Raw genomic sequence first — 72,089 nt, 5'->3', positions numbered from 1 at the left:
TCACCTAATCCCACTACCACTTCCCCAGGCTGCTCTCTAGCAGGCCTGGCTTTATCCCCCTCCCCCTTCCTATCTAGTTTAAAGCCCTCTCTACAAGTCCCGCCAGCTCCTGGGCAAGTATCCGTCTCCCTTTAGATTATTAGATTATTAGATTATTAGATTATTAGATTATTTAGAATAATAGCAGTAAATACAGAGGTACATGATGTAAGTTCTGCTTCCTCCCCTCACTAGCTTAATTCAGCCTCACAGAAACAAGTGCTGGATGAAAATGAATCCAATCTTTGTTACATGCAAGTCAGGAAAATCTGATAGGCTGTGGAATTCCATTTTTTTCTGAGATTATTAGAATTGTATTATGAATGATATTGCACTATGTTGAATCATATATTATTTGTAATGTGCTTTTGATTGCCTTCGTATGACTAGATATGTGGTTGAACAAGTTTCATATATTTTTGTGTTGCAGAGCAGAGCAATAAAAAGTGAAAGTAGCAATCATTCTCCATGGTATCTTTAATAAAATTGGATTTTTCCTTTGAGATCCTCAAGGAAAAATCACTATTCTCAGTATATCTGTCTCACTTCAGAATAAAAAGAAAAAAAAAGCCACCAGAAAAAAAACAAACAACAATCAAATGCAAAACACCTTCAGGTCATTATGGTCCACTGTTACAAAACTGGGATTAAATTTTGGCCTGAATAGCAATTGTTCAGTCCATTTTAGAAAACAAGAAAAAAGAGAGTGGTTTCACAGCTGTAGGTAGGGGGAACATTTAAATTTTGGCCTGAGGAGTTTGCACAGGTGAGCATCCCACCACAGTGATCAGAGGCTCTGTAAGCAGCATTCTGCAAATGGGGATGATGCCAAATATGTGCTGCACATTCACACACACTTACCCTGATGAGCACAGTGGGGCTATTTCAGCAGAACTGAGAAGCAGCCATTGAGTAGGGGGGCAAACATGACAAAGGACTGAGGGTTAAGATGTGTGGGGTTCACCTGGGCTTGGACACCAGCTCTGCAAATATGTACCTGGGTTTCATGTCTAGGAGGAAAAATGACAGTGGGTGGGTGGGACAGGAGGAGAGGGAATGCAGATGGAAAGGCCAGGACTAAAATTAGCAGCATAGAGCATCCTCAGGCTGTGTGGGTAAATTTATAGGGCTTGGACACCGGTACATGGTTGTTTCCACAAAACTAGTGGCATGCAGCCATTGAGGCACCAAGTCCGTGGAGAGACTGTTTTAGTTTCGGCTGGGATGGAATTGTTTTCTTCAGTGCCTGGCATGATGCTATGTTTTGATTCTAGGAGAAAAACAATGTTGATAACACACCGATGTTTATAGTTGCTGCTAAGCAGTGTTGCAGAGAGCCAAGGCTGTCCTCAGTGAAGGGCCCAAAGAGCTGGGAGGGGTCAGAATTAGGACAGCTGACTTAAACCGGCCGAAGGCATATTCCTTAACACATGACATCAAACAGAAGGATTTTTGAAGGGGGTGGGAGTTCATCTCGCTCTCTTCCACTGCTCAGAGTCTAGCTGGGATCAGGTAGGGGGTAGTGAGCAATTGCTTGTGCATCACTTTTTATATACATTCATATGTACATGTATTTGTCATAATCATCATCACATTTACATAGGTCTCTTTCTCAAGCTCTGATGATTCATCCCTCCTGTGGGCAAAGTTTGAGGCATGGAGGGAGTTTGATCTGTGAGCTGGAGTGGGCACGATCGTGCATGCCATGATGCTGTCAAGCAGGGGGTCAACACACTCCTATCTATCTGTCAGAGACCTAAGAGACTAATTATTACCTGAACCACCTTTGTTAATGTTGTCACCTCCTCCAGTTCAACATCCAAGGAAAGCTACCACCTTTATACCCATGGGTGGCATGCAATCAGTACCCACTTGCATGGAGCCTTAGAGATGTGGCTGGGCCACCAGCAACAACACCACTAGGAAAGCTGAGCATGACCCAGAGTGGCACGGCATGGTCTCTGGGCTTTTTCTGCTGAATTTGTTTCAAAGGGATATGGGAGAGAAAAGGAAATGCAGCAGCTACTGATAGAATAAAAGGCCTCCCAGGAAATGTCTGACTTCTTGAGTTTGATGTAGAGCCATGTTCACTTCTACTGCAACTAGGAAATGCACATTATCAGGCAAAAAGTGCAATACCATGATCAGAAACAGTACAGAAAAGATGACCTTCCTCTACTTCACATCTTTACATCTTTAATCATGCTAGGGCAGTTCCAGGTATTGTGGCTCAGAGAGCAGCTGAGGCATCATCTTCAATCTAGCTGAATGATTAGGTGGATTATGTTGTGTTCTAGTTGAATGATTACCTGGACTACGAAGTCCCTCAAGAGCAACCCAGGTATTCTCAAGTACAGGTGGACAGTAATTGCTTGACAAGGGAGGGTGTAATTTACATCCTCATCAGTCATAGATTAGACAGTATTTCCACAAAAAATAAAAATGTTTTGGTCTGTTGAGAAACAGAATCTGCAAGAGTGCATTTCTTTAATGGAGATTCGCTCAGTCCAGTAGCGGAGTGGGAACCAATTGCCAAAGATACTGGAGGACAGAAATGAATACAGATAGGAACTTTTGTTAATCATCACTGTATTTTCCCAAAGTAATTCTGGGTTCCTTTTTCTCCTCAATAGCACTCCTTTTGCTTACAGAGTTTGTAAGAGAGGAAGTATTGCTTGTTAAGGTGACTATGGAAAAATTTTAATTTTCCCAGGTTTCTGGGAGGAGCCATAAGCTAGTGTGCTTGTTAGCTGTAGCAGAAATCCCTTGGTATTTGCACCTGTTCACAGTTATGGACTGAACACATAAAGGTCATGAAAAATGTTTAGTCCCTTCAGCCTCTTGGGCAGACAGAGAAAATGTGGAGATGGGAAACTTGCTACACTGCTGCGTAAACATGGATAACGCATGAGAATAACTTCCCTACCTGAGGTATTTTACTCCATCAGTTACATTTAGAGTTACCGTACAACACGTATATGTGCGTTTGCATACACCACAGTTAATGGCTAAGTCAAGTAACATGGTGCTTCAGTAGCAGTCTCGTGTTAGGTTCAGAAGATTACAAGCATTCCATATCATTTTCCACCATTGTGCAGGTGTATTGCACCGTAGGCAAAGGATATTACATGAAGAAGAGACGATGTTAACGCAGTGGTTTTCTTTTACAAAGAGTATTCTGAAAAAAAGGATGAGACGGGTCACATCTATTATTAATGCAGCACCTTCTCTTCCTTTAGGTTGTTACCCCACTGATTTCAATAACACTGATGGTGACTGATAATAAGAGCATAAAAAATCCCATTGTATTTTGTTAGTTATACTTTTGGTATGAAGATTCAAGGAAAATGATTCAGTCTACTTGCAAGAGGATACTTGCAGGTGAGTATGACATGCCACAAAAAGAACCAGCATTGTTCTCCATGATATTTCCGAAATACATTTTGGATTGGTGTTCAGACCAGTGTCTCATCTCTGATAGAGACACAGAAAGGGAGAAACTGTCCTCCAGTACTTGGAGCATCTCTTGATTCCAGTGTGGTTGAAGTATTAGAAGGACGTAAGTGTACAGAAGGATGCACCTTTGTATCTTTTCAAAGAGAAGTTTTGACATGCTCTGAAATGGAGGGAGAGAATCAGATTGAAGAAAAAAAAAAGTCCTTTCTTATGAAACTAATACATATTTGTTTTGCATGATGGCTCAAAACATGATTTTGCGATCAGAATTTCATGGAGTATTAGTTGGTGTAGACTACGTAGACTGTGAACATGCTTTGACTGTCAACAGGACAAAAAAAGAGTGTGTGGAGAACTTAATTTTTCCAGATCCAGGGAAGTAACAGAATGTCAGCAGCTCAGAAAACAGTTGTATTGGTCTTTTTGCTGCAACACTTCGGTTCTTTCAAAAATTCAGGCAGAATTGGATGACATAAACAGAGCAGAAAAGGAAGGATGAAACAGATGAGTGAAAGAAGGAAACTGCAAAAGGCTCTAAGTCATTGTTTGGTATCTTATGAGGAAACAAAGCTTGAGGTCTACTTTCATCTGAACAGCTGGTTACAGGGCCCGCTTGCTTCTCTGAGCAGTCAGGTGAGGATGTTGTAAGGAATTAATGCAGAAGAAAATATGGTGGAGCTGACAGACAATCTTGGCTCTTTCAGAGAAAGCAAGATTTTGTCATGGTGAATAGATGGATTGTCATTTGCACCAGAAGAAAAAGTAAGAAAATTCTGTTTTGCAAAATGCTGCTGTAACAATCTATTTGTGTTGCTGCACAGGCATGTGGAATCTGACAATTGCAATCAGTACTTCACCTGGAGGTGAGTACAATTGTACAAGTGCAAAACATAGTATCATGACCTCTGTGTGGTTTGGTTGTCAGAAAAACTGACTGGATTACCTTTTGGCTGAGAAATATGCAGACATAACCAACTCAGTCTAAGATAAGAACAAAATCTTAAGTTGCACTACATTTCTTGAGGGCATCTCAATAGAATAGAAATGAACATCACTACTAATTGGCAGCTATGCCATTAAGTTCAATTGAAATTAATTCAGTTCTTTGTGAAACACACTGTGTAAGGACTTCCTAGCTAAAAAGACTACATTAGTAACATCAAGGCAGATATAAAAGCTTTGTCATCAAAAATATGTCTAGCTCTTGGCTCTCAGTGTATGCAATTTCTGAAGTCTCGCATTCTTAGGTAAGAATAATTTAAGCTGTAGTCTCACATTTGTTGCTGATTTGAGTTCTGTTCTTGTATAGAAAAGATGTTTAATCCCTGAGTGGCAGTGTGTGGTCGGCACCATGAACAACTGCTGGGGAAGCTTCTATGAGTAGAATAGGGATGTGTTAACAGCATCATTTTGCACAGCTCAAACTTTATTTGAATGCTAGTCATTCACAAGGAGGTAATTAATTCATAATTATGGAGGGTACTGAAGTTTTTTAATGTTCTTTGCTGAAATGGAATACCATAATTCAACACCTTGGAGCTCAGGGAGCTCATGTGAGACATGGCAGCTTTGGTGACATCTGTATTTTACATTCAGACTATGGTCTCAAAGCTTATTCTTCCCCACTGTAAGTGCCTTCATGATGCATTCTTGGCTTTCCTAAATTAGGGTTCTTGTTCTCTCCTTTTGGAGCTATTTTTCTTCATATCACATGGGATATGCTTTCTGGAGCCAAGAACTTTACTGTGGCTCTCTCATACCTGAGATATGTGCCTTGACAAACAGGCTGTTGTGGAGACTGAGCCGGCTGTTTTCACTGGAATGTACAGGTAGGTTCAGCAAAATTCTTCCTGAGGAAACTGGCACACAGGCTCCCACTAAAATAGGATGGTTTTGACAAATACACACTTTCTAACAAAATGGAAAATTCCATGCCAGTCCTCTACTTGCAGATTTGCCACTTAAGTACAGTTTGCTTGAGAAGACAGGGCAGTACTGTCTGACACCTTAAGAAAATCTTAAAAAATAGTATGAGAACAAGAAAGCAAAATGCAGATGCACTCATAACACACAAAGTCAATAGCATTGTAGCATCAGCAAGACAAGGTTAAATGTTACACTTCTGACTGAACTTCATTCTCATTTCAACTGAACAAAATCACAGTACTCATCTGTTCCCACCCTTTTTTGTCAGGAATCTTTTTGCAACCATTTGGTGATCAGATCCTCTGATTGTTCTGCATCAGGTAGGTCCGATTTCCAATACAATTTTCTTTGTTTTTCTTCTCCCCTTGCATCAAAGGCTACCTACATTCTGAACATCCATGCAGTCACCTCTGAGGATAAATTTTATGTTGAAGGGAAATATGAGGAAAGAGAGTTTCAAGAAAAGGCCGCACTCCTCCTTCACATTACAAATCTTTCCAGTATATTTTCCTTTTCTCTTGCCTGACTCCACTCTTATAATCTGCAAATGATCTTCAAGGGCTATGCAAAGCACTACAGCAAAAGAGCAAACAATTGGAGGACTGTTTAATTTGGAAACAAATAAGAACGGACAGCCAGGTAAAGGACACCTTATTTGCCTTCTTGCAAGAACAAGGAGATATTCAATCATATTTAAAGCAATGTAGTGTAAATCCTACCAAAGGGAAATGATTTTATATTATGCAGAAGCAGTAATGCACAGCCACAGGATTTAAGTAAAGCCAAGGTCAATAGGAATAATGAGGGAATTCAGCATTTGTATGAGTAATAAGACTATAAAATTATGTCTGATGGGAATTTGTGTTTTGTTAAAGAAACATTAAAACAGCATGTTTTTAAAAACCATCCAGGGGTGTTATTAAATATAGCTCATAAATGAAGCTGATGAGAAATGTAGGAAAGACTAAAATACAGAAAGGGTGAGGAAAGTGATCTAGTTCTTTTCCAATATGTGAGCCTGGAGACAGGACAGAACACAGCTCCAACCTCCTCACATCCACCTGAACTATGTGTGCTGACCAAAGATCAGGCAAGAGCTGCCCAGTCAGACTGTGCTGACCCATGGCCACTGTGCAGGGATTCAGTCCAGACAAGGTTGTACCTACTGTGGCCAAGGGAAGAGGAGCACAGAATCATAGAATCATAGAATGGCCTTGGCTGGAAGGGACCCCAAGGATCACCAAGCTCCAAACCCCCTGCCACATACAGGGCCACCAACCTCCACACTTGACACCAGACCAGGCTGCCCAGGGCCCCAAACAACCTAGCCCCAAACACCCCCAGGGATGGACGGGGCATCCACAGCCTCCCTGGGCAGCTCTTCCAGCATCTCACCACTCCCTCCATAAAGAATTTCCTCCTGATATCCAACTTAAATCTTCCCTCCTTCAACTTCAAACCATTTTCCCTTGTTCTGCTATTATCTACTGCAGAATCACAGAATCACAGAACGGCCAGGGTTGGAAAGGACTTCAAGGATTGTGAATCTCCAACCCCCTGCCACATGCAGGGCCACCAACCTTCTAGACCAGGCTGCCCAGGGCCCCATCCAACCTGGCCTTGAACACCTCCAGGGATGGGCATCCACAACCTCTCTGGGCAGCCTGTTCCAGCACCTCACCACTCTCTCTGTAAAGAACTTCCCCCTGACGTCCAACTTAAATCTCCCCTCCCTCAACTTAAAACCATTTCCCCTTGTCCTGCAGTTATCTACTCTTTCAAAGAGTTGATTCTCCTCCTGTCTGTAGGCTCCCTTTAGGTACTGAAAGGCTGCAGTGAGGTCACCCTGCAGCCTTCTTTTCTCCAAGCTGAACAAGCCCAGCTCCCTCAGCCTGTCTTCGGAGGGGAGGTGCTCCAGTCCCTTGATCATGGCTCTCCTCTGGACCCTCTCCAGCAGCTCCCTGTCTTTCTTGTACTGGGAGCTCCAGACCTGGACACAGTACTCCAGATGGGGCCCTCACAAGAGCAGAGTAGATGGGGACAATCACCTCCCTGGCCCTGCTGGCCACCCCTCTTCAGATGGAACCCAAGATACCATTTGCCTTCTGAGCAAATATATCAAGACTCCCAGGTCCTTCTCTGCAGGGCTGCTCTCAAGGACCTCTCCTTCCAGTCTGTATGGATGCCTGGGATTCTTCTAGCCCAAGTGCAAAACTTTGCACTTTGCTGTGTTGAACCTCATCAGGTTCACTCAGGCCCACCTTTCTAGCCTGTTGAAGTCCCTCTGAATGGCATCCCTTCCTTCTGCCGTGTCAACTGCACCACTCAGCTTGGTGTTGTCAGCAAACTTGCTGATGGTGCACTCGATTCCATCATCGATGTCATCGATAAAGATGTTAGAGAGCACTGGTCCCAAGACAGACCCCTGGGGACTCCGCTCATTACTGGCCTTCACCTGGACATGGAGCCATTGATGACCACCCTCTGTCTACAACCTTTCAACCAGTTTCTTTTCCTTCGAGTAGTTCACCCATCAAATCCACATCCCTCCAATTTGGAGATAAGGATGTGGTGAGGGACCATGTCAAAGACCTTGCTCAAGTCCAGGTAAATGATATCAGTTGCCTTTCCTTTGTTCACCAATGCCATCACTCCATCATAGAAGGCCACCAGATTGGTCAAGCATGACCTTCCCCTGGTGAAGCCGTGCTGGCTGTCTCGGATCACACGCTCATGTGATCAAGCATGTGGTCCAGGATGATCTGTTCCATGATCTTCCCAGGCACAGAGATGAGACTCACCAGCCTGTAGTTCCCAGGGTTCTCCTTTTTCCCTTTCTTGTAAAGAGGAGTGACGCGACCCTTCCTCCAGACATCCGAGACCTCACCTGACAGCCACAACTTTTCAAATATGATGAACGGCAGCTTGCAACCACCTCAGCCAGCTCCTTTAGAACCCTGGGATGCACGCCATCCGGCCCCATGGACTTGTACACATTCAGTCTCATGAGGCAGTCTTGGACTTGCTCTGTTCTCACAGTGGGGGGGGATTTACCACCCCGGTCCACACGTAGAGGTTTAGGGATGCAGGGCTCAGGGACGTGAGAAGTACTGGAATCCTGGCCACCAGTGTAGACCGAGGCAAAGAACTCATTCAGTACCTCAGCCTTCTCTTCGTCCGTTGAAGCCAGTTCTCCTTTCACATTTACCAAAGGAGGTACACTCGCTTTGGCCTGTCTCTTCTGGCCAATGTACCTGTAGAAAGTCTTCCTATTGTTTTTCATGTACCACACCAAGTTCAGTTCCGCCTGCGCCTTGGCTTTCCTGATCCCATGTCTGCGAGTCCAGACGGCATCCCTGTATTCTTCCCAGGTGACATGCCCTTGTTTCCGGAGCTTGTATGCACCTTTCTTCACCCTCAGTATGCCCAGCAGGTATATATATAATCATAGAATCAACAAGACTGGTAAGACCACTAGGATTATGTAGTCCAGTCAGCAACTCATCATCACCATACTACTATACCATGTCAGTGTGTCATCTATCCTTTTCTTCAAAACCTCCAGGGACACTGACTCCACACCTCCCTCGGCAGCTAAATCCAATACCTCGTCACTTTTTCTGAGAATAAATTTTTCCTATTATCCAAAATGAACCTCCTCTGGCACAACTTAAAGCTGTTATCTCTTGATCTATCACTAGTTACCTGGGAAAAGAGGCGACCTCCTACCTCACTATAATCTCCTTTCAGGTGGGAACATCTTTCATCACATTGGAGCACTGTGCTTTGTATCTCTTTGCCAGAAGACAGGATTTTACACATCTTAATAAAGAGAAATGCTAACAAAAGCTCCACAGTGTTGCTTTCTGTAACATCTTAAAGAGATGTTTCACTTGCTTTCTCATTCCATTCTAAATTTCATTTGTTATCCATGTAAACGGATTGACATGACTTAGCTTGCTAATGAGGTCAAATCCCTTTATCTTAAATCTCTAGAAGCTTTTACTTTACGGAAAAAAAAGGCCTTTGTGAGAAATAATTTCTTTCTTAATTTATTTTTATCATTACTTTATCTTAATAACATAGAGGAAACATTAAAGCAATTTGAAGATATTTATTTAAATATGTTTTATTTAAGCAAATGAGGGATTTTCTTGTAAAATATGCTTACTGAAAATGAAAATATTAGGATTATTTAATAGCTGAATCAATTACAACAATGACATTATTCTGCATATATCTATAGCTTCAAGTGTGCACTCTGAATGTTGAGCTGAATGTAGACTGCATTAGATCTGCGTTAGAACTGCAGTATTTGAACTGAAGAATTTTGGACAGCAAAGTCCAACTAAGCCAAAATTTCACATTAGTGAAAAAAGTGACATGCTTAAAAAAAAGCCAGGCTTTATTCACCTGTCTGCTTTAAGGCTGCTTTCGCACGTGTGTTAATGAAGTAGACAGTGCAGTCAGAATAACAAATGTTGTGAGTACTGGGTGTGTAACAGGAAGGAATCTTTATTTTTATTTTTTGTTCAATGGAGAAAATAGAAAGATTTGCCCACCCTGATGCTAAAAATATAGAATAATTATCATCTGAGGCAAGTGCACTTCTGACCTAAGAATACATACATGCTTGTCTATTTTCAACTCCACTTTGTTATAATAAACAGATGAATTTTTCTTCAAACACAGACTTGAAAAGCAAATACAAGTGACTGTTGAGGTAAAAAAAAAAAAAAAAAAGTCCCAGATGTAGAGCAGAAGAGAGACCAGCTGCCTCCAACTGTTTACTACTGCTTCCACTGGTAGATGAGGGCTCCAAGACATGCCACAATCTCTCTGCAGATAGTGGTATCAGTGACAATGGCCTCAGTGACATAGCTCTGCCTCATTTGTGGCATCTATGTTCCTGGACAAGGTTCAACATGTTTCATAGCATGGACGTACTTGGTTGCTTTCAAAGAATCACAGAATCACATACAGCTACGAGATATGGTTTAGTGGCTTGTGGTAGCAATGGTGGTGGAAGGATGGTTGGACTAGATGATCTTGTAGATCCTTTCCAACTTCGTGATTCTATGATTCTATGATAATGGCTGAGGTTGGCAGGGACCTCTTGTGTCCATCTGGCCCAACCCCCGCTCCAGAACTCAGAGCAGGGGGCCCAGGGCCGTATTCATGTGACTTTTGGAGATCTCCAAGGACGAGACTCCACGGTCTCTGGGCAACCTGTGGAGGAGATGGGAAAGCAAACAGAGAAGTTCTGGTGTACTCATAGGCACTGAGGTAGATCTGAAAGCCTGGACCCAAGAAGTGTGCCAGAATCAAAAGGTGGATCAGATCCTGGATATGGGTCCAACCTCAGCTCTTTTTAAATGTCACCTCTTCTGAAGTCTTTCGTCCTTACATCATTCCTCACCCTCTAATCCAGTGCCAGAGGAAGAAGGACAAATTGCACTCCCCAGGTATAAAGGTCCCTTTTTACTTAAGGCCATATGAATGCACATAGGCTGCGAAGCAGAAACATCAGCAGTTATTAAGGAATGAAGCCCTGTCTTCCAGAAGGGGCTAAATAACCGATTTCCTCCAGGAATGCTCTTTTCAGAATTTCCATAGAAGTTACAGTTATTCATTTGCGCCGCAGAAAGGAGCTACGCTTCTAAGAAACAATCTTAAACAATGTCAAATAAAAGCTGCTTTCACTGCCAGCTGAATACAAATCAAGTAGTTTTTGTCTGAAAAAAAAAGATGGACAACCCAGTCCAGGTGAAAAAAAATGAAGTGAACGTAATCACTCCAAAACCCGACTGTTGTTTTGCTTGGTAAGAAAATCTCCTTTCAATACCTTCTGCCAACTCTCTTCAAAGTTTGGCTTCTCTTCTGAAGAGACGCAGAATTGCAGGCAAAATCCCTCTTACTTTGCAACTTTGGGCCCTGTTTGTTTTGGATGTTGTGATCTATGTATTTGACTCACTAAGCTGACTCTGTGAAGGGGCTGTGCACAGCTGTCCCACACAGACCCACCTGAATGCACAGAAAGACATGGACAGAACAGGGCAGAAAGCAGGATGAGGACCTGTAGAAGTCAAATGTGTCATAATGCAGCTAACTGGGCATCTTTAAAAAGAGGATCTAAGCCAAGGGGGTAGCGAGGAAAACCATAAATGCTGGCTTCACTCAAATAAACCACTTGCTCCCCATTTTGGTCCCCACCATCGTCTCTGGCAGGAGATGGGGGCAATTAACAGAAGAGAGCTGCTGCAGCCAGGAACACAGGGATGCTTTCAGCCCCCATTTTCTCTTGTCTTTCTTCATAGCAGGCAGTTTTAGGCCAGTACATTGTGTCCTTCATACACAGAGGAATTAAGCAGTTCTGTCCCTGCCCTGCAAATTGCCTGTGACAGTGCCTGCTAAAGGAAATGTTTTCTCTTTCACTTTAATCTCAGAAAATATATCCACAATATGTATACAAAATGAAAGATAACATTTATTTTCTGTCCTCCAGTCTTCTAAGCAATCCAATCCAACCATTTGATGTATAATCAGAAACGCATGACTTAATTATTTCTGAAGGTTTAAGTACACTTTATTTCATTTTTTTTCTGATGTTGCAGACATACACAGTTTTGTGGAACCATTCCACCCACTGTATTCAAGTGGAATTGCCTTCCATTAAATCAGTCCAGCTCTTTTATGTTTAGAAAATAAAAATAATGGATTTCTCTCTGTCTCTCTCTTTTTAAATTTTAAGTCCTTTAAGTTGAGCGTATTACATTTTCTCTCTTTATTTTTTTTTTTTTTTATTTCTTGGCTGGGATGAGGGGAACGGAATTACCTGCTTAACTTAAAATAAATGAGTCTCTTCAGAAGCAAAATTTCAGCTTAACCCCTGGCTTTGCATCTAAGAGTTCTTTCAGATTTTCCCATGTGAACGATATAAATCCATTGACTTTCTCTGAGGGGGGGCCCCTCAGCTCTTCCAGACAGAATAAGGGGAAGTCACGCATGGCCAGAACACCAGAGGTTTTGCCTCCCAGCAGCAATGGCCCTTCCAGGGCTGTGGGAGTGGAGCAGAGCATCGGCCAGATGTGTGCAGACAGTGTGCAGCTGAGACAGAGCTCACTCCCCAGCCTTGTTTAAGCAAACCCAATGCCTAATCCTTCTGAGCACAAAGGTGTTGGGCTGAGCAGCAAGACATGAAGTGTTAGCTGTAGTTGACATAGAGAATATGAAGCACTTCACTTCTCTTCAAGTACACTGATATTGGTTTAATCCTCTTTTAAGAGGAAACAAAACTAATGTCTCAAGAAAACACTGGAGAAGTGACTGTCAGTACTGAGGAAGCCTTGGTAATATGAATTCGCAGACTGCTTCTCCTAGTGACAACCATACCCTGTGGTACCACAAGCCCAGCACTGCCAGCCAGTCGAGGGAAGGGGTTGTTCTGCTCTGGTCTGTGCTGGTGCAGCCTCAGCTCGAGCACTGGCTGCAGTTTTGAGTGCCACAATATAAGAAGGACAAAAAACTATCAGAGAGCATCCAAAGGAGAGCCACAAAGATGGTGAAGGGTCTATAGGGAAAGACACATGAGGAGAGACTGAAATCCCTGTGTTTGTTCAGCCCAGAGCAGAAGATTTGAAGAAAGGCCTCATGGCAGCTACAGCTCTTCACAGGGAGCAGAGGGGCAGCATTGAGTGACTGATGGTGTCATTACTGGTGACAAGATGTGGTGTCACCACTATGGGCTGGAGTCAAATTGCAGTCCATGAAGTGGTGACACGACTTCACCATTGAAGTTCGACACACCCCTCAACAACTAAAGTGATGTGCACTGTCCTCTGGGATAGGAAAGGGGTGATTCTTCTGGATTTCCTGGGAACTGGACAAAACATCAGCTTGATCCAGAGTTAAGCCAGAGAAGAAGTCTGTCCTTCTCTTGCAACACAGTAACACGAAATCCAATACCAGTTTGAAGACGGTAGAGTACAGCGCAAGCCTGGGCGGCACTGTCCTAGCACATCCACAGTACAGTCTGCATTTAGCACTTCCTGACTTTCGCCTCTTGGACCCAATGGAAGATGGACTGCATGGGCAACATTTTCCTATATAGGATGCTGTCATAGCAGTTTTGAAACATTGGTCACCTCTGACAGTGCAGATTTTTATAAGCACAGCATGCAGGCTCTTGTTCACCACTGGTAAAATGCATAGCTTCTGGTGGTGGCTGTGTTGAGAAATAGTGTTTTGTAGCTTTAGAATTTGCTCTGTCAAATAGTGTTTTTGTGCTCTTTGCATCTCCTGTATTTTCCACAGAAATAAAAGGAGGTACTACTTTCAGAACGACCCACATATGAAGCCTCCTGAGATCTTCTGGTCTAGCCAACCAGTGTAGCTCTAGCCACCCGATAGCTAATTTGCTACTATTTTCTTATTATTCATGGCCTCCTACCATTGGTGGAGCTGCAGCAGCATGAGGAATATGCCCAGGTAAGGGTGCTGAGCCCAGCTGCTCTTACAATTTCAATAAATGAAATAAAACTCCAAGTCAATACAGGCAGCCATGCAACACCAATTTGGAGCAAGACCACAATCAGGTCTCCACTGAAAGATTAAATTTCTCTTCACAGTGAAATTCACAAAAAAAGTGCTTGCAGAAAAACTTGTAGACCGGACTTAAACCAGACACATGAGCATAGACCAGAGATTCTTTGGGCAATCAGGTGCCCGTCTCTGTGGGCTCAAAATTCCCCTTCATCACAACCATTGAACAGTCTCCTGGAGGGAGAAATGAGCAGCCAGTGGAGCTGAAATCTGAGCTTCCACAAGAATTTCTCTGGTCGTTGCTGTTTTCAGGATTGAAATGGCTGTGAGACATGGAGTGGGGCGTCTGGGAGGACTCCCAGCTCTGCGGTTATTGCTTGGGTCATCCCAAATGGTATGGTTGCGTTAGAAAGAAATTGCAGTCGTTACTCCTCAACCCATCTTTCCAGAAGCAAGAAGATTTTCCTACTCTGAATAAACACTGAAATAGCATTTTTCAGTATAATTCTTCATCTGAAGACTGCAGCTGTCATACTGCAAGCATTTCCTCTAGCAGCAGTGGGTATCTGCGCTGGCAGTGGTGCAGATTGGCTCTATTTTACTTGCCTGTGGCAATCTTTTTTTTTTTGGTTGCTCATTTTTTTAGAGCTTTTACAAACCCAATAGAAGCAAGATGAGAAGAACTACTAGCATAAACCTTAAAGCATAATTGACAAGAAATGTGATACACAAAACTACATTTCATGGGGTTGAAATCGCCTTATCCTTCTGCCTATGAGCTATAAGAACAGACACAACAACGGACACCACACCATACATCAGATGCCCTCCACAGAAGGCAATTTTCTAACACATTTCATTACAAATCAGTACTTTCTCCTCCATTTCAGTTTTTTTGTTTGTTTGTTTTGTTTTTTGTTTTTTTTTCCACACAGAAAGGAGGATGACATGATTTTCGAAGTCTGACTATAGAAAAAGGAGAGGAAGAGAGCTAGAGCACCTCCCTTATTGGGATAGGATGAGAGACCTGGGGATCTTTAGAAGAGAAGAGAAGGCTGTGAGAAGATCTTATAGAGGCCTTTCAGTACCTGAAGGGGGCCAACAGGAAAGCTGGGCAGGGACTTTTTATAAGGGCATGTAGCTACAGGATGAGGGGAAATGGCTTTAAACTCAAGGAGGGTACATTCAGAGTAGGCAGGCTGGATGGGGCTGTGAGCAACCTGGTCTTAGAGGTAGGTGTCCCTGCCTATAGCAGAAGGTTGGAACTAGATGATCTTAAAGGTCCCTTCCAACCCAAACCATTCTGTGGTTCTATGATAAGACTCTGTTCAAGGCTTTAGACCCACCGTTTAAAATTTAATACTTAAATTATATTCCTCAGGCACACCACAGAAAACTGAATGAAACATATGCAGATCAGCTAAATACTTATACTGAGTCTAAACTCACCCTCCTTACAGCCTTTAATCACAAGAAAACACAAAGTCCTCCTTTCCTCCCTCTTGCTTTCCTACTCCTACAGCTTTCTTCCTCCTTCCTGAGGTGAGCTCCCGACAGTGATAGCAGGGCTGTGCTCCGAGCCACCAGGACCTGTGAGTCAGCATCCTTTCCCACAAGGCTCAGTAATTGGGATTTTTCAGGAAAACAATGCCAGCTTGTTATGTCTCAATGATTTGGGGTTTCTTTTGGAAAACACCTTACATTCAGAAGATGAAAAAAACACACCACCTAGAACTTTGTAGGTGAGCCAAGGACCCAGTGTCTCCCCAAGGGACACCTTACCAAGACAGTTCTAAAGTGCTCAGGATGTGGGGAAATGACTCCATCTCCCTCCAGGCATTTCTGAATACTACCTGCTGAACAGAGACATCTCTGGAGCGAGGTTAAAAATCTCCAGCGCTGAATTTTAAGTCTAGTGTTCTGTTGCAAAGGAGGAACACAGTTGACTACGGAGGAATGGTAGGAATTGTCTTATTATAATCCTTCTAATTTGCTGCTTAATTAGCCAACCCTGGAAGTGCACATTGATTTCTATCATTAAACATTCTATGGGAATGGAATCCCTGAGGCATGATAGGAAACTCAGGAAGCTGCTGATTAAGTATTTGCTCATAGGCGCTTTAACCTTAAGCAGGGCCGAGCAGCTAACAGGATGGATGCTTCGTGTGTGTGTTGGATTTATTGTTGCTCCAATTTCACTGGAGCATATTATAGACCTTATAATACCTGCACTGTGGGAGTGATGATGATTCTTCTCAGGACTGTATTTTCCCACTTGAAGGGTTTTCCTAGTCATTACCCTTCATATAACCCAGGCATCTTTGTTGCCAGATTCTTTCTATTCAGCATTCTGTGAGTGTCTGAGTTTGTCCTACACCCTTCAGGATTGTAACCACCCTCCCACTGTGGTATCAGGGGGAGGGGGAAGATGTTTGTGGAAAGAAGTGCAGTTTCCAAAGCACCTTGTAAATACAGAGCATAGCAGGGCACTGCCCTCTGTCACAAGCCGCTGTGCAGCCTTGCATGGGTAAAATGTGTCCAGCGGGTCCAGTTGCTCAACCAGAACAGAACCCCAAACAAATGGCAGCTGATTTTGAATTCACATTTGCAGTGCTGAACAAGGGGCTGATAGAGTCTCAGGCAGAACTGCAGATGAAGCCCAGCCCCATTGTAGGCATTGCAGGCATACCGTGCTGCAGGCACCGGGCATATTGTGCCAGCATTCAATATCACACAGGGAGAGGTTTGCTGCTTTGAAGGAACTTCTGGAATTAATATGAGGTTATCACAGTTAAAATAAGAAGAAATATTCTTTTTTTTTTTTTTTTTGTCTTTGAAAGAAAAGGGCAAACGTGTGGGCTTTATAATCCTTATGGATTCTTGCAGCTGGGTAAAATATAGTGTTCAGTCTCATGCTCCAGGCTCTGAAATTAGCGATATAAGAGCTCCTCTGTGTGTTGATTAAAACTTCCCAGGTTCCCCTGGTCAGGATATGCTGCACGTTAGGGTATCATTAATAAAAATGGAATATGTGAGCTAGTTTCAGGCTTACTGTCATAGTTGGGTTACAAAATTAGCTACAGAAGTGACTGTTCCTTCTGGCTGATAAATGAATCCAGAGCTCCTTGGGTCACAGACATCTTTCCAGTCCCTAAACAACTGCTGGCTGCCCAGGCTCACTTTCTGCTTTACATACTTATCTTTTCTCATTGCCCTCATGCCCATAGAATTCTGTGGAGTCACTCCAGATCTATGTGGACTCAAACTGGGAATGAGGGAACAAGACCCACTACTTTTGGGAGCACATGGGGGACCAGTGATGTTGCTTTGGAGGCACACGGCATTTTAGAGACTACATTGCACCTTATGTCCTTGTGCATCCAAAGAAAGGTATCGAAGCTGTGAAGAGCACAATTTTATGGGGAGCAGCTGAGGGAACTGGGATTGTTCAGCCTGGAAAAGAGGAGGCTCAGGGGAGATCTTCTCTCTACAACTGAGTGAAGGCTGGGGTGAGGTGGGGGTCACCTCTTCTTCCAGGTAACAGGCACAGGATGAGAGCTGATGGCCGCAGGTTGCACCAGGGGAGGTTCAGGTTGAATATGAGGAACAACTTCTCAGAAGGAGTAGCCAGCTATTGGAACAGGCTGCGTAGAGCTTTTCAAGAAAAGGGTAAGAGTTAAACACAGTTATATGGTCTAGAGTGGTCACAGGCATTGACTGATGGTCAGACTACGTGATCCTCATGTTTTTTTCCAACCTTAATGATTCTATGCCCTGCATGGTACCCACCAGCTCTCCTCTGTCCTCAAGACTTAAAGCCACATCCTCACTGCCAGAATCATCCACCATGACCCTCCCATCCTTTTTTTGGAAGCTGAGCCACCACGCTGATGGCAGAATGGCGGGTTTAGTCAGGAGAGAAAGCTTGGACCCTGTCCCAGGTGCAGGCAGGATATGGGGGCATCCTCTGCCCCAGGCTGAGTCAGGCCTCTTCCCAGCAGCCTCTCAAGACTGAGAAGTAGGGAATTAAGCCTGGCAGCCTCCTCCTGTCTGGATCTGCTCATGGGCAGGAGGGAATCAGCAGCACCAGGTGTGGCAAGGAAGTGGAGCAACCACCTGCACCCAAAAGGCTCGGTTTTTTGTGTGCATTGTATCAGGAGGTAGAGCTAGGCTATGAGTCCATGTTTCACAAAGGCAATTTCATCCTGCAGATCTGAAGCCTTTTCTGTGGGGTTGGGCATCCTTGTGTTGAGTGTAAATTATTAGAGCCCTTGCAGGGCACAGAGAATCTGGGAGCATCACTAGGTCCCCACTTTTACAGCTTGCCATTGATCTTCTTATTGCTACCATTTGCTTGTGAGCAGGCTCTGTCAGCAGAAAATCACCCTAATACTGCTACAACCTCTTGGTTCTTAGTTGTCAAAGCAATCTCAAGAAACAGGTATACCTGTTTCTTCAGCATGCTTTTTTTGTGGTTATTTCAAGAGAGGCACTCATTTGGAGGCACAGAGGAATTTTTCTGCATCATTTCTCTAACTTCTGGTGTTTTCATAGAATCACAGAATGGTCTAGGTTGAAAAGGACCACAATCATCATCTAGTTTCAACTCCCCTGCTGTGTGCAGGGTCGCCAAACACCAGACCAGGCTGCCCAGAGCCACATCCAGCCTGGCCTTGAATGTCTCCAGGGATGGGGCATCCACAACCTCCTTGGGCAACCTGTTCCAGTGCCTCACCACCCTCTGTGTGAAAAACTTCCTCCTAATATCTAACCTAAACCTCCCCTGTCTCAGTTTAAAACCATTCCCCCTTGTCCTATCACTACCCACTCTTGTGAACAGCCATTCCCCTTCCTTTTTATACGCTCCTTTCAAGTACTGGAAGGCCACAATGAGGTCTCCCTGGAGCCTTCTCTTCTCCAAGCTAAACAAGCCCAGTTCCCTCAACCTTTCCTCATAGGAGAGGTGCTCCAGCCCTCAGATCATCTCAGTGCCCTCCTCTGGACCCGCTCCAAGAGCTCCACGTCCTTCCTACACTGGGGGCCCCAGGTCTGGTCGCAGTACTGCAGATGGGGCCTCACAAGAGCCGAGTAGAGGGGGACGATCACCTCCATCTCCCTGCTGGCCACCCCTTTTTTAATGCAGCCCAGAACACAGTTGGCCTTCAGGGCTGCAAGCTCACACTGCTGCCTCATGTCCAGCTTCTCATCCACCAGGACCCCCTGGTCCTTCTCTGCAGGACTGCTCTCGAGCAGGTCTTCCCCCGGTTTGCATAAGTTTTCAGCAAGTCAGTCTCGTTAGACTTTCAAAACACCTCTGACCAGCAGTAACTACCCATTCCTTGAATCCTTATGATGTCTCCCAGCCCACGCGGTGTAAAACCAAGCTGCTCTTCTCTACCTCCCAGAGACCGGAATAGCCTGGTTTCCCGCTGGCTTCACCTGCTGCCAGCCACTCTCAGCTTATTTTGTTGCCATCCAAAAAACACACCCTTCTTGAAGCATTGACGCATCTCCTGAGTGTGGACGCCCTTCCCGAAAATGTGGATCTATGTTCGTCTTCCCTTGCTCTGGCCAAGCTCCTGCAAGCCCCGTGGTATTGAGGCACCTTAATCTTTGATCTCTATGACTCTCCTCAAGGCGAGGATCTGATCCATCTCTTACTGACAATGAGTTTCCATTGCAGTGGGACTACTCATCTGTTAGGATTCACCATTTCACTCATCCTAGGTGTCATAGACAAAGCTGAGACATGATACAAATACCAATCCATCAATACTATCAATAGAAAGAAATCTTGCTTTGTGTGCTGAGAAAGTTCTGCACTATCAGAATGACATATGTCTTAGTTGCCAGAACGTTTATGTAGTTATTTAGAGGTGGATGAAGGCTTTCCTTCTTAGATTAAGGGGGGAAAAAAGAGCAAAGTATTCTCCAGAACTTTCTGTGTTCATGGTTATTGAACCCCACCCAGCTCTCTTCATATATGAAATATTGCCAAAGCCACAATCTTTCATCATGTGGTTCCTTTTAAACAACTTCCTAGGTACTAAAGGTCATGGTGATTTTAAAAAAATAATGTGGTAGTATGAAAGAACTTTTTTTAAACGTGAAAAGACAAACAGAGGAATCCTACGCAAACTTGCCATAAATACAAGGGATTGTATTTGATGATGATGGGTGGAATAAACTATGTTCAAGTTGCATTCACCTGCTTTACTTTTTCTCAATTCTAATATAAAACTAGAATTATTCAGTTCACTGCAGTTCTGAGCCCACTCCAGTAGTCTTTGCCCCTAGATAGCGTAGACCTTTGACTGCTCAGGGAACAGTCACTTCCACAGGGACTACATCATTTGCTTTACAGACATTTCTATCCCTAAGTATAGCCAGTACTGGTTCTACCACGTAGGTAGAAGGAAGAAAAATGTAAAACTCTTTCTCTTTTTATTTTTTCTTTTCTTTTTTTCCTTTTCTTTTTTTCCTTCCCTTCTCTCATCACATTATATGAGTGAAGGGTGGGTATTTCCCATATTTGACCTATGCCCAAAATTGAATAATTTCTGATAGTCTGCAGAAATTTCTTTTTTTCTATAATTTGCTTACTTCTGAGACACCATTTGGAATTAATTCAAGGCTCAAAATTTAGGGACTTTGAAGACGATATACATGCAAATCAGATGCTTCAGCCTTGGATACTGCAACATTGACATTGTACCAGGATGTGCAGATGGCTGTCTGAGAGTGATGAAGGGTGCTGGTCGGGCTGAATTCATCACTGCAGCCTGTTAGAACCCTGGTACAAGTTGTATTCATGGTGTGAGTGAGTGCAAGTGCATGTGAGCATGTGTGTGAGTGTGTGTGCATGCAGCGTTTGGTTAGAGATGTATGCACATTCCTGACCAATCTTTGGAGCCTTAATTATCCATTTCAACTTTTTAAGAGTTATCAAATATCAAGCACCATTTAAAATGTTCAGGCTATAGCAGACAATATTATTGATTGGCAATTTTTCAATGAGAGCATTCACAAGTCACAGTCGGGGACCAGGAATTTATTGTGCTCAGTGATGTGCACAGTGTAAAATATCAGATGATTAAAGAGCTCAATATCTAGTTTCTTCTTTAATTTTTCATCTACCTCAAAACATCTTGTATTTTCTGAGACACAGGAATCTGCCTCATGGGAGGATAGTCTCACAAAAAAAAAAAAAAAAAAGAAAAGAAAGAAATAGATTTTAAAAAATGGGTTATAGAAGACTTTGGGATTGCAAGGTTCTGTTCTAAGCCTGTAGTATTGCTTTCTAACATCCCCACTTTCCGAAGCCTGACCAAGTATCTCCCTTCACCTGAGCCTGGCCCAAAGTAAGGCTGAGAAGGGAACAGGCACAGCTACCCTGGTCAGAGCACCTGGAGCACAGCATCCCTCCTCCAGACACCCCAAGTCTGAGTTCTGGCTGCTGCCACATGCCCCCATCCCTCAAGTCTCCCTCCTTTCCCACCTCACACCTCCTCTTTCCTCCTGCAACCTTCCTTGAAAACAAACCACCCCCCAAACCCACATTTTTTTCCAAGCAACCCTCCCACTTCTGTTTGCCTCATCTCTCCCTCATTATCTTGGGTCTTGCTTTTGTTTGTCTTGGCTATTTTGGGCTGGAGGCTCTTTGGGGAAAGGAATACAGTTAAAACATCGGCTGCTCATCATGAGAAGTGTTTGATTCCTTCCAGCTGAGCAAAGCTGAATTGATAAATGAGGCATAGCTGGCTAAGAAGTGCCTACCTTGGTGTGGACACCTGCTTAGCTGAATCAGCTTTAAAAAGCATAATTCATCAAGAATGTACCTTTATGTCTAGGCAAAAAAAATAAAAAATCTTATTTTAAAAAGCACAGGTAACAGCTTAACACTGAAGTTTCAAAGGAAAACTAATACAGGCTATGCTGTACTGATGCTAATATATAGCATGTGAAATATAAAGAGGAGTTTATTACTGAATACTTGCACTTGGATCCCAAAAGTGATGTGAAAATTCAGAGAAAAATGAAAGCCAAGTATTTTAAGGCAATATATCTCATTTGCACTCTCAGTAAGAGAGCAAGTATTGCACGAGGCAGCCACAGCATGACTTATACTCAGTGGCTCCGAGCATCTTCTGCAGTACTGTTATTCACAAAGGCCCATAAACATTCACTGTGTTATTTACAATGAGTTATACATAATGAGTTGCAATATGGTAGTGTACGTGCATTCATTAAAAAAGTAAAAACATATCAAGTGTTGAGCAAGAAGCAACTGCGTCGTCCACTGGCCTTTTAGTCTGATAAATTAATTCCAAAGATATTTTTACCACGTTGCTTCTTGAGACTGTAAGCACACTACCAATTGGTGAATTCTTGTATTAGATAGATCTAACATAGAAAGGATCAAGATGGAAATGTTTGTAAGAGGTGTGTAGCATCCCTCTCCATTGTGCTGCAGCACCCTAATGGTGCTGGCAGCAGGACGAGGGTTCTATTTTTAATACCTACATCCCAAACTTCCACACCTGGCAGAATCCTGGAAAAATCTAAGCTCTGTTTTCTAATTTGAGACTCCATCGTTATCATCTTTCAACCTATTTAGTTATATGCTTACATAATTATCTAACAGCTCCCATTGTAAAAGCGTGTAACTGATTTTGAATGAACCAAGGCAAATGTAGGATTTTTTCTGTGTGTTTAACATCATTTTTCAGCTACAGTGGTAAATGAGATGCTAATATATAGCATGTGAAATATAAAGAGGAGTTTATTACTGAATACTTGCACTTGGATCCCAAAAGCGATGTGAAAATTCAGAGAAAAATGAAAGCCAAGTATTTTAAGGCAATATATCTCATTTGCACTCTCAGTAAGAGAGCCCTTTTAATGAGAACCTATCACTGCTACCAGGATTCTCTTCCTCATTCTTTGCTTAAAATCCTATCATCTGCTGTACTGGAATATTTGTCACGCAAGGTTAATGGCTTTTCCTTCCTTTACACAAGGGAAAGGAATATGTTGAATATCTCAGCTCCGTTTGTGTAGATTGAAGAAAGAAACAGAGCAGTCTCTCCCTGCAACCACCAAAGCCTTTGGCTTGCACTGTGAATGAAATCCTTAAAACTATTTGAGATTTAATAACAGCATTCATATTCTCTCTGCTCCCATTTTTAGTTGCCCATCTCTCTGCAGGTGCCTCATTCTGCAGCTGAGGGCAAAAGTGAATTTTTTTTATATGTGACCTCTCTTTGCTCCCTTCCTTTAAACACAGTGGCAATATGTGAGGCTTTCCAAGCCCCGCAGGGTCAGTGCATCATCTTTCCTCCATGAAATTACAAGCTGTGGTCAGGGCAAAGGTTGTGAGCTCTCCAAGAACGACACCAGGCCAAGAGCGATGCTGGCCACGTATGTCTACAACTCTATAGACTTGTAACCGGCTGCATCGCATCCACCCAGGCTCTCTGAACTTGGACACTCTAATACTTTGTACATTCTTTTACATTTGTACAGTAACCGTGAAAATCCAGTGCTGGTCAATATTTACTTGGCTCACATGTGAACTACTAGACCAGGCAGAGAGCAGTGGAGAGCCAAGCCCAAGATAAGCATCGAAATCTGCAGGGAATGTCTTTGTTAGTAGTTCCTACTTCAGTCAGGAGTAAAACACGAGTCAAAAAGCAATCTGAAAAATTTAATTGTTTTATAAAATAAGATTATGAAACTCTATGTAAAAATCCAGCTTCTTAAATACGATACATTCACTTCCTCACAGAATATTTAAATATTCAGGTCACTTATATTTTCACCACATTTGAGATAAAATCATTGGATAAATTAAAACATCCCTACCCAAAGATAACACAAGTTATACAAATAAAACTAAGTAATAATACTTTTTTAAATACCAAATGTAAAGAAATAAACATTTTTTTAGAGCATGCTACAAAATTTTGCCAGAAAAATATATGGGATCATTTCTGTTTAACTAGAAAATATACAGTGTGCTTTTCATTTCTCTCCCCCAAATTCAGTCTCATACAATTTCCATTTAACTTAATAAATATGTACAACAAAAATGTTTATATCTCAAAGAATATAAATAGCAAATACTGCATTAGAGCCTGGTCCAGCATTCTTTTCTCCTTTAGGGACTATAGTGGGGCTTTTCAACTCTGAATGTGCAAAAATGCAGAATCAGGCTCTTAGTGTTACCAACAGGGCTAATAGCTTTTACAAAAATTGATTAAGAAAAAAAAACAAAACAAAACAAAAAAAATAAAACCAACTGAGCGAACAAACAACACAATAAAAAACCTCCAAGAACACTGCAAAAGACTTAGAGCTATTCCAGTCTGGCATTTTTATAAATAGAAAGAGATAATGTAGGGAAACAACGTTCCAGTTTAATTACTGCTGCCAGTAATTAGGCAAAAATTGTCAGTGGAGAATAAAAAATAACTTGAATTAGACACATCTTACTTTCACTGATTTAAGTTGATTTCCTACCATTTCTAAAAAGAGTTTCTGGTATAATCTATAGACTGGAAATCGGTGAAGAAACTTAATGACTTTCTTCAGACTTTGGATGATTCTTTTTGGAAAGTGGTATGTTTTCAAGTGCTTCAGTCCATACATTAAACCTTTAATGGTGTCCTGGTCTCCATTCTTTATTCTCCACAGATTGAGAAGTTTCAGAACTTGCTCTGCATGTTGACACAGTTTCATTGTGCGCTCGATATCTTCTTTTCCCACTTTCTTGCCTGGCAAACTGGCCATCAGTGTGTTGAGATGTTCAAAGGTGAGATTTGGTTGGCCGAGATGCTTTAAGACACTATTTTCACAAAGATCAATATCTGTAGAAAGCAAAAAGAAAAGAGACATAAGTACAATTTGGATGGGGCCCTGGGCAGCCTGGTCTAGTCTTCAATGTGGAGGTTGGCAGCCCTGCCTACTGCAGGGGGGTTGGAGATTCATGATCCTTGATGTCCCTTCCAACCCAAGACATTCTATGATTCTACAGTGCATGATAACTTTAAAATGACCTGCAAAAAAGCTTCCAAAATATCAAGGTAAATATTTCTTCTCAGTTTGTGTTTTTTTTTTTTTGTTTTTTTTTTTTTTTTATTTCAAGTAGTTCTCACAGCAATACTGGCTTTTTTAAGCTCCAATTTTGAAAAGAACTAAAGAATGTAATTAACTTTGCAGATGCAAACAGCCCCAAATTACATACAAGGTTACTAGCAAGTATTTATTTCAATAAGCCTGTTTCATTTATCTTGCACAATGTTCTGTGTACATGATAGGACTTCTAATATTTGGTTCCAGTGAATGAAAAATTTATTCTTCCTCAGAAATATTTAGGCAAGCTTTGTTAAAGTAGTCATTTTAAGTTCTGAAGTGTTCTAGACACCTCACAATCTGACATAGCCATAAATATTTAAAAGGAGAGGCAAAAAAAAAACCCAAAACATTTCTGTAACATTTTTCAGATCTATTCCCTGTAGACAAAAGGTCATTCAAATGTGGTGGTTGTTGATGGTGGCTTACACAAGAGTTAGACTGGCTTTCATACAGCCCCCATGTTAACATTGTGGCACTGCTTCAGCTTCGACACCTGTCTTGGCAGATTCAGCACAAACAAAGCAGTCAGTTGGTATGACAAATAGGTCCCGGAAGGGAAAAAGAAGAGAAAGCGTGTCTGTGTATTCTGTATTCCCATGTGCTCCCACTCTCTGTATAGATGTCCTGGTTCAAGCTGCCAATCTCCATTTCATAATAAAAACAAACTGCACTCTCAGCTGCACACATCCTGCTCCCTCTAACCACTGCTCGGATCTAACAGTGGGAAATGCTTTCCCCCTGTCTAATCAGAATTCTTCGTATGCTGTACAGCCTCAAAAGAGAATATGGACTGTGACACCACATGTACTCCCAAGGGCCTATGTGCCTGTGAAGAAGTCAGTTCTCTGAGCCGATCAGGAAAGTTTCCTTCCCTCAGCTTCACGGTGCTTACTGCATCAATAAATTTCTGCCAAGCCCTGAGGGGCCTCCTCAGAGCATAATACATCACCAGAAGGAATTCGATCCCAAGCAATTTTTAAAATGCCAATTAGGTTTCTCTCAATGTAAGTGCTAACAACATCAGGTACCTTGAATAATCTTTTTGACCGTATCCTGTTCCTTGTTTTGCTGCTTCCATAATTTCAAAACCTGGAAGGTCTGCTCTTGTGAACTGTGCCTTTGTTTAATCTGTTCAATGTTTTCTGTGCTGATCTTTGTCCCAGGCAAATTGTCCGCAAGGGTGTTCAGCCAGTTGGGTGTGAGATGAGTAGGAACAGCAAACCTAAACATAGCCTCTTCACACAGGGTTACATCTGAAACAAAAAGAAAAATAGAATAATAGAATCATTTGAGTTGGAAGGGACCCCTGAAGGTCATCTAGCCAAATTCTACTGCAATGAACAGGGACAACTACAGCTAGAGCAGGCTGCTCATAGCAAAATAATATGTCATCAATGTCATCTCTGTTGCCCTGCTTGTCTTTGGACTACACAGCATGCAGCAAGAGTAATAAGGAAAAACAGTTAAAATCACTAAAATTAGGAAGCTATCCTTAGTGTTGTTGCTCTCTGTGCTTGAGTTCCATTTAGTCTGGCCTGAAAGAATCAAGACTCTACTCCAGCCACTGCCATTATCAGGCAAATGGCTATTTTCATCATAAATGCTCATGTTTTCATGTTAGTGGCAGTCAAAGGTATGTTTTCAGACTTTGTTTAATAGGATACACACCTATTCCACATTTCTGAGGTGACGTATCTGTATTTTCCTGACAGATGTTGTCACGAACTGCATTTCCTTTTAATGCTGTTTTGAAACCCAGAGCACTACAGTTTGTGTGCTTTTGACAGACTGCTTTGGATGATGTTTCATTGGAGAAAAATCCATCTGGACATCTTTTACAAACAGTGTCACTCTCAGGAGTACCTGTGGAAACAAGAAAAAATTGCACTCAATTACATGTGAACTCAAGTGGTTAAAAAAAAAAAAAAAGAAAATATACATTCTTTATAAAATTGTGATCGCTTCGTTTTCTTATTTCTAATCTGTAAAGGACTCATTATGGGGAAAAAAAAACACTTTACGTTTTAAAAACAAGTAATTTTTTCAGAGAATGATGCTCCTGCTAGACTAATGGAATAAACAGAACTCTTAGATGCACTTATTATCAACTCCTGTAAGGATCTTTAAGAAAGTAATTACTTGAATCTATTCAGATGTTATCTGATGTCTGACCTTCATCTTTCATCCACACTAACACTGTGTAAAATAATTAAACGGCACAAGACTCTCTGCTAAACTGTACTCTGAAATATCTGCAGAGAACCTTACGCAAATGGATTACTTCAGCTCTAGCCAAAAATAACTCAACTACATATCAACTAAAGACCCTCTGATAAGTATTTCCACTTCTGAAGTATAAAATTACACAGGAAATCATAATTCCACCAACATTCTGAATTTTTTCCTGGCTTGAGTAAAATACTCCAAGTACCATCCAATATACGAAAAACATTTAACACACATACAGATATATTTACATGGTTTAGAAGACATTGTTATGCCCTCAGCAAATTTGCTGATGACACCATGCTGAGTGGTGCAGTTGATATGACTGAAGGAAAGGATGCCGTCTAAAGGGGCTTGAATAAGCTCAAAAAGCAGACCTGCTGAGGTTCAACAAGGCCAAGTGCAAGATGCTGCACTTTCGAGTCAGGGATATGAGTACAGACTGAGTGCAAAGCCCTGGTACACGAAAAACTGAACATGAGCCAGCAGTGTGAGCTTGTAGCCTGGAAGGCTGACAGTACCCTGGGTTACCTCCAAAGAGTGGTGGCAGAAGGGAGAAAGAGGTGATTGTATCTTTCTGCTCTGCCCTCATGCCGCCCCACCTGCAGTATTTTATCTAGACCTGGGGCCCTAGCATGGGAAGGATGTGGAGCTGTTGGAGTGGGTCCAGAGGAGAGCCAAGAAGATGATCACTTGGCTGGAACACCTTTCCTGCAAAGAAAGGCTGAGAGAGTTGGGCGTGTTTAGCTTGGAGAAGGCTTTGGAGAGATCTCATTGTGGTCTTCCAATACCTAAAGGAGCTTATAAACAGGAGGTAAATGAAGTTTTTATTTGGGTTGATAGTGATAGCACAACAGGGAAGAGTTTTAAAGTAAAAGAGGGGAAATTCAGATTAGATGACAGGAAAAAATTTGTTATTCAGAGTGCAGTGAGGCAGTGGCACAGGCCGCTTAGAGAAGCTGTGGGTGACCCATACCTGGAGGTGTTCAAGGTGAGGTCAGATGGGGCCCTGGGCAGCCTGAGTTGGTGGGTGGCAGTCCTGCTCAAGGGAGGGGACTGAAACTGGGTCAGCTTTGAAATATCTTTAATTGCTTTATATTCACTCTTAATTCACAGTTATGCAGACATCACTTAAGCAAGTGCCTACGCTCTACTATACAATATTGCATTACTGAACACAGACTTAAGCACATGCTTAATATTATTTGCAAATAATAATTAACAATCTTATTTGAATATGAAAGTGCCTCCATCTAGTGTATCTTGGTAGTATTTACATGTGGATGCTTATTACAGCTCTAGTTTTGAAGTAAATTTTATTTATTTGGGATATTTCCTCAGAGAAAAGAGTCAGGAGTTTTCAACTAGCCATGAAATATATAATCTGATCTGATACAGATCTGTTGGAACGCATTCAGAGGAGAGCCACAAAAATGGTCCAAGAGATGGAACACCTCTCCTACAAGGACAGCGGAGAGAGCTGGGGCTGTTCGGCCTGAAGAAGAGTAGGTTCTGAGGTGATCTGAGAGCGGCCTTCCAGTATCTAAAGGAGATCTACAGAAAAGAAACAGGCTCTTTAGCAGGGTCTGCTGTGATAGAACAAAGGGAAATGGCTTCAAGCTTAAAGAGGGTACATTTAGATTAGATATAAGGAAAGAGTCCTTTGCAGTGAGAGTGGTGAGGCACAGGAGCAGGTTGCCCAGAGATGTGATTCATGCCCTGTCCCAGAAGAATTTCAAGGTGAGGCCAGACCAGACGCCAGGCTATCTGATCTAGCTGTGCATATCCCTGTTCATTGTAGGGGAGCTGGACTAGATGGCCTTTAAAGGTCCCTTCCAACTCTAAGGATTGTCTGATTCTATGATCTAGCTCTTCTTCCATTAGACCCGAGGTGAAAACAAAGGGGAAAAGTTTAGCTGCTGTGCACCTGGAAAACAGAGGCCCTGGATACTGTCAAGCCCAAACCCTGCAATTTCTGCAGCCAGCAGCAAAGGCTCTGGGTAAGGCTGCATGCACAGCAGCTCTGGCGCTCACTTCCCCAACACACACTGCTGGAGACTCCAGATGATACAAAACTCAAGCCAACACCCGCACCTGAGCAAGCAGCAATTACTTTTTCTGAGAAGTCTGAACTTATATCAGTTTTTCCTTCTACAGACACTCTGTGTTTCATCAGCAAGGAAGAGGAAGAGAGGAGAGTCCCTGCAAACGGTAAGCTGGTCCTTTCAGAAGTTCCCCTGTAACCTTTGCAGCACAAGAGGGAAATAAACAGGCAATCCATTGCTGAGCACAAAGTAGTCCCCCCACCTTTCCAGTTTCTTCACTGCTTATCTGGCTTCTCTTGTTCAGGGCCGCATCACAGCTGCCCTTCTGCCGCTCCCTCCAGGGTAACTGGAATCCCCCTCTCCTGCAGGAAGCAGCAGCACAGCTGGGAGATAACAGCCTGGCAGAAGTCCTGACTCCCAGTGGATTGCTTTGGAAAGCTCTGCCACACATAGGGTTGACTGCAGCAGCAAGGAACAAAGCCGTAATGCACATGCAGAAATGGGGACTACCGAAGTAAAGTATCTTCCCAATGTAGCTGCCATCAGCAGGGCAACAGTCGGATTTCATTTCTAATTCTTTATGCTTTGACCTAGGCTCTGAACCACACTATCACCCCGTGTGGGAGTGGGAGTGTATTCTTCTATATTCAGGTTTTCTTCCCTCTGAATTTAAATCAGTACAAAGTTCAACAGTACAATGTAGCAGAAAGTGGGAAGAAAATGTGGTCCATGCTTACTAAATTCCTAGCCAATGCCTCCTTGCAAAACCTGACTATTGGCACAGGAGGACATAATTCTTATAGTCTTTTCATTCCTTATCCGAGGTCTTGCTGAGGTTTAGCTTGTTCATTCTGATGGGCTTTTGGAAACTGACTTTCCAATAAATACATGGTTCAACAATTTATCTTCTAAAGTTTGTCTTGCTACAAACTTAGGGATTCTTATCTGTCCACTATGGTTTCACTGTGTTTGTAGGGTTATATCTTTGTCTCCTGGGTGGGCTTTCTGAGAATTTTGTGTCCCCTTTTGACTTGCTGTCAAGGTGTGACGCAACTTCATTAACCCAAGCCACAAGATGTGAGGACCTAGGTTAATGACAGCTTATAATATGGAACCATGGTCACTGCCAGTGGAACTGCATAGAAATGCCTAACGGTGGCAAGAGCAGATGTAGGATGAGGGTAGAGAGCTCAGCCAATTACTCAAGGAATGGTGATCAGTAACACTGCTCCTTACATCAGACTAGTTCTCCAACGTAATGTTCATAACCAGAGAGAGGACTCCTGAGCTATTATTCAGCATGTCTCTAAATTTACAGCCAGCCCCTTTGTTTTTCACTTTGTATATGTATCACCTAGGGCAGTCATTCTGTAGTTCTGGAGACTGGCTGCCTACAGGTTTTTATTGGAGGTGCTTTGATTATTTTTGATATTCCCTTCCTCTGGGCTGTTACCAGTCTCCAATACAATGACAGTATACAACTCTTTCAGGCTGTATTAAATATTGGAGCTAAACGCTTGCCAAATGATAAATAATGCATTTTGTTTAGAGAGAAGAGCTTATTACTGGTTTAACAATTCATGCTGTCTCAAATGAAGAATACACTCCACTGGAACACATTGCTTCACCCTCTATCCCCACCAGATGTACCATGCAGTGTCATTCTGCTTGACAAAAAAAAAGTAGTTTGTGTGATAATTGTAACAGTTTCCCTAAGAGTTCCATTTAGGATGCTGGTAATTAATTATTACCACATATTGCTGTGCTTCTAGAGCTATATTAATATTGTTTTAATTATACAGTTGGTGTCAAACACTTAGTGGTCCCGGTGTTTGTTAAGATACACAGTTGCTTGAAACAGCAGATTTCACAATGAAAAACCTTATTATTTATCACACACACAAATACTACATTACAGATAATGTTCCTTTAAAAGAGGCAATCCATCATGATTCTCATTAGAGTGCAATTTGCTACATTTGCTGCTGCCATTAAGTTACTGCCATTAGGATAGAGGAGGGGGTATTCCACTGAGAAACATTCCTTTGGCTACAGTTCAAATGCAGCAGCCTAGGAGAGGGTTCAATTGCCTTTGTAATTAACTGTCCTGTAACTTCATCTGGTCAAGCCTGTTTCCTAATCCCGTAAGCACCATGAGCTCCAACTGTACTGCAGAGCAGTGATTAACTCTGTGCTTCCTGACAAATGGCACATACCTGGCTGTGCAACACCAAACCCAGGAGGGCACTCCGTGTGCTTCAAGCAAAACTCCAGCTCCAAGTACCGGCCTTCAATGCACTCGCAGACGCGGTCCTGTGTGCTCGTGCACTCCTGCTTGACGTACTGCAGCTCTTTGCAAACAGCACTGCAGTACTGGCACTCGTCGTTGCTGTTCCAGTCTTCGGCGTAGTACTGATCTGGGCATGGGGCACACACCGTGGGGCTGGCAGCCGTACAGTGCTGCTTTACATAGCTCCCGGGAGGGCACTGGTTGCACATCACTTGACGAGATGTCCCCGGGTCGTAATGGAGATACTTGGGGGGAGAGATGTCCTGGATGCTCCACTTGACCGAGATGTCCAAGAGCTAGCCACAGGAAAAGAAAACATTGCTTGCTTCAGTTCAGTGAGCACCACAGTCACATACAAACCTACATTTTGGTGAGCCTAACCATGTCGCTCTCTTCAAAAACACGTTCGTGTTAGACCGGCTTCTGGTCTCTCCCACATCTGTTTTAGAATGAGAAAAATTTAGTATCTTACTGAGCCATTCTTCTCCCACCCTTTCAGTATCACTGGGCAATGACCTTTTGCCTCTTGGCACCTGCAGACCTGGCCTGTCAGCTCCGTTGGCATCACACTCCATGCATAGCAAGTCAGGGATTATGCACTCTGGTGTTCTTGAGTATCAATCACTTCAAACACAAAAGAAGTAGCAAGTATCTGAGCAAATCTGACACATACCAGTAGCACAGATACCTTTAAAAGACGGTACCCAGCTAGAACAACATAAGTGACTTTCATTGCCTTCCATTTAATCTTGAATTGAAATGTGGCAGCTCTGGGGGGCACCACAGGGCAGTTCCTGTCAGTAGTATGAGGTAATTTCAGACAGAGGCAGAGAATGCTATGATTAAAGGTGTGATAAGGATTTATTCTCACAAACTGGAACAGGTCTGGCTAATGCTTCCACTTCCTATCTAAAAGCACAGGCAGGAAATGCTCAGCACCACTCAAGGACCCAGTCCAGCTCTGGCCAAAAGCCCTTCTGCTTCCTCCAAGTCTGTTTTGCTGGCACAATTCAGGACCTCATGGTCTGAGGTGGCCCTGCCCTTCTGTAGAGACAGCCTTGATATCACGTCACTTTGGTCTTGTCACTAAAATTTTGGTTACGTGATCCCACCAGCCTAAAGTTCTCTCATTTATTTCCCTCAGCACAGCCCCAAAGGGTTTGCCAGGAGCTTGCCCTTCACACTGAGAACCCTGACATACTTCTTGCTTCCCTTTGAAACTCGTACATTTTAGAATCGTGCAGCAAACTGACTCTGAATGAAGAAACTTTTCTATGTATCTGTTCAAATTAAAGATCCAGCCCTGATGGTCTTTACTGCTATTTCTGGCCTAGTGAGTTAACAGAGTCACAAATTCCATTTCAAGAACGTATTTTCCTCTTTTCCAATGTACAATCCTCAAAGTGTATGTGGAATTAACTCTTCCTAGTCATTCAGATTCTAAATTTTCTAAAGGGGTTTCGACTAAGGGCCTCATTTATGCCACAGAACTGCAGCATTCTTATTAAGGCTGGAAAGGACAATGATTTGCACTAACAAGAGTCACTGAATTTGCACTAAGTAACATTAGGTGCCTAAATTAGGAATTCAAAATATTCTTAACTGCATTCTCATGCTGTCTTTGAATCCATTGTTACACAGCCGTACTGAGACAGGCTAAAGAATGAAATGTACACAGTATGGATTTTCCCCGCCGCTTCTGGCCGCTCTTGACTAAGCCCAGTAACTTCTCTCTTCTGTTTGTTGGGTTTTTTTTCTTTACTCTTGTAGAATCCACTTTTCTTTTGGCACTTTCGATGAACGGCCTCTTTCACTGTAAGAAATTCCTTATTGCCCACTGAAGTTTACTGATGATCTATAGCTCATTTTTCTTAAATGACTAGATCTGTTCCATGCAGTCTGTTTAACAAGAGGGTGCAGCACATTTTTTGAATGTGAATGGCTTTCCATCTATGAAAAATGCACCCACCCTTGGTAAATCTATGTCTATTACACTAGTAATAAGGAAGTCTTGATAAACACATCAACTGTTGATGCGAACAGTCAGTTTTTCTTCAATGGCTTTTATTCTGTAGTAGATACTACAGCATCCCACAGAGTCCAAGGCACTCCATTTGCAGAACACAACTGTCTGCAATATGAAGCACAAAGACTACAAAGACAAGAATAAACCCATGTTTTGTGCAGACATGCACGGAAACCCAAGGCAGTACCTAACTCAGATGAAGATCTGACACTGTGAAAATGATCAGGGACAGCAACCAGACAAGCTGGTCATGCCTTTTCTATTTTTGCTTACATGTTTTCAGGCACTGAATGGTTAGATGAACCATTTCAAGGCTGATCAATTGCCTCTGTAACGGGCAGAAGTAGGAACGACAACAATGTGTGTTTTTCTTACTTGGCAATTTACATTGGAAATCACAGACAAGAGGCAAGTGAAAGGATTAGCTGCCTTTCACTTGCCTCTTGTGAAGGCAAGTTTCCTGGGTTAAAAGAATTCAATTTCATTAATCCAGACGTAAGAGCATGGTGTTTTGTGGGGGAAAATGGAGGTACTCCCTTCCTGAAGAGCCCACTGCCGTGAGAAACAAGTCAATTCAACACAGCTGCAGAGAGAAACTGATTCAAATTTTCATTATAGCATCATTCGATTAAAAAATTATTTCACTTTAAAGGTCCAGACTGAGAGGAACAAAAACATACCTGAACAGTATGTATGAGACTGTGCTAAGCTTTAACTCTGGAAGTACAAATAGCTGCCAAGCAAAATACTATTAATCTAAATGAGTGTAACAAATAAACATGTTAATAGGATTAATATATCAGTGTCACCAAGACTATCAGTCTTTGCATTTCATTTTTTTTGCTTGCATTTTTAATAGAAAAGCACATCAGACTTGTCTTTCCAGAAACACAAATTATACAGCTGCAATGATCTGTCAATCGCAGGCTGAACCTCATGTATGCAGAAACTCCTTCATTTCATAAATAATTATGGCTAAAGATCTCCCAGTCAAACCGAAGCTATAAATGCAATTAGTATCTCAGTATTTTATCAAAACATCTCATACATCATTTTCAACACAGAGCTGTATTAGACACTGCTACTGTTGTTTGACATTTGCAATCCTATTAGTATAGCGACCTGCCGTAATTCATTGCCACAAGACAAGTAAGCAGCTGGGTGCAAAATTCAGCAGGACAAAATAAAGGAGGAACATTCAAATAAGGGGCAATTAAACACAAACATCACCTCTTAATCAAGAAATCCCAAACCACAAATTGCATGAGTCTGAAAGAGTGTTTTGGAAAAACATCACTGTATTTCCACCCGTTGCTTACATCTCCTCTGTGTATCAACTCTTGCTATAGACAGCATATGGGGCATTTTAGGGATTTTTCTTGGATCATTTTTTTCTCAGACCCAGCACAGCCATTAGTATGTTGCTAAGTGCATTTCAAGACTCCAATATCATCCTTCTTCATAGAACTGCTATAGATCCCTTGAAAATGCTTAGATTGTATAGAAGATTGTCTTCTATTCAGACAGAGAACAGCTAACACAAGTGACTATTACGGGTTTCAATATATAACCTGAAAATCAGAAGTTATCCTTGAACCTAAGCCAAGCATCAAAATAAAGGCAAGCTATTTTTCAGAAGTTTTGCAAAAAAGGCAGGGAAGGTGGTGGAAGGTAATCAAGTATTTTTTACAGTTTTACTGCAGTGACATGGCACAAACAGAATGAAAAGCTTCCTGTCCCTCAGCCCATGGAATAAGTCAGAGGGGAAGTTCACTAAGTTGTCCAGTCTCCTAGCGTAAGACATGCTAAAGAACATCCCCCCAGTTGTGCTTGGATGACGAGCTAGGTCACCTGTTACAGCAGATTTGTGGTGCAGAACAGATGGTGCTGAACACCTGACATCCACATGAAGCATGATTCAGTGGGGGTTGTTTGGGACTAACTTTAGGCTGCTACCATGCAGTTACAGCGCATCTGGTGTGTCTCCAGAGTCCATCTCTCTGGATTTCCTTTCATCAATCCAGGTTATTTTTGTAAATCCACCTTGTGCACTCTAAGTCTGCTCTGCTGTGCAAACTAAACTACAGCAAATAAGGATGATCAGGAGAGGCCATTCAAAGACTTCCTGGACCAAATTAAAATGCTAATGAAATGTATTTATGTCATTCCTGCCATTTCTCCTCCTAAGTCACGCTAAGACCAAGTTGAAAGCCAATCCTCTGTCATGTAAAGCCTCTGATTGAACTAGATGCCCATACATAAAGACACACTAAGTATTAAACTCCTGAATCTCTGCTGTAAAGAAACAGCAGTGCTGGAGTACTTGTAAATGTGTCAATCAGAACTTACTAATCCTGAACTGTCAATCTTCCTGAGAGCTACAATGAAAGCAAGATTTCTCCTAAAATCATGTTGTCACTGACCTGCTTGCACTAGTTGGAGAAAAAGGCATGTTCTAGCTTGAAAGAAGTGAGAAACTGGAAGTCTGGCCTCAGTTTACCTTTTAAACTCTTAAGAAACTGAAGCTGGAGTCTATCAAAAATGCCCTTGGCTAGAATTATGGATTTGTCATTCAATACATTGCACAAAATTCTGTTCATTCTTGTTTAGAAGAAGGTAATGCAAATAAGAAGAAATGTCAGGAGAGATGAGAAGGAAATGGAGAGCATTGCCATTAAGATGTTAACTGTTCAATAGCTTGGCAAGTTAAAACAGTACCTATAGATTCAGTACAGACAGGGAATACAGGGCAAGAGTAGGATTTTCTCAGTTAAAGAATAATGTTGGCAAATGAAAAGGGGATTCTCTTGCCAGAGAAAGTCCAGGAGCAGCCTTTTACCGAGAAGCAGGTGCAAGAAACCCAAGTAGTTTAAGTATAGGTCTTGATGCATTTCTAAAAGCTGCTCGGTTTCCTGGAAGAGCTGAGAGATGGATGCAATTGACATAGGCAGTCTCTTTCAATTTTAAAACATAAGCATTTCCTTTCTATCCCAACACTCAGTACCTCGTTCATCTCAACAAATTAACTGTTAGACTGATTCAGAAAGTCCTGAATTGCAAAGGATTTTCCTATGCTAGCAAAGCACAAGGTTCAGTTTAAGAAAACAATCCCCAGTTCGTCGATTTATTTTGTTCTGCAAATACGAAGTGCAATCAGTAACAAAATTATTGCTAAAACAACAGAAAAAAAATCTAGTTTCATTGACTACAGCTATCAGCCTATTGGATGAAGTTCATCTCAGCTGAACACCACGAGCCCAGTTCTGTAAGGGCTGAAAAACCCAGTCCTCCATCATCTCCGTAATGTAAATCCTGAGCACCTCTTAGGATGGCCATCTCCATGCAAGTAGTTGGGACGAACTGTAAATACCAAAACACAGTCCTGGTGTAAATCAGTGCCATGCAAGCATATGCTGAGACAACTGAAGGCAGGACTTGCTGATAACCATATTGGAGTCTTTAGCTTAGAGGATGATATCAAAATTGGACTCATGTTTTAAAATATTCTAATAGCTCTGGGTTTATGTATTGGTACTTACAATGTTTTAGCCAAAATGAGTTACTCAAGGCCAAACAACATTTCTTTGATTCTGTCACTCCATACATTAGGCCTAAAGCAATATTTTTCCATACTATCTTCAGTCAGCATACACAAAACACGCAATCCTCACATAAAAGGATTGTGCTTTCCATTTATTTGTGCCCTTCGAAGATGCTTTTGAAAGAGAAATAATGTGATTGTAAAAGGGCATGAAAACAGCACACACCCTTTTCTTTCATCTTCAAATGTAAGGCAAAGAGCTGCTTGTCTTTTCTTGTTGAATTAAAATGAACTGGAAGACAAAGCCCATAAAGCAATAATCTTTCAAGCATCATCCCCTTAAATCACTGCTTTGTGAAGGAAAAGAAAGTGTTTTTTCAACATATGAAAATATTATTATATAGTTTGGTGCTGTGGTTTGGGGTTGTAGACCAAAGGAGAATGTTTAATTTTCTGAGAAAGATAAATCTGTTCTGTTTCTGTTTTGCATTCCGCAACTATTCTGAAACATATTTTCCTGCTTGATAAATAACTGTTCAAGGCATTTGTCAGATTGCTCCTAGTGTTTGCGTTGGGTTGAAAGTAAAAGCTCTCCTACTTTGATCTTTACACAAGGTATTGGCACAAAGCTAGGGCAGGAGGCCCTCTGTCCTTAGAGCAGAATGCTCCATGCCCAGAACCCAGGGAAATCCTACTGACAAAATATGGAACTGAATGGCATTAAAGAGGTTCACCTAACTAATAGCTTATAGAATCATAGGATCATTAAGTTTGGAAGTAACCACACAAGACACTTTCTGCTGAGTCTGATCCATGGCCATCTACTGCAAATAGCCAATGTTAATATATTTTTTTTCATCTAGGGAAAAAAGAGCCATGTCCATCTGGCCAGCTGGGAGATATTTCATCCTCATCACCCCTCTGTTTCAGGTGAGAGACCATGCAATCACTAAGTGTAAATTATTTGGGGTGACAGATACGCAGAACTGTTTAGCTCATAATTAGCAGGCTCTCTTAGCACAGACCAGGGGAAATATTTTTTCAGCAGGGCACAGTTTAGCACCAGGCACACAACAATAGCTAAAACAGTTATTTTGGCTGGTTTCAGATCTGCTTATAAAGCTGCCCCACCATTTTGCCAGCTATTTCAATGCAATCCATTCACTTTGCATATTACAGGACCTACTTTTGAATAGAGGATACTTTGCAGACTGGTGGCCACTGTCTTATTTAAGAAATGTAATTAGTGACACTTTCGAGCCGTCTGTATTCAAAACTGGATATCGACCACTATTTCTTTCTCTCCTGGGATATGATGTTAGCAATTCAAATCTTGTAGAGATTTTCAAACACAATTGTCACTCACAGAGCAATTTTGGGGTCTAAACAATTGTTTCATTTCCAATGGTAGGAAAATGACATTCAACTGAAAAGCAGCTGCGTGCCTTCATTTATGACAGTTGTACTTCACTTGACGATTGTGTTGGGAGAAAGTAGGAAAGACTAACTAGCTACTCACCAAAAGATGTATCTTAACCATAAATCCTATTTTTGAACGTAATTCATCAGTGTGACATCAAGACTTGGAGCTAACACGAACTTGAGATGATACCAACATGACTACAGGTTGCACTGAACAGAACTAATAATATCAGTTAGCTAGAAAAACAGTGTGGCTGATACTATGTGCAAACAGGTGTTTTTCCCCCGGAAGACCATCAGTTAGTGAATCTACTAGTATGAAAGTTAACTACCAAAGGAGCAAAATTAAAGTTTCTATGAGATTAGAGAAGTGTGTCTAATTTAAATTCCAACAACTTTTAAAGTTCTTCTGGTAACTTTGGTGCTTTATTTTTATCCAACACACGTGCAGGCAGACAGACAGAAAGAAAGAAGGAAAGTCAGACAGAAAGATAACTCCTACCCTCTCAGGCTGCAAAGCCACTGCTGCCTACACACAGCAAACCCAACAGTCAGGCCAGAAAAAGCATGTCACATGCACCCAGAGATCCAAAATAGAGAAAGGTCAAGTTTAAGGGTCAAAATAGTTACGTGACAAGTAACAAGATCCAGCTCTGGGGAATTTCTTTCAATTCAGCCTATTTCATAAGGCTTGTATGTTTGTAAGCTGTTTTAGTGTTCCAACAAACAACACATACATGCATGCATTACCACAGCAGGTCTCCTTGCTGAAACTTTCAGCAAAGAGGCCAAGGCTGAAAGTACATCATGTCCAAACCATCCTTTTCAGTGATGGTAACTCCAAAACCGAGGCGTTTAAGCCAAACACACACAACTTTGAACTGCTGCTGTGCCTCCTACAAGTGTTCTTACAGAAGAAGTACTCAAACTATCCTCAGAGCTACGGAACATCCAACAGCACTTAAATTTCACAATAACATAAAATAAATTGCCTTTAACTAGAAAGAAAAAAAAAGAGTTGAATGATGAAGCTCTCTGATATGCACTCCTGTCACTGTGATATATTTCAGCACAGAGACTCCACTGCCCAAGATTATGCTGAACATCACCCAAAACTATGACTTTAAGAAAGAACATGAATAGGCACATTACATTTAAGTAGAAGCACAGTGCTAATGTGAGCACTTTATGGCAACCACAGATAAGAAGCCGAAATGTTCAAATTAGATTTCTGTGCTTCCTCACAGACAAAGAAGGCGCAATGTTATGCCTTAGATGAAAAAGTTGTCTTGCATTTTAGCTTGCCAACCACGAGCCTGACAATTTTTGCTTCTCGTGCACCATTAATTATTTTGGTTTGTTTCTCAAACAGCTCTTTCAGAAAGTCCTACTGAAAGTAATAAACATGCATTACTCATCAGATCCTGGAAATCTTGGTGCATTTATAAAGAGCTTTCAGAATAACTGGAACTCAGTTCTAGTGTTCCACCACAAAATTAATGTCCCTGTACTCACCAAAACAAACGAGAAACAAGTTATTGTGCAGACACACATAACATCCTACTATGAACAGTACTTCTTAAATGTTTTTATATAAATGTTTTCTTATCCAAAAGGTGAATAGTCTCCAAGCAGATGCTACAGAGTATCCGGCTGCATGCAGGTTTTAATTAAACTGGCGTCATATAAAATTCCACACAGCTAAACAGATTAAATGGTCTTTTGAAAGATTTATTGCACTGCTAACATCTCTAAATTTGCATCTGGAAGTATCTTTGTAAATCACCAAGTAAACAAAAACTTATTTAATGAGGGGCTTTACCTGATTTAATAACATAATTTTTTTTCTGTAAAAGTACAGACACAGCTCCCAATTCATCATTTTCTTACACACGAAGCTGGATTTTCTTAGCCAAAATAAGCACACATACTTTTTTTCTGGAGTCACAGTGGTTTTTCAGGGAAAGAAAGCCAGCCCAGTATGTGAGACACTGCCTTGTGCCACTGTAGGAACGACTACACAGACAGGCAGGGATGGAGCTTCTGTAAATAAAATACAAACATCCCAGCCTGCTGTTTCTAAAACTCATTCCGACGTACAGTATTTTATATTAGTACAGCACAATGAAGCCTTGCAAAAGGTGAGAGGAAGATAAGAAAGAAGGCAAAAAAAGTAAATCATGCCACTACCTTAAGAAACGGATCAAAATCTCTGCTTCCTTCCTGACGTGAGACGTGTCCAAACCTCACCAGGAAAGCCCAGTGTGATGAAACAAAAAGTGTTCACCAGGAAAATGAAGAAAAGGCAAAAGAAAAAGAAAAACAAAAACAAAGGAAAACACCACCAACAAAAATACAATAGAAAAGCCCTGTGTCTTTTCTGCCTCATCTCTGAAGCTGCAATCCATCTCAAGCCCCATCTACCTCTCTGAAGGGACTTACCACAAGCGTGCAGCACAGGAACTTGTTCATTGTGGTTGGTGGAAGAAACCTCAGCGCGCTGGGAAATCAGGCAGAGCTAGCCAGTGCTCCAGCCTCCTAGCAGCCTGCTGACATCCCCCAACATTAAAGACACGGTATATATATAGTCCCGGTGTAACAGGAAGCTTTGGCTCAGCTTTGATCACTCATTCCCTACTATGACCAAACTTTTCTCTCTCTCCCTTTTTTTTTTTTTTTTTTTTTTTTTAGGAACCTGTAAAATCTGATGATTTAATGGAACTCTTTGAGTGCTGTAACCACAGACTGGAAAATGCAGGAGGGAGTGTCAGGGGCCGGCCAGGGGAGGGTTTAATTGGGCTCTGTCTGTCTGTCTGTCTTTCCCCCCCCTCTCCCCTATGCAGCTGGCTTGGTGGGGAGACACACTTCCAGGACAACATGTCTCAGCAGTCAGGCTTATAGGGGACGTGTTTAGAAATCACTGCCAGCGGGTGAGCTGCAGACCCCACGGCCCCACAGCCAGCCCCCACAGGGAGCCTGGAGCTCACCCAGGGCTGCCATTCCTCACCGAGCCCGCAGGCTTCTTTCTGCCTGGTTGCCCAGGGATTTCCAGGAGCGGGGCTGGCTGGGAAACAAAGGTCGGGAAGGGGGAGGTGGAGGGGAAGGAGAAACCCTGCTGATTTCCCTTCCCTGCCGACGTGGGAACGCCAGCAGTGGCTCTGCTGCCTGGCCAAGTGCCCATGCCACCCTTTGGGCAAAGGGCCCCGTGCTTCTTCCTTCTTCCCCGTGCGGTGTTTTTAATCAGAAAAGATTTTTTTTTTTTTTCTTTTTTTCCTGCAGATCAAACACTGATGATTTTTCATTCCTTTTCCTTGGTAGGCCCTCAGGTACCAGCCTGGAGCTCTGTGGGGGCTCTGACCCGCTGGCCTTCTCTAGGCTGGTACCCCAGGAAAGTCAGCCAGGGTGTGACTTTCCTCTCAGAGGTCTGAACAAAGTATTCCTTTTCCTAACCTGTAGATACCCAGAAAGTGATTATCGTCCGTATTTCAGACTCTGTGTGATCCCGGGGTAGAAGCCAAACCTAGTCGTGCATCCAGTTTTCACAGATGGTTTTCTGCCCTTTTTCGTAGGCCAGACCGAAAACCTCAGCTCTAGATATTCCAGCTCTCAAGCATTTGAAATCTGGGGCCCACACTGCCTCTGAATTGTGCAGTTTTGCCCCTCTGAGTCACGAGGCTGTGTGGGATTGGCAAGAAGGAGGTGGAAAAAGCCTGCACGTTGTTTTACAAAATCCAGCTATGCTAAGTCAGGAAGCCATAGTCTTCAAGGACAGCCCAGCACATTCCTCCTTATACATCTGTAATGGTCTGAACACCCATCAAGCATAACCTGAGACTGAAACAGATGCTGATTGTACTCGTCAACATGATAGAAATTCAAGACACTTGAATTAGTGATGAGTCCTTTCTAAGAGGCAGTGTGAAAATTGGCATGGAAATCCAGCTACCCAGAGGCGTATTGCTGACATCTGTCAGGTAGTTGTTATCATTTCATTACTTAAATGGATGCTCTAGATGTTCCTGTAACCTTTTCAGAGACTTCTAGTACTTTGATATCTACTCTTAGGCATGTTAGTGGACATGCTGCCTAGATAAAGACACAGCAGTGCTGATAGTCTGGATCTACCCTGATATTTTCTCTGTGGTGTGAAGAGAAGGACCATTTTCTAAATGTCCATCGTTGACCACGTACAAGTAGCTATACTGAGTGCATTATTTTCCATACAGGGGCCAACTTAAAGTATTACAAAGAATGCTACAACAGCTCCATCAGCAGAAGTTATTTAAGCCAAATTAATGTTGTCATCAAGATCTGGGACACAATAATGCAGTCTTCTGACTGGCAATACCCAGCACCAGAGTCAACTTCTGACCCTGGGGGTAGGTGATACCAATTGCTCCCCACTCAGATACCAGAGAAGGAAAAGCAGCAAATCCATAGCAAGCTCCTACAGGTAATCGAACACTGTAAGCTAGTTTCAGTGGGCTTTGAGTTAGGCTTGTCATCTCATTGCTGGTGCCCGCCATAAATATACAACAGCTGGATCTCTGGAGAAATAAAAATGCAGCTCATAATCCTGTGCTTCTGCCAGTTAATGTTTATAGGGAATACTGTTCATAGAAGACATTTCTAGAGATCCAGTTTTTCTTTTTATGCTGTGCAACAACTGAAAAAATTAAAAAGGCAGTCAAGTAGCTTAGCTCAAAGTGTGACTATCATTAAGAAGTGGCATCTTCAACAGGTCTGCTTTTTTTTTCTTCTGTATATTTGCATTCAGAGTATGAGAATAAGGCAAATCCTCCCTGAGCTCATTCGCCTTAATGGAGGTGAAGCGTACCTGTTTCGGTGAGGACAACAGCTCTGGACAGATGCTAAGGAGACCATCATCTTAAAATACACGAATAGGAAAGTTTCAGCTTTCTAATCCCACTGGGATCTGTGGAGCTGGCTGTGAATGGTACAAGGGAACTATATAGCTGTACTTAGCATGTTTGATCTGAAGATCACAAATAGACAATAAATACAGAATCCCACAATGCCATTTTTAGTGTCACTTTCCAGAGAAGAACTATGCTTTAACAAGGTTTAAACTGCAGTTTGAATGTTTTCACAAGAGCTTTACAGTGTTGCCACTTTGCCTTGGGGAATTAGCTAAGATGTGTTTTGCACAGAACAGAATCATAGGACGAGGCAGCAAACCCTGTAATAAACACTTGTCCATGCTACGACCGAGTTGTTCTCGGCAGTGTTTAAAAGAACCACGTTTGTGACAATATGCCATACGGCAGGGAAGAGACACAGCCTGGAATTATTTTATAAAAGTTAACTTCCTTTAATTATTCATGATCCATAAGATAATTTACAAGATGCAATAAGAAAAGGAACTTAAATACCAGGATTTCTTCTTTTTACTGACAAACCTAATATAGCAACTGTAGGCATTAAGTAGTCTGTGCCACATTACAGGAATATGAGTAGTTTGTTTTAAATGTAATTAGTTATGGAGAAAAATGACTGCTATTATTGGGCAGACTGAAAGTTGCTGATACCACTCTGCCTTCAATCTGTACTGATGTGCTTTTGGTAAGACATCAGCTTATTGATTCAGTAGTAGTCATATTTCCAGACACGTATTTATCTTTCCCTGTTTTTTATCCTGTCTATTTGTAATGCTGTCCTGGATGTTATGATTGTTATAAATCTATTTTTATTCTCATGCATCATTATAATCACCAGGTCTATAAATGGCTTTGCTCTTTAAGCCAGTCTGCTATCTGGAAAAACTCACAAGTCCAAACCAATGAGTTGGTGCTGGCAGGTGAATGCTGCATAGCTTAGTCATCTCCGTATATCAGTGTGATGTTTATTGAACCCAAGCAACAAACAGTGGGAAGATTGTGGCTTCAGGCTTGGGACTCAAGAGTTCACCACATATTGCATTTAGAGAACACTCAGAGCTTCGTCATTAACAGATTTCTGACAAACTAAGGGGAAGAGAGATCTCAAGAAGATCGATTGCCTCTGAAAACATAGAACATATAACATATGAAAGCATATTAGTAGCTGCAAAAGGAAAAAATTTGGCATTCTACCATGTTGTTACAGCAGTCCCTTAGAAATTAATCTCCCTCTTTAAATTTAAGACCGATGATCTGAAGCACTGTAGGAAAACCTGGAAAATGGAGGCTTAGAGAAACCTGATCATTTGCAAACAAGAAAGTGGGGTAGGTGACAGGAAAACATGTTTCAGATTTTGCTCTAGTAGGTGAAGCACCCCTGCAAACATTTCCCCATCCGTGTTCTCTCATATAACTGAGGAGCCGAAGAAAAGACTGTGCCAACATAGACTGAAGGAAGAGAAAAGGTGTTTAGGTCATAATGTTGTCAAAAGAAAACTCACACCTAGGTGGCTATCTTTGTTTTAACTGTGGCTTATTTTATTTTGCAAACGAATCTGCCTTTATTTTTATTTTTTTTCTCACACTGAGATTTTAGCTCCTTTTATGAATCTGAGCCCGTTATGAGGTGTTAATATGCCCAAAGGAGAACTTCATTTGTCAAATATGTATCCAGAGAAGGAAGGTAGATCTCATCCTGTCAAAACACATTTTTATTTGCATTATAGGATTTGAATGTTGCAATGGAGGAACTGAAAAATAAATCACAGAATGTACATATAGTTACATAAGGATTTAAGTACAAAAATGTCATCCAAATTCATGCTAAAGAAGGATACCTGTTTTTTGCCATTCTAGGCTTGCCTATCTAGTGAATTAAGCCAGCTTGCGAATCTCAAGAGTGCTGGTTACCTCTGTGGTCACCCTCAGCTTGCATATAACATTACATGCTCAATTTCCCATTCAAAGTGGATTCACACCACGTCACCAATCTAGATTTGTAAATTTTTCAGGTTGCATAAGCAGCCTGAAACAGGTAGGATCACACTTCTTACTTTCACATGGCTGTAGGTGAGAGTATGCCCTGTAACTCTGAATGGGAACCACCAAACTGCTGCACTGGAAATATGCATCGCATTATCCTTCACTGTCACTCCCACCTACAGGCAAACAATGGTGAGCAAATGGGGTGCTGGAAAGCTGTGAACTGAGAAATGGCAATTTTATTTATTAATTCCTGCAGTGGCTTTTTTGGCCTTTAATTTCTTCCTAACTCGATCTCTGTGGCACCAGGAAGCTTCATGCAATGATTCAGATCTTTCAAGCAGAAGAAAATTTAATGCCTTCTGAAAAATTTGGTCATAACACCCAACCATTTGATAAGAAGGAATTCATTGTTCCCAGAATCAACATTTCCAGTTAACACCAGTACTCCAAAGGAGACAGCACATACTTTACGGAAAGCTAAGGAAATTGGAACCGAAACAAGACAAGCTGTAGCCAGTAAGATTTTCTGGCTAACAGGTTTTTCTTTTTTGTCTCTACTAATTTGCTTTCTACTCTGTAATTGAAGGTCACTGGTTAAGGAAAATGGTCCCGTTAGCTCATGAGGAGCGACTGTAATTTCATTGCTTTCAGTCTGACTTCACTGTGTATACTTGGGTGCACTAATTTTCCATCCTGCTGGTTTTCCACATACGCAAGGAATGTCAGGCCAGCAATGATGCCACGCTCGGCCGTCAGTGAATTTTGCGTGGACGTTTGATTATTTTTGCTCCAGGCTCTGAGTCTCCTAGATGCTGGGTTCACTCAGCTGTGAACCAACTATCCAATTGTACACCTCGATGGATGGCTTGCATCATTTACATCCAAACGCCTCCACCACCTGTGGATTGCTGTGCTCTTTCCTTCTAACCAGGAAGGTGGATGAAGGCAGTTGTCATCGATGAGAGATTGGCTGCTCCTTGGCGCAGGAGCTTGGTTGCTTACTATGGCACTAAACCTAGCAGGGTAGCAGGAACTTCAAGTGCTGAGGCATCTGAAGTACAGACAAGACAGGAGACTGGAATATCAGGTGAAGACTTTTACTGAGGTTTGACAGAAAAAGCACCGTGAGGGAGTGCAGCCATTCAATGAAATGGAGTAAGAATATTAGGTGTAAAAGTCGTATTTTCCAGCTGCAAATACCAGAAAATCTGTGTGTCAGTCTTGTGAGGTATGTAGATAACATTACAAATCCAGTAATTCAGACACACAGTCTGTTCTGTTTTCCCTTAATTATGAAAGGCCCTAACAATACCATACTCCTTTCCTCCTTCCACGGAATTTGTGCAGAATTACCAACAGAAAGCCCCACTTATGACTACACACAGAAAGAATCACAATAAAGAAAGAAAATCAATAATGAAGACTCAATGTTTGCTCCTCAAAAGAGCTATCAGAATTTATTTGTAGTTCCTGCTTTGATGTAAGCTCTACAGCTTCTGGTTTCATAAGAATTGCCATGGTGTAAGGCAAGTAAAAAGGAGAGACCTCTGAGAAGTAACACAAAAGGAATATGCAATTTATGGAAGATGGCACGTCAATCGGAAAGCTTGCCATCTCCCTTCAGAAATAGCACAGCTCATGTAGTAAATGGTCTAAAGCACCTTTTAGGTACTTTTGCTTGTGGCCAGACTTCAAGCATAATGAAGCTTTTGTCCTTTTCTTGGCAGAGAAGCTTCAAAACCAGAAAATGCAGGGGAGAGAAATTGGAAGGAATTTCAGCCTCCTCAGAAGATTCCTTACAGCCAGCGTAGACGGTGCTACATCCTCCCTGGATGCTCCAGCACATTCCTTTGTTCCCTCTGACCACAGAGTTTCTTTTGTTTAGACCATCAGTGACCTGCAAAGTATTTTTTACCTACAAGTCAGTGTGGACTGCATTGAACAGTCCTTGTCTCCCAGCACCAAAGTTTCCCTGGATTTGTATATTTGTATCATGTGCTACTTCTCTACTCACTGTGTTAACAGAACTATTAATTATTGTTATTAATTTCTGTTGTTCAATACTGACAAGTGAGCAAAATTAAGCTTTGATGGAAGTGAAGCTAACTGTCAACTTCATGCATATTTAATCCCCTGCCAACACATGCACAGCAGGGTGGCATACCCTGAGAGCAACAGCACCAGTGCATTCCAGTGCATCAGCCAACATGGACCAGCGCTTCAGACAAGAGTTTTTAAGGAGGCTGTCCAGAGACAAGTGACTGTTGGCCACAGGGGAATGCTGTTGATTTAAAGATTTTGTATCCACCACACTGTGCCGCAGTTAGTACCGCCAGTGTGCTGTGTTTCAGGGGATGTGAATTTCAATTGGACATCTCTCTGCGTAAGATGTACCTCTTCCTCAAACTCACCTTTATTCATCCTCGAACAAATTCTCATCTTCCCTCAGTGCTTTCTTCTAAGCTTATCTGCTCCCAGTGCTTGGGGGCTTTCACCTTTGATTCTCCTCCCAGGTTTCTAGCCTCCACTCTTCTTTTTGTATGGGGATCTTCATACATTCTTCTGGTCTGCTATCAGAGTGGGTAATCCAGCGGTGTATTGTGAAACAACTTTGCATCTTAGCACATTCCTTTTGAATCAGGATTCAAGAATATCACTAGTAAAACAAATATCAAGGAAGCAGTCTGTAGTTCATGGTGGTGGGCCATGAGCCACACTTGTCTCAGTGATTGATAGATCAAAGACTGCTTCCTCATGCCTGCAAGTAAGAGGCACTTTTATTTATTTTCTTAATCGAGAGAACTTGTTTGATAAAGCCATGTATTGCAGACTATCCTATCCACATGATCTTTCATGGAATTGTTTTGTACATGTTTCTGCAGCTGTGATTTTAAATCTAGGAGCCAGGAGCATGGCTCGTTGGCTGGGTCTGCTCTTGGGCTGGCTCTGAGTCAAGAGTCTTGAGAACTGAAAAGTGAAAAGATGGGAGGGAGGTCATTGTTCACCCTATCAAAAAGGATCAACATAGCAGAGACAAACAGACTTCTTCCTGTGTTTCAGCAGATTTTGCAAACAAGAAAGAGTAATAATCATTTTAAAGCTCCCTCTCAGTTAAATAATTGAGTGCTGCTTCTTTAAATGGTTGATGTGGGCCGCACGAGGAAAGCTAACAGTACTCTGATTTGTTGTGAGAACTTCTGCCTAAAATGTAAAAGCATTTCTTATCAGAGAAAGCCTTTCCCTTCTGCTTCTGCATTCCTTTTTTCATATCGCTATAAAAAGGCTAACATTGAATGTCGATGAAAATGAAAGCAATGTAGAAATACATAGAAATGGCTGCTCTATTTTTTTCCCCCCTGCGAATTCTTTTAAATAATTTTGATCTGCATCCAGAGCAGTTTGTGGAGGCACAAAACAGTGCATGTGGAACAGCAGGCAAGAACGTGGAGTGAATACTAATGCGCTTGAGCACCCACCCCCAAGCTCTCCAAGCTTTTTGCAGCATAACTAGCAGTTCCTGTTGGGCTTGCTTATATCTTCATGGAGAAAAGTCCTTTAGCATTTAGTAGAAAATTATTATTTTTTCATACACATTTTGAGCTGTTAGAATTTAATGTAAAATTCTCTCCTTGCCATACAATAGTTTAAGAAAAAGAAAAAGAAAACAAAACAAACAGCTATAAAGAATAAATTCTAAAGGCTGTTTAGGGCAGATTTTGCAGAAGAAAAATACATCCTCATAGGACATGCCTGAATACCTCTTGTTAAATATAATGGGATTATTTTTTCACACTGTTAGCATCTAAAGCTAAGTGGATTATAGTAGGTAAGTTTACCGTGGTAAATTTTGGCTTTTTCTTGCAGCAGAAGAGAAAGGGCCCCTCTCTGAAAAACAGAAGAAAATTGAGAAAATAAAAAACCTGACTTTTTATTTTTCCCAATGATAATATTGTTCTGGAAGCCCAAACACATCTTACACAAAATGCCACAAAGGGCCTTTCTTTATTTTTCTAATTTTAGAGACATAATTGTGGTCCTGTAACACAAAGATGCTGCTGAGGTACACAGAACACAGTTTGGGGCCGAACTGGTATCAAAACATTTCATTTCAGTAAAAAAAGGGATCATATGATCTGTGGATTGTGATAGCAGAAGACTGCAATCAGTGATATCCCCTTTTCTTCTCCCTCAACCTCTCATTTCTCATGAAACATCGACACATTTTTCCACCCGTTTCACCCCTGAAATGCTATTACACATTCAGCCAGAGAGAAGATACACTTAGGCAGCAACACAACAGGAAAGATGTAAAATTTCAGTAGAAGTGCACGTTGGATGCCTCTCTTCTGCATAGACTTTGTCAACTCTGAGGACAAAGCGGCCACTGTTCCTGCTCACAAGCAGAGCTTGAAATTGCACAGAGATGAAAAGCATCACAGTTCCATAACTAAATGCTGCATATTTACAATTTATAAACCTTGCATGTGGGTGGCTTGGGCTGTAAGCAAGTGTTTTTCTGCACTGAATGGCCGGCCTCATGCTTCTGGGGCCTGGAGCTGTTTGGGGACTGGAAACATGGACGTAAAAGGAGAAGGAAGAAACTGCACATTACTTCCCCAAGGCCGCTTCTCCACAAAAGGATGGGTGGCCCAGTGTACTGCTCTTGAAAGAGCTGACTTCAGATCTCTGCTGTGGCTCCACCTCTCTGCACACTCCCAGCAAGACATTTCAAGTGATGTCCAAGTTATTTTGGTTCAATGAGCAGAGATGGGATCTGAGCTTCTTGCAAGATCAAGCCTGACGTCTATTTTTGTATTTTTGACTTCTTTTTTGTATTCTTTTAATTTTTATTATTAAGTCTGGGTAAAATGCCATAAGCTGGGGTTGTTAACAGATTAATACTTTGAACTGGATGCAGTGAGAAGAGTTGTATAATTACTTTGGGGAGGTAACGAAGAAATGGTGCTGACAGGCCTTGGCATTTACTGCGCTGACTGTGACAATGGAAAGATTTATTCAAAACTACTGTGTCAATTAAAGACTGTACTCTGTTTCACTGCAGTATGCTCCTTGGTGTTTTGCTTTGTAGCTTCTTCAGCAAAATAAGTTCCCTGTTGACATCAGCTGACTGTAAAATGAGTCAAAATCTATGGACTGCACAGAAAGCAGAAAAGCAAATCTAAGCCAAGCATTCTGTACAGAGAGATGAAGAAGATTCATCAGCCACCCTGTCAGCAGCAAAGCCAGTGATGGTTAACTCCCCATCTCTTCTCTCCCTGCCACTGGGTGGGGACTGAGTTCATCCAGAGAGGGGAGGGAATCTGGCTGTTCGAAGCAGAACCCAGTGCAAGGGCCTCTGCACGCTCTTCAGTGGATTTCCGCTGCCCTGCAGTGGTTTTGTCCTCTCCATCAGTCCCCACATTTTTCAAGCAGCCCTGAAGCATATCCCCTCACTCCTCCCAACTTTACCTCGTCTTCCTTCCAAAAAGGAAGAAACATGAAGCTGTGCTGTTGCTTGATGCTATTTCCTCCTCCATTTTGCTTGCATGTTATATAACTTCTTTTGGGACCTCTCTTGACTATTTCTATTTCATACTTCTGTTTTATACTACTCACAACAGGGCTGCGGCTCATTGAATATCACCCGAATAAATAGCATGGTCAAGCACGCAGCAGCAGCACCCCACGTCAGTTAAGAGTGGCAGGCAAAATCTTCAGCATCAAAATTTAATTGAAACTCAAATAACGTGGTGGTCCCCCAGACACCAGTAAGTTTCACTGTATCTAAAGCCCTGTTTCCCAGCTCAGCTCCAAGTGTACGAGTAGGCCCTCTGACTTGGATAAACTTACTCATGGTATGAAGCACCTTTCTGAACGGAAGCTTCAGCATTAAATTGAAAAACAGAAAAAGCTCTTAAGATCCAGTGAAAAAGCACTAATTCAAACCCTATGTAAAATGTGGGCTAGTTTGAATCAGCAACATTATTTCTCAAAAAAAATATACAGCCACCTTGGCAAAGCTTGTTTGTTATTGAATTTATTTTTATACTGCAAGTTACGGGAAATTAAATAATACCTCACATTTTTCTTTGTTATGGTAACAATGCGAAAATATTTTGAGCTTAAAAAATGCTTACATTCTTTAGTAGTCTTTAAAACATAGCTGGAAAATTAACATTCTTTATGATCATCCTCACTCAAAATCACAGATAAACACAAACTCTTTCTCCCGAAAGAATGGGAAGCCATTTTAAGTAGTTCCATATCCATGAAATGAAATGAAAATTAAATGTAACAGTAGATGTGTTTCTCATTAAATAACTTCTTTCTCTCTTTTGTAGTCATCTTTTCCAGAGAGCCTTTGCTTTCTCACATAGTGGAAGGCTGCATTGGGAATATCACTCTTACAAGACACTGTACATTTGCCTACCACTGCATTTGTCCTAATTACCTTTCTGTAGAACCACAGTTTGTTCCCCTAAGGGTATTCATAGTGTAAACTTTGTGCATCATTTTAGGGCGTTGAAATAACTGAAGTAAGGGGAATTGGGGAAGATGCAGAGGAATTTCCCTCACCAGTAGGAGTGAAGTAAACAAGCAAGAAAATAAAATTTCATCACAAACCCTCTGAGGTTGGAGTTGGGTCACCATGTCAAGCAGCATAGAAAGAATAGCTTGGTTTTCATGCTCATTAAGTACTCCTGTCTGCTGACATTGCAAGCAAGAATGCTAATTAGCACTTGCCACTGTACGCTGGACTGAAACCTGCGAGAAGTCCAAACACTCATCGTGTAAAAAGCTGCAGTTTCTTGTGACCTAAGTGATTTTTGAAGCAATGATTTAAAGGTAAATAATTGTTTTCTCTCCTCAAAATGTCTCTTCTTCCATTTTAAGCTGTTCTAATCTTGCAAAAAAAAAAAAAAAAAAAAAAAAGTTTTTTAAAAACCCAATCAATTATTACTTCAATAATAACTACTGCATCTTGCTCAAAGCATCAGTTGACAGCTGTAAGATTTTGCACTGAAGCTATCATACTGGATTCAAACAGCTAGAAGGAACTACCACGCTAATGGATTCCAGAGCCAGCAGGATCATCTTGCTTAGCAAATCTGATGGCTTGTGCAAAGCAAATTGTAGATAGAGAAGATCATGGGGAAATACATCCCATTTTATTGTTGTTCCACTGCTTAATTAGTAACAGTGTAAAAAATGTGTGATTCATCTTGCTTGTATACATGCAGTATCAATTTCCATTTTAAGGAGTTTGCAGAATACCATCCTGCCACCTCAGTATTGAACTCAGCAGCTTTTGTGCACTTTTTCCAAAGAGACATCTAGTCTGTACTCAAAGACATCGAGAAATGGAGAATACACCAGAATTCTTGGTATTTTGTTCCAATGGTTAACCACCACCAAAATTATTTCCTGACTGCTTATTTTCAGTATCTTCTGATTTAAATCACGCAGACAGATCTTCCTGATGTCATTTTGAACAACTGCAGCCTGCATCCAACACCTATTTAAATCAAGGGAAACATTCCTATTAATTACAAAGAATAGCAAACCAGGCTCCGAATTGTATATAACGCATCTCTGTGGTTTATGAGGTGAATGCTAAAGAAAGTCTCTCTTCATATTCCAGCAGAGAGACAATATGAATGACAGAGAGAATGCTGCCCTCTTACGGTTTTGTGGTTGAATTTGTCCTCATAATATATTAAAAATACAAAAATAATATTTTTTGGCTGCTACATGCTGTTTTGCTCTGTTTTATGTATGGCACTGAACAGCAAGTATGCAACAAGCAGGACTCCTTTCATAATAAATAATCTAAAAGCACTGAAAATGCAGCCCATACTGGCAATACTGAAGGTAATAATGTACAAAGACAGTGGGTGATTTAAGAGACAAGTATGGGACCACTGTTTTCCAGACAGCTTTGTTAGCTGAAGTGGGCTGGGACACAGCTGGGTACTCGTTTTGTTTTCCATGCTTGAAACCAAGAAACCTGTTCCCATGATGAAGACTCCTTTGTTCTCCAGAGGAACTGATTCGTGCCCCGTGCCTTCCCTGCTGGGGAATGTGGCATCCATGGATACCACTGAGTAGGACGTACAGGGGGACCTCTTCTAGTTTAAGAGTATGTCAGTTCAGGACTGTGCACTCAAATTACTAGAACCTTTTTTCTCCTTCAAATAAGTGATCTCCTTTACATGCATAAAGGAACAGGCATGGGTATAAAATGACTGCAAGCAAATCCAACATGTTTGTTGTAGCCGTTGAGCAGTATGAAACATACGCAGCATGCTCTGCACACATAACCTACGCAGGGCCAGGGCAGCTGGCCTCCTCTGCCTTCCACGTGCACCCACTGCCTTGCTGACAATTTGACCATTATTGTTTCCATGACCAGTTGAAATTTCACAATGAATCACGTGACATTACAAGAGAAGACCCTGTGCAGTGACCTCCCTGGAAAAGGATATCTGCAGCCTATTCACAGAAGCCTTCTATTTTTTGGTAAGAACTGGGTATAACACAGTATAACCTCAGACCATGAGCTCAGTCATGTCCCACATGCAGCAAAGTCCTTCATGTGCAAAACCATGAAAGAAACCACATCAAGATGTGTAGATCATTGAAAACTTTAAGAAAACATCACTCAGATTTATCTATCACTTCTTTACTAGAAATAACCAAATTCTGTCATGACTAACTATTTAGACACGTAGAAATGGGAAAAATGCATAAAATAACTAGTTCTATTTAAACAATTCATATGCCAGAATAGACCATTAGGTCATGTAGCTTCATCTCCTGCATAACACAAGCCACTGAATTTCACCTAGTTACTGCCAACAAGCTGTGTTTAACTGTAACAGCAAAGCACTGGTGTGAAAATTTCAAGAAAGATCATTTTGATCTTCCAGTGGCAGTCTGTGAAGGCTGAATCTCTCTCATTCTTAAGTGTTTGTTTCTCCTTCACTTCCCATTGCAGGACATCTGTCTACCTCTCTGTCACTGTTTCATGACCTTACTGACCAAAGAAATCTCTTAATTTTACAGATGGATAACCCAAAGAGGTGTTACTCAAAGGATATGTTGCTTTTTTTTTAATGCAGGCTTTCAAAAAAATAATGCCTTTACCTCCACAATGGTGTTTCTTAATAGTTATGGCTGTAGTCATGACAACATTCTGTAAAATAAGCTTCTGTTCTGATGTGGGGTGGTAAACTCATGATGTTACTGCACTGAAAGAGGAACTTCACCCTCAGTGCAATTTAATGATATGATATTCCTTTTCTCAAAATAGAACTGAAAGGTTTGAGTTTGGTCAGACATGAAAGGAAGGCTGAAAAATGTCTTAGATACCAAATATAAGTATTCAACACATTTCAGTCCACTTTATTTTGGGACAGGTTATAACCCTGTAAAGGACTGAATGGCAGCAGAGTAATTCTGGTTTCTAGTTGATCTCAGCATGGAAAATCTTCTGTCACTTTTCTCATTTAAGAAGATACTTCCCTCTGAGCATAGGCAGGGTTTTGCTGCTCTTTGGTGTCCTACAGAAAGTCAGAGGTCAGACCTGCCCAGGTATTTGCCCCTGTCTCTTTCTTGTGCCAATATTGTACATTTTGAAATGTCAAAATAAAGGTAGAACAAAGATATATTGCAAATAAGTTTTGTGGGCTTTGGGAGTCAACCTATACAAAGTCTTACTCAAAAGTTCATTTTAATTCACATCACTGTGTCCTTTCTCAACGTAATGACATCAGGAAGAAAAAAAGAAAAAAAGCAACAAAAAAGCAACAACAACAAAAAGAACAGCACAAAGCAAACTTTAATGTTGCTGTACAGACCAAAGCAGTGTAAGTTCCTGTACTGTTTGTGTCTACCCAAGAAAAAAATCCACGCTGACTAAGCAGGCTTACCATGGCCTCAAGTTGCATCAGGGGAGGTTCAGGTTGGATATTGGGAAAAATTTCTTCTCCAAAAGAGTGGTCAGGTGCTGGAATGGGCTGCCTAGGGAGGTGGTGGAGTCACCGTCCCTGGCAGTGTTCAAGAAACATTTAGATGTTGTACTGAGGGACATGGTTTAGTAGGGAAATATTGGTGGTAGGCAGAAGGTGGACTGGATGATCTTGGAGGTCTTTTCCAACCCTTGGTGATTCTATGATTCCCTGATTCTTTAATCCTTCTCAAAAGATTCAAGTGGAATAGGTGTCTGGCAAAGCTATCAGATAAGGACCACAGACCTCAAATCAGAGACCTCAAATTTCTATTCCACAAAGATATCTGATGGTGGCAAGCAGCAAGAGATACACACATAGAAAATCCACAGATTTAAAGGGAAATTTTCACAGATCTGTATCTTCTTTTGTCTTCATAATGGTGTATAAGGTTTGTGACTTACTCATACACACAGCTTACTAGCAAGGCTATCTTGTTAACTATGTACTCTGGGTTGAAATTATAAACATTTCCTTAATAGAGGGTTACACTGAAATATGACCAGTTTGCATTTCTTATACTACACTGAAAATGGACATAAGCAGTGATGCAGGTTAAATAATGTTTACCAAAAACTACCCTGGTATTTTGATTTACTCATTCTGCTGGTAAGTGTTCTTTCTTCTTCTCCACAGATGTGGTAAGTGCAGCATGGCATATTTTATACATTTGGGCTTGAAATGCATTGAATTGTTTATATCATGTATTTTCAGTATCTTAACCAGAAATATTCCTTGCCAAGTATCTGTATTTATGTCACTGACAAAACCTAATGCTACAGGGAAGAACTTCAGAAGACTGTGCTATCTTCACAAATGAAACACCAGTTCTGTATAGCTTTAGTGATGTGGCTCACAGGCAATGTTATGGACTCTCCAGCTTCACACTCTGCATGTGGCCAAGAAAGACTACTGCTACTAAAACTCAAACTGATGGGAAAAATAGATGAAGTTATTCTAGAAGACACTTCTCGGTTAATGCCACTCCTCAGAACTCCCCTTGAAGGAGCTGATGGGGGGATGCCATAGAACTATCCACCACTGTACAAGCATGCAGGCTCTGAGATAAAAGGAACAAATCATAGGAAATGCCAACTGCTTGTAGGTATCTTTGGGTGCACTGAGCTCCACTTTTCCCTGACCCTTGACCACAGTGTAGTGCTGGAGAGCACATGGTAGAGACTATATGCCTGCCAGCTGTACCAGACTCAGGTGTTCTCATTTACCTTGGCGTTGCTGCCCTCTTCTCTGTGGAAATCTGTTTACTGGACTTTCAGAGATAAAAATAGCTAAAACACCTCATATGCTGCGAGGTGCTACAAAACAGACTTACCATCTCCTTCTTGTGTGTTTTGTATTATCTGTGTCTTGGGCTTTTATTTTTTTATCCATACCTCATCCTTCCTTATTAGTATGGATAAAGGAGATGATGATTACTGAGATTACAACATTTTTATTCAGAGCCCCTCAACGGACATTCTGAGCATTTTTATAGCTATTTGTATCTACTCAAAACAGAAATGGGCAAATGAAAGAGAGCTTTATGCTAAGAAAGGACTGAAAGCAATGGGATGACTTAATCTAAAGAGGTGAAGGTAAGAAGTCTTCAAAAATAAGTGAAAAGTGGCTGTTCTCTACCCACACTGAGCACAAAAGAAGAAGAAATCAAGTTAAATGACAAGAGAGATATGGACTGGATTCTAGAAAATACATTATGCTTGAAAGACAATTAAATGGAATGGACTGCCCAGGGAGGTGGTGGAGTCACCGACCCTGGGGGTGTTCAAGGAAAGGCTGGATGCTGTGTTGAGGGACATGGTTTAGTGGGAGCTATTGGGAATAGGTGAACGGTTGGACTGGATGATCTTTTAGGTCTTTTCCAACCTTGGTGATTCTATGATTCTATGATTCTAAATACTGGAAGAGACTGTGTAAAGCTATGGCTTCACTGTCACTAGGTTTTTATAAGGAGAGGTTAGACCTTGATCTGGGTAGGCTGATTTTATCTGTTGGCAGCAAGAGGTACTCGCTAATTTTTCAGAGTCCTTTCTAGGGAACAGCCACAGTGTGAACAAACTCTGGCAACATCAGCTCCCCATCAACTGACGCTGAAAGCTCAAGAGCTGAAGTAGGTATAAAAGTCTCAGGAAAACCAGGCAACATTTCCAAAAGGGTTAGGGAAAGGCTGCACAAGCACACCTGAAGACCATGAGCCTATTATATACACTGTCGCCATCCTGAGAGAGGGTTAGCAGACGTGGAAGGATGAAGTCATGTGGTTAAAGGACATTTGCTAGTTGATGTTTACACCAGCAGACAGGAAACCAAATTAACAAACTCTTGGCAGAGTTACCAGGAGAGGGATTTTTATTTATCACTCATGTGGATGTATTGCTGTTTCCACCCAGTAAGTCTGTGTTCCTTCTCTGAATGCAGTTTCACGTATCTCCTGTAAGTTCTAATGCTTGGAGGCAAGGATGTGTTTTGTTTTAGGGGCACATCAGGTGAGCACAAAATCTGCAAGAGAACTTCAGCTGGGGATTTTGGTTTCAAAAGGAGATCCACCCAGGAGCTATTTAAACCTGTCCCTTGTTTTTGCCAGCAAACCAGGAAGAAGTCTTAACACACAGAAAATCTTTTTTTCCTAATACTAGCCAGAGGCCTTGTTGGGAAACAGAAAACGAAAATCTCTCCCAGTAGAGCTTCTTTTCCTGTTTCCCAGTCAGTGCTTGCCTAGCAGATCTGACAGGAGGTAAAGAGGTGCAGAACAGGTTTGAAAGGCTTGATTAGATATGGAGAGAGTAATAAAACTCAGATTTTGAAGGAGCTCCAAGTGCAGGGCTGAGTTCAGAGTCTGCTCTCTGCAAAAAAATGGGGAGGTGATCATGCTAACTGAAGAAACATAGGGGAATATACACACAGAGTAATCCCTATAAAATCAATTCACATCGACTTTAAGCCTCTGAGTTGCTTTGAAAAGGCAAGGAAGCATCTTCTAAGGGACCCTTTGTTCAGAATGCAAGTGAGCTGAGAGAAACACAGATGCACATCTGGCATGTGAATCTTTCTCCTGATCACACCAATCTCCGCTGGTGAATCAGGAAGCAAGTTCAAGGGTAGCCGGGCTCTTGAACACAACACAGTGCTTTTCTCTCTGAATGGCAAATCCTCTTCCTGTCCCACAGGCAGTACCAGGTACTATGTTTCCCAGATATCATATAGTCTGCTATTCTCAACACCCAGTCCATTTTTCTACTGGGCCTTTTCATCTTTGCCAAGCAATTTAAAAGTAAGATACAGCCTTTTGCTGCAGTCTTTTCCAACCATTTCTAGGATTCATCTCAAGTGCACCACAGCCATGCTGTAGGCTGTGCTCCAAATTAGGTTTAAAGGGCCATTTGTTTTAGTCATTTCTGTACCGCCCAGCACAGCCTAGTCCAGACACTTGCTATCCCAACACAAAAGAGGCTCGCTGTGCCAAGACACGGTCTTCTCCACCCCTTCTCTCCTGAGTGAACTCACTGTCTCCAAATCATTTAATCTTCCCACTTGGCTGTAGGATAGCAGCTGTCTCTTCCAATCAAACTAAAGCCACTGGCAAGCAAACCTTCATTCCTGGGAGTCACACCAAGAACAGTCCATCCGCCTCTTCTGTGATATTTCAGAGCTGTTTCTGCCAAATAGTTGGAGATGGCTATAGAAGGAAATGCATTCTTCAGTCACAGCAAATTTAGAGGACAGGCCTGGGGAGAGAGGAAGTAACTCAGGAAGGAAAACTATGAAATAAAATAAAATAATAACAATAAACAAAATCTGATGTTTAGTGCCAGAATCCATGTGGCATTTAAAATGCACAAGAAAATCTTAGTGTGTATGGGGTCTCAGTGTTTTGTGAGTGTAATAAAACTAATGTGGATTCAGTCTGATCTCTAAAATCTTGCCACAGCAGGTTATTACTAATTCTTGAAGATTAAAGCAGTCTTTGGCTCTCCCTCAGTGGCCCAGTATGTATTGCAGGCTGCTAGAAAATAAACAAGCAGTTTTAATTGCCCTCTCTGGTGGTGTTTTTTTACAAGAATGGCTGGCAGTCTCACTGTAGTCATTGCAAGTTGTCGCCACAATTAAGAAGTGGACAAGTGATTACGTAAGCCTTTTCTGGTTTCCTACATTTGCCAGAGATTTATCATACTACAGTGAGTTTGATATTAATGATACTAAGAGTGGACCATATCAAATATTTCTCTTTGAGCATTCATCATCTTGGTTTGGAGTAATCCCAGATATGTACACAGACTGGGAGAACTCCTTGAGAGCAGCCTTCTGGAGAAGGACCTGGGGGTCCTGGTGGATAAAAAACTGAACATGAACCAGCAGTGTGTTCTTGCAGCTCGGAAGGCTAATGGTATCCTGGGCTCCATCAGAAGAGGGTTGGCCAGCAGAGACAGGTAGGTGATTGTCCCTGTCTACTGTGCCCTCATGGGGCCCTATCTGGAGCACCGAATCCAGGCCTGGGGCCCCCAGTATAGGAAAGATGTGGAGCTCTTGGGGAGGCTCCAAATGAGAGCCACAGAGATGATCAAAGGGCTGGAACAACTCCCCTATGAAGACAGGCTGAGGGAGCTGGGCTTGTTTAGCCAAAGAGATCTCATTGCAGCCTTCCATTATTTAAAAGGGGATTATTAACAGGAGGGGAATCAACATATTACAAGGGTAGACAGTGATAGAAAGGGGAATGATTTTAAGCTTAAGAAGGGAAAGTTCAGATTGGATGTCAGGGGGAAGTTCTTTACTATGAGAGTGGTGAGGTGCTGGAACAGGCTGCCCAGAGCAGTTGTGAATGCTCCATCCCCAAGGTGTTCAAGACCAGGTTGGATGGGGCCCTGGGCAGCCTGGTCTAGTACAGATCCAGAGGTTGGTGGCCCTGCCTGTGGCAGGGGCTGGAACTTGATGATCCTTGGGATCCCTTCCAACCCAGGCCATTCTATGATTCTATGATCTACAAGAGAAGCACTGCTTAAGGTACCCCAAGGTTACACTTGTCAGTAACTGAGGATTCAGTTTCATTAAACAGTGGAATTTGCACTGGAATCACAACAGCCTTCTCCTTTTCTGAGCAAAGATGTGACTGATTACAGGATTTTCCAGGAAAAAAAAAACTCAGTGGAGCTTTAATCTTTTAGTTGAAGACTCTTAATTGTAAAACATCTGAGAACTACATTCCAGGGAACTAGAGAGAAAATGAAATAAAAATGGTGCATTTCATTCCATTGTGAGAATTTGGGTGTTTTTTTTCCAGTCTGTTTGTAATATATATATTTTTTTATCAGCTCAGGTATCAGTTCAGATAGAAGTTCTCAGCTTTTACAATTTTCTAATATATTTCTTATGGGAAAATTGTAAATGTGGTCTTGGATTCAGACTTATTTATGATTCTGTTCTTTTCAGTACCCAAGGGAAACAACCCATTTCCAAAGTTCCTTCAAGATTTATACTTTAGAGATAGTAGCTTGCATGTGAGATCACTGAGCATGCCTCGCCTTTTCACTTTGAGGCCATTCACATAAATTATATTAAGGAAAACATGTTTTGCAAATTGCACTGTTTCCAGGACCAACAGCTGTTATAATGGTTCACGCTTTGGTTTGTACTTTATGGGGGTTTTCTCTGATTTTTAGGTAAAGTGGCAAGAGGAGGCAGCAGGTGGTGTGGAATATTGACATAATTTTCTGATGATGGTAGAAGGGAAGCTTGCAAATGAGATCTGACAGTTCTGAAAAGTTATGTGGGTAGAGGCAAGAATAAAATACAGATCACTGTATTGAATTTCCATTGCATTTTATTTAAAATAAAGGAAGTAAAAAGAAACTGATGAGATGCATAAGCTGTTATTCATCGTGGACTGCAGCTCACGCAAAAATGTAAAAAAAACATCACTTTGGAATAGATTAAAAGAAAGGTAGCTTTTCCCCAATGTAACCAATAATCTTGAGTAAATAACTTGTGTTGTATAACATACATAGGAAACTAGTACTGAATTCTGTGAGAATGAAAAGCATTATGTTATCATATTTCACTTATGAGATACCTGTATATTCTGGAAAACGTTAATCAGGCCCTGGGGATTTGAGCCTAGTGATATTTAATAGCCACCTTATGGAGACAGCAGGATACAGCATACACTGCAGATCTGATTTGTTTGTTTCTTGGTCTTTAACCTCTGGTTTTGGCCTCTCTGCTATGCTAGCTTCATCATTAGTTCTGGAGCTCGGATTTGAGAGAAAGGAATCTTTGGAATTCGGCACTCGTGAGTTCCATACACAATCTCTTTGCTTTTCAGTAGCAGCTCTTTTTTCCACTTGATGGCTTGGGAGCAGTTGTAGAGAGTGAAAGAGAGAAGGGTGTCATTCCAGCTTCAGTTTAGCTACAGCCTCACACGAACCAGCAAGGTAGCAGCTCCCAGCTTGTTCTACGTTCTTGATGCGGCTGAACACATTTTGCTTTTGGGGACAATGATGAGGCCCAGCCTAGCAGCCATCTTCACTGCAGGACCACAGAGGCACTGCTTTGCTCAGCCCTACTCTGCCCCTACGTGGTATGGCCCAGCCCATGCTGGTGTCTGAAGCACGGCTGCCCACTGAAAGCCTTACACTGCCATGCCCTCGATTCAGACAGTGGCACCATGCCACGCTCCCATGGACATGAAGCACTTCTTGGGAAGATTATTCATCACAGTAGTTGCATGGGGATTTTCATAGCAGCAACTCCTGGATGCATTTGTTGTTTGTAATGAAGGCACTGCAGGAGGGCAGCCACGGACTTCCCTGTGGCTGGACTTTTATCCTGTAGGAGAAATGCATCTTTTAAATCAGAAGAAATGGTTTCTGGTTACTGGTAGTTTGATTCAGAAACTTACATGAGCTTTTTCATAGAGTTACCTAAAATGTTCTGCTGTGAACAATTGGGTTCTCGTACCCAAGCACATCCTTTCCCTTTCCTCTCTCATTTCTGTGGTTAAAACATTGCTTACAGAAGCAGGCAAGCAGGAGGTATATTACAAGTCCTCTCTTGTCTATGTTGTTGGTCATAACAGAGACAACAGATACTGACAGGTCCTGAGACACTCTCAGGCTCTCCTTTCATCAGAAAAACTGTTAGCAGCATTTTCTCCTTTCCCTTCTAGTGATACAAAGGCTATGTTACAGGATGAGGACTCAAAGGTTTGGATCAACAACATCTCAGTATAACTTTGTGCAAGTTAAGAAGGTGTTGAGTCATCAAAAGACTGTTTCCTTGCTAGTGGCAAAGCCCAACCAACCTAAAAAACAAATTCAAATGTTACCCTACCTGATTTGATTAATTAGGTAAAGGAGAACTCTATTCAGGTTCTTATGTGATCAAGAAAGACTTCTGGCTAACTTCGTTAGAATGGAGTTAAATAAATGAAAGTAGAACACAGTTATGGTAAATTTTAAAGGATTGAAAGTGTAATATGTTTATTTTAAAATCACAAACACATACATAGGCTCACATACACTGTGTCTAGCAAGAAATTGTCATGGTTTAAAAAGTAAAGCCTTTGATAAAAACCCAAAACTCTTGCAGCAAATGTGAGAAGAATGTTTGTGTTCAGCAAAGGAAATACTTGGTGTGTTTTTCCTTAGTGGAAGCAGCACAGAGAACAATTCGTACTGACCTGAAGTTTTGTGGTGTCTCAACTTTGTTTAAAACACTTTGTAGAGTCCAACTTTACACCGACTGCTGAAGAATCTACTTTTTTGTTTAATAATTTAGCTGACACACAGCGTCATTTGAAGGATGCAGAGCAGTCAGGGCAATGATAGAGCAACTGCCTCTAAGACACGAGCAGACACAATAACCTCTTGAAAAAGCCTCAACTCTATTTTATTGAAATACAGTGTTTCTTATTCATTTAGTTGAACTCTGGGTCTCAGAAGTCTTATAAAATAGTTCTGTTTGGTTTTTTTTAATGTCTAAGGGCAAATTCAATAACAAAAATCTTTGCAATAAAGAAGACGAGTACCTAAAAAGGAACAAAATGCAAAATTTTGACTCCTGGTGATTTAGGAAAGCTGTATTTAATTCATACATGCACTTGTAATTGGCTGGGCAAGTCCAGTTACTGCTTCTACTCACAAAGACCACTACTAAGGCTGAGATCTGCGTTCAGAAGCCCTTCTCCTGCCTAAGGCTGTTAGGGATCTATAGAAAAGACAACTGCAGCCATAAATGTATGGATTTGCTAGATGTGCTCACAACACAAGTGGAGTGCACCGAGAGCTGCATTCACAGCTACCTTCATTTAAAGACAGCAGGAAGAAGTGAGTTGTGAAACAACCCGAAGATTTCCTTGCCCAAGTAGGAGAGTTGACTTACAGTCCTTCTGACAGAGCTTGAATCTATGGCTCTTGCTTCTCAGGAGAGAGCATAGCTGTGGAGTCATGGGACACAATGACTAAGTAGCACCTTTTTCCTTCTTGTTGACACAAGGACGCTCTGCAACCTGAATTTGAGATCCACGAGACCAGAGAGACAGCTGCGAGGAGAACTACAGTTGGAATATTGCAGTTAGGGAAGAAGAGCTTAGCTTTCAGGTGTTTACCATCAAAACACTCAAACTTTTTTGGTCTTTTTGCCTCACGAAAGTGAGTGAATCTTTGATAGTGCTGCCTATGTGCGATATGGACCAAAGTTTGCCCAGAATGGAGCTGGATTGAAATGAAGACCCATTCCAAAGCTTTAAATGAAACATGGGTTAACAGAATTATCCCTTACCCCCTGAAAGTTTTCTTTCCACCTTCCTTCACAAAAAAATTTACATTTCCCTTTACTTTTGTTGGGGAGCTCTTTGAAAGGCTTAACAGAAGGCTGCAGACCACCTGTGTGATTTTCCTGCACAGAGTAACTTAAAACTAGCCACAGATCTAAATTATTATTAATTGCCTAAGAATACAAACATATAAAATTCATGGATGCATTGTTAATTTACTCTACAACGTAGCCAAGCATTCTTCCCTGTTATTGCTATCTTATTATTGGGAAAATGCCCAATGCTACTCATTTTTACAACTCAGCAGGTTCTTTTAAGCCAAAAGAATGTTTCAGTGAGAGATGAGCTGGCTTAAATTCACTTCTAAGTTTTTGTTAACTAATTTCATGTGACCTTGGCAATAAGATACTTATTAAATAATTTCATGTGACTATGATGATCAGTGCAGAAATAAGATTTGCAGACAGAGGGCTGCTAGAAATTACTGGCCCCTAAGGCTGAAACAAAGAAACTCATTCTTCTAGGGAAAAAAGAAAAAAAAAAAAAAAGAAAAGAAAGAAAAAAAAAAAAGGATACTACTTTGCCATTCCTCTGGTTTTGCAATAAACTTTTCCATTTGTGCTGTGCTGTTTGTGTCTGGTGATGAATTAAATTCAACAGAAAACAACAACATCATGAGTATTTAAAAAAATATATTTTATTTTAAGCCTATTGAAGTAGATAGATAGTACTAATGGATGAAAAACAAGCATAAAATGCTGAAGAATTAACTCCTTTGAGAAGAAGTCAAGAAGCAGAAACTTTCAGTACGAGTACTGTAGTTGCAGGCTGCAAGGATCATTACAGGGACAGAGGATAAATGCAGAGCTCATTAGGAACTGACTACAGCAAGCCAGATATGCTAGCTGGGTATTTCCATCTCTATTTCCTAAATTCTAGTCATTCAGGACACAGAAGAGTGACTTCTCTGAAGCAGTGCCCAATTTGATAAAGGACCAGCTAGCTGAGCCAAATCTCAGTAGGAAGACCATTGATATTTATCTGCTATACAGCTTTGAATACAAAAATTATGATTAGCTAATTTGAGTCTGCATAGATATTTTCTTATTGTGCCCATGTTTGTGGCCACCCACTCACTGCTGCTCTCAACAAGGCAGTAGCGGCAGAGAAATTCTTTCTTGGGGCTGTTTCGAAGACTGGAGTAGTGAGGAGCTGCTCTGCACCGTCTATGAAGGATTTGGCTCAGGATCTTGGTAATAAGAAACATCAAAAACCCACAGTATACTTTTGGGTGATCTATAAGTAAAAACAAATGCATTTTGGCATCTAGTTTATTTACTTTAGTGGTCATTCAGGAAACTGGCTAGATTAGAATAACGAACTCATTCCTCAGTTAGTTCCTCCTTACATACACTGTTTCTCAGCTTACGTATGAATTAAGCTTCCAGGCTAGAAATGCTATGTCTTGTTTCAGTTTCATCCTGTTGCATTTCACAAAGCCAGCCTACGGATGGTAGGAAGTCTAGCTATAGCTCTCCTCCAGCAAGAATAAGAGAAGCTTTGGCACTACAACATCCATCAAAACAGAAGTCAGATAAACAGAAAGGGATCCATTATCTGCTTCCCTGCATATATTACAGACCTTGGACCTTCCTGGTTTTCAAGATCAGAGAGACTGAAACGTGTGGCAGGATATGAGGCTGAAAGTACTACTCAAATTCTCCATGTAGGACGAGGGCAGTAATGAATTTTATGCCAGCTCCATGGGCAGGTGTGCTTTTCTCTCTGGCTAAAGGACACAACATTTGCTTAACTCCTAACAACTGTGGAATGCATTGCTAACCTCACCACAGCCTGCCGCAAGTGCGAATGGCAAACTACTACAGCATGACAAACCTTCCTCTGTGACTTAGCTCCTCGCTTAGGGCCTTCTCCTTCCAGCCACACGCAGCCTGGCAATCATTCAGTCCCTTACTGTCCCTCACCTGCTTTTTGTGAAAACAATGTAATTTCCATTACTGGCATCCAAAACCCAAGGTTATAAATATAAAAATCAGATGGCTATTCCCTCTTTCTTTATGGGATTTTCCAAGATCGTCTTGGATATATTTAGTATTCATGTGTAATGAGTCAGAGTGTCCACCTGTGGTCTCCATAAACCAATTTTGTAAATAGCATTGACTGATGTGACTAAAAAAAAAAAGAAAAAAAAAGAAAGAAGAAGAAGAAGAAGAAGAAGAAAAAAAAGGCCTGTTTCTGTTTTCCAGTTTTAGTCTGAATTCAAACACTGTTTGCAGTTCCAAGAACTCTGTGGGTTTCATACTCTAGGTCAGTGGGTGGAGAATACTGGAAAAGGCCACTCCATCCTGTCCCCTCGTTCTGGTGGGCTGTAGGTCTCAAAATGATGACTTTAGTTTATAGCACAGTGAGCCACCTTTTCATTTAGAAACTGTTTAATATGCAACCTGTAGATGAGGTCCCGGGATACAACATTCCCTGTGTTTGTTCCTCACTTGGAGGTTGCTGTTGAAAAATTTGAATTTTGCTTCAGCACAGAAAGAGCTGTGGTCTGATTTTTACGGGTGCTGAAGAGCACAAAAGGATTAAGTCTCACTGACATTTCAGTAACACTTTGAAGAACATGGGAGAATAACTTGACTTTGTTATTACGTTATCTAAGCTCAGGTTATCCTCATGCTTAGATCCAGTACTGGTCACCCTTTGAAGTGACACCTGAATTGCTTTCTTTGGATTGAAGCCATCTGTGCATGGTGTGAAGCCCTGTGGGGCCACAGGACATGCTCTCAGTCTGTGGACATACAACTTGTAGGTCTGAAATGCTTCTGTGCAAATTGAGAGAAAACTTCCCTGCCTTTTTGTGCAAGAGAGAAGTTTTGGGAAGACAGCGAAGGAACAGTAGCAAGGAAAAGGAGGCAGCTTGAGTTCTGTTAATAACTAATGAGCTGTGTTAACCGAAGCTTGGATTAGCCCCTCTGGCAATATGGATCAATATCTCAAGTTAAAAGTACCATCATGCATAATGTCAGGATATAATGTATATTTAGGTTTATAGTAGACTATAAAAAGATAACTGAAATCAGCTCTGCAATGCAGACAGTCCTCAGCTCCAGAAAATCATACCTGAAATGGAACTCGTGGCCCATTTTAAAATGACATTCTTATGGCTTAAGTTCTTGCCTTGAGATATAGTTTCATGTGCATTCACTTACGGTCTTTGCACAAAAGGAGTGCTTAAGACAGTACTCCTGTACTCATAGTACACTCATAGTTGTGAAAGGATAAGTTGCCAGTTTGGATGAAGTGGTTAAAAGGACCTGCATAAATGCACAGGTACCAGCATTGAGAATCTGTAAATGATCAAAGAATAACTGAGGAATTGAAGTAAGATGATATGCTTGCTGAGTGCTCCAAAGCAAGCAAAGTTCCATTGACTTTAGTGGGAGTTTTGGCAAAAGCTAGATGCAGGCTGGCCCCTTACTAACAGAACTGAGTGAAACAGTTTTGACTGTGACCATATTGATATTGCTTGTTTCAGGGTTTCAATGAAGTGTGCTGTGATTGGGATCTAGAAAGTGATTCCTAACTCACAGCATTTGTATCAAAAGCCCCGTTAATATTGACATAGCCTCTGAATCTGCTCTGAATTGCAAACATAATGATACTGCATAGTTTTCTTTCACCAAAATTTTAGGAAATTTACCGTTTGTTTGCTTTCATTGTGAAAGTCAAGACATGTGATACCTTGAGAAATTTTTACATTAATGCTTCAGAAACACTTGAATTTGAAGCTCAAAGCAAGCTTCAAGGCTTGCAAAGCCATTTAGCCTGGAATGTATAATACAATAAAAGGCAACAGTTTGCATAAATTTTTGCCAACTGAAACCACCAGGCACCACATAGATTGATGAAGGGCACGGCTCTGCCAGGTGCCAACGTGTCTTGTGAGTCATTGAGTGCTCAGCTCTTTCAGACCAACAGACCCAAGCAAAAAGACACTCAATACTTACCGAGATCAAGTTTCTAACAAGTAAAAGAATGTTTTCTGCTACATGTTTTGATTAGAAGAATAATTTCAAAAGAACCATTCTCAGGCAGTAAAATTAATAAAATTACCAAAGAACCAACATTTTTCCACATCACAGTGAAAGCAAAGCAAGCAGCTGAGCAAGTAGATAACAAGTCGTGTTCATTTGGAATTACAGCAGCATTTGATAGCAAGGCAGTGGCTGAAGTTCTATCAGATTTTCCACTATGTCACCATAAAAATCAACTGAAAACAGATATTGTTGTATATTTTCTGAGCCTCAGAGTCATTTTAAAATTTACACTTGATTAAGTAGTTTCCACTGAAAATAAATCAGTAATTATTACCGCCTTCTAGATAAAAAAATCAACTTACGTTCAGCAGAACTATGTTTATTTGGGCTTTTATTACCTAGCAAACTTTGGTCCTTAGCATTAATTGCAATGCTTATTTTTCCATGTTTACAAAAAGCCTTATTTAAAAAATAAGCTGCAAAGAGTGAAGTGCTCATTCTTTGTGATCATGTGCTGAGTGTTCCTGACGTAGACACACACGGCTAACAATTAGCTGGTAATGCTTCAAGTATATGCTAGAAATAAACTATAATAACTGACTCCAGCCAACTACATGGGAGTGGAACCCTATTGTACTTTGTGCTCTTGGATGCTTGTGGTGCTATGTATTATTTACTGGTACAGCACATGTCTCCAGTGCACCTCAGGCAAGTGGTATCCCTATTTTGACAAGAACTCCACTGCTTTCAAAATATGAAAGGCAAATAATTTGTTTTGTTTCAGTAGAGCTACAAGCTAAAATGGAACAACACAGAAGAAACATCTCAGCACTCACTGAAATCTAGCCAGATCCCATTGGGCATCAAGCAGAATTCATCACCCCTAGAAATGCAGCAGCTTTTGCAACTGTGCCAGCAGCATGACACAGAGCAAGAGGAAGGAAGCACAGAAGAAACAACCATGGGTAATTAGAGCAGGCAAGACGTTAAGGTGATTACCCAGTTTGTAATATAACCAAAACCCAAGACAGATGCTGCTATTCTTGTGACAAATGTCAACCAACATTTCATGGCATGCAGAAGTCAGCTCTCAGAGCCTCAGTACTGGGACTCACCTGCAGGAGAGCAGCCCAGCAGGGAAGCTGGCTGTTGTTGCATGACTGACTCAGGGTGAAGAATGTCATCTGCTGAATCACAAGTGCCACATCCTACGGTACTGTTTTTCTTTCCATGATTCCCCTGGCTGCCTGATACTAGTTAGATTGTAAGATCTTTGGAAAGCTGGATATAACTAAACTCTTGGACCAACTTTGTGATCTGTGCAATACAGCCAGCATGGCTGGTTTTGCCTTTGGGTTGAAGCTGAATTATGAAGCTGAATTTCCTCTTGTCCATGTAAAGGTAGGATTGGTAGATCTATTTGTGAAATATGCCCTAGTTTTTCATAAGCATCGCCTAGCATTCTTGTTTCATAGTCATTTAAGGAGCAGTCAGTGTTTCCATGACAAACTTTTCTCTCAGGGATTTATCATTTGCAATAAGAACATATTCTAACAGCAGAAATATACTCTGCATGAATTCTCTGGTGAAGGTCTCCTACTCTCTAATGGAGACTGGTTTGACAACACAGTAAGTCTTGTGCATCTTCCTTCTACTTGCTTACACAGATGTAAGTAGAAAAAGTAATATATATTACAGCTATTGGAAGCAGTCTAATCTGTGACAGAAACTGAATGACCTTTCTGTAGATAACCAAGCCTTCTGCTGAGGCTAAAACTCTAATCCAGCCTTTCAGCAGTAGAAATTGCTCCTTCTCTCATTAACACGCTCACAAAATGGGATCTATTTTGTCAAAAGTATTTCTCTAAACAAAGCTAAGAGAATTGTATCTGTATGATCCAGTGACACAGGAAGAGGCTGACTTAAAATAAAGGTTGAAATTATTAATTTCTGAGACAGAGAGCAACTTACTGAAACATATTCCAGAGTGCTAGAGTATTTTAAAGGAAGAGCAGCAACTTTTCATTATTAAGGGAATAGCTGCAATACTAATCCTATATTTAATGTAACAAAACATTGATCCTTTCTACAGTAGTTACAAAAATTGTGTAAGACGTTTTATAAATACTTATGCATAGCAGATGCACAATACTGCTTCAAGATGAAACTAAGATATGGGGTACAAAACAGATAGTGACAAAATAATTCCCAATATTTTAACATTTTAATAATCCTTGGAGAAAATAGAGTTTGATAGAAAAGTGAAAAGAATAAAAGAGAAAGATCAGTAGGCATATTGAACCCATTTGTAGAGTTTATGCCTCTTAATTAAATTTTCTACTGCAGTTACCACAAACCCACATCAAATATTCCAAGGAACTGCCATGCCCAACAGACTTAGCTGTAGGCCAACTGCATATGCCTGTGGGAATCAAAGAGGGAGGTTTTGGACAAGCAAGACTACCAACTTTTTTCTCCTCTCCTATTGAATTATCTGTGGGTATTCATAAACAGCAGTCATATCCAAAATAAAAATCCCACTTTCAACAGCATCCATTGAAACTACACCTTGACAACAATTTTGTTTTTTTTTCCCTGCGTGGTCCATTTTATCTATAGAAATAGCAGAATAATAACACTTTTAGCTACTGAAAATGCTACACCACAGTTTATTAACTACTCAGGTGGTTTTAATATTTACACCCTGAATGAAATGTAGTGAAGTGACTGCATTAAACCTTGCACTGCTCAGCCCTCCTCTTCACGTTGCATCTGTCAGTCCTGGTGCTTCAATCTGATTCCATAAATTATTACCAAATGGCCCATTTTTAGTGTAAAATAGCTGTATGTCATGGAAAAACTGCTACACAACATGGCATTCTGAAATTTACCTTCATTTTCTTCCGAAAAAGAGATGTTACAGTTCTTCGTATATTGGAATGGCAGCCTTCTTTGAGAGTTTTCTCCAGCTCAGTCACCAACCAAACAGCTCTACATGTTCAATTTCAGCAGGCTTTGATCAACTTATGGAGACCTTACTGGAACAATCTTTTTCATATGTTTGGCCTGCAAGGCCAGAATTACCACAAGTTAGCTGTAGTGACTGGAAAATCACTTTGAATGCATTTACAAAAGAACCTATAATATTTTCACACATGGAGACAAAAAAAAGTAACAAACACACAATAACATAAAAGCACAAACCAATCAACCAACAAGGATACAGAAGGCTGTAAATCAAAGAGGTAGCTGTGTAGGTAAAGCTGTTGGACACATGGTTTGAAGAATCAGGACAAGCAGTGGATGCTTGTCCTGATCTCAGAGCCAGGTGCTGTGTTGGGACTGAATCAGAGTTGACTCATTTTTTTGTTTAACATTGAAGCTTGAGAGCCTGGAAGAGTATCAAGATGAAAAGAAAAACTACAGCCTTTATTGAAAATAATTTTAAAACATACCACAGAGGTCTTAATTTTCAAGAAAGATTTCTTGAGAAATTTACCTTGGAGCCAAATTCCCCTTTCTGTATCACACACCTCTCTCTGTGGATTGCAAGTGGAAGAATATGCGTGCCTGGGGAAAAGATATGAGGAATGGTTTTAATTTTGTTAACTTAGACCTTTTTGTCAAGGAATTTATCTAAACCTACTCTTTTCCTATTGGACTCTCATTCCACTGGGCAGTCTGTTGACAAGTGTTCAAGG

At 41.3% G+C, this 72,089-nt stretch overlaps 1 protein-coding gene across 1 annotated transcript; it reads right to left on the bottom strand.

Annotated features, from left to right (window-relative positions):
* Positions 1–24,441: 24,441 nt before the first annotated feature.
* Positions 24,442–41,138, bottom strand: TNFRSF11B (TNF receptor superfamily member 11b; the record flags this gene model as incomplete). Its single annotated transcript, XM_079533758.1, has 5 exons — positions 41,091–41,138; positions 31,586–31,955; positions 26,767–26,961; positions 26,127–26,351; positions 24,442–24,830 (listed from the first exon to the last, which is right to left on the bottom strand). The coding sequence occupies exons 1-5, from the start codon at positions 41,118–41,120 to the stop codon at positions 24,442–24,444; spliced, it is 1,209 nt and encodes a 402-aa protein (XP_079389884.1). The 5' UTR covers positions 41,121–41,138.
* Positions 41,139–72,089: the final 30,951 nt, after the last annotated feature.

This window comes from Tetrao urogallus (assembly GCF_951394365.1).
Source record: "Tetrao urogallus genome assembly, chromosome: 3".
NCBI classification, from domain to species: domain Eukaryota; kingdom Metazoa; phylum Chordata; class Aves; order Galliformes; family Phasianidae; genus Tetrao; species Tetrao urogallus.
The sequence above is the reverse complement of the archived record's forward strand: the minus strand, read 5'-3'. Positions and strand labels throughout refer to the sequence as shown.